Source organism: Carcharodon carcharias, chromosome 6 (genome assembly GCF_017639515.1).
Source record: "Carcharodon carcharias isolate sCarCar2 chromosome 6, sCarCar2.pri, whole genome shotgun sequence".
NCBI lineage: Eukaryota > Metazoa > Chordata > Chondrichthyes > Lamniformes > Lamnidae > Carcharodon > Carcharodon carcharias.
In genome coordinates, this window is record NC_054472.1 from 141,142,098 (window position 1) to 141,214,186 (window position 72,089).

Below are 72,089 nucleotides of genomic sequence, written 5' to 3' on the forward strand. Positions count from 1 at the left end.
GTAAGAATCTGCATTTGACATTCAATGGCATTACAATCGCTGAATCTCACACTATCAACATCCTGGGGGATTACCATCCACCAGAAACTGAACTGGACTAGCCATATAAATACTATGGCTACAAGAGCAGGTCAGAGGCTAAGAATCCTGCAGTGAGTAATTCACCTCCTGACTCTCCAAAGCCTGTCCACCAGGCAGAAGTCAGGAGTGTGATGGAATATTCTCCACTTGCCTGGATGAATGCAGCTCCAACAGCACTCAAGAAGCTTGACACCATCCAAGACAAAGCAGCCCTCTTGATTGGCACCCTATCCACAAACATGCACTCCCTCCACCCCTGATGCACTGTAGCAGCAGTGTGTACCATATACAAGATGAACTGCAGGAATTCACCAAGGCTCCAGAGACAGCACCTTTCAAACCCACGGCCAAGAGCAGCAAATGCATGGAAACACCACCACCTGAAAATTCCTCTCCAAGCCACTTACCATCTTCGCTTGGAAATATATCGCCGTTCCTTCACTGTCGCTGGATGAAAATCCTGGGACTCCCTTCCTAACAGCACTGTGGGCATACCTACACCACATGGAGTGCCACCATCTTCTCAAAGACAATTAGGGATGGCCAATTAATGATGGCTCAGCCAGTGATGGCCACATCCCAAGGATTTTTTTTCTCTTTTTGGCCGGCGCAGACATGATGGGCTGAATGGCTTTTTTCTGTACTGTAAGGTTTCAATGGCTCTATGGTTCTATGTCTTACCCTCCACTAGTGCAGATGCTTTCACATCAGTGGGTATGACTGGTGAGCATGCCACAAATGTGCATGAGTAACAAAGCCTTGCTGCAATCGTATAGAGCCTTAGTGAGACTGCAACTGGAGTGTTGTGTTGGCTCCTTATCTAAGGAAGGATATACTTGCCAAAGAGGGAGTGTAACAAGGGTTTACTAGATTATCCCTGGGATGGTGAGATTGTCCTATGAGGAGAGATTGAGGAGACGGGGCCTTTATTCTCTAGGGTTTAGAAGAATGAGAGGTGATCTCATTGAAGCACCCAAAATTCTTACAGGGCTCGACAGGGTAAATGCAGGAAGGGTGTTTCCCCTGGCTGGGGTAGGGAGGGGGGATGGTGATGGGTGTAATCTTGAATCAGAGGACATAATCTTAGAATAAGGGGTAGACTATTTAGGACCAAGATGAGGAGGAATTTCTTCGCTCAGAGGTTGGTGGAGGCTTAGTCATTGAGTATAGTCATGGTAGAGATCAATAGACTTCTAGATATTAAAGTTATCAAAGTCTATGGAATTAGTACAGGAAAATGGTGTTGAGGTAGAAGATCAGCCACGATCTAGTTGAATGTTGGAGCAGGCTACAGGGGCCGAGTGTCCTACTCCAGCTCCTATTTCCTCTGTTCCTATGTTCCCAGGCAGCTGATTTGACAGCTGAGATCACTGACAGTCAGTGGACTGCTTGGGAGGCCAGAGTGCTGCTGAGCCCCCGGCTGTTGACCTGGAGTCATTGGTGACATGACAACTAATGCAGCTGCAGCGAGAGGTAGGGAAATATCTGGCAGAGCTTCCAGTGGCTATATGCACCTATGTGTGTATGATGAAGAGTTCATGCAGACCATTAGAGCTGACGTTTATCCAGGAGAGAGGCAGGAAGCGAACCTGGTTGGAGAACACACAGGAGACAACAAGGATATAAAGAGACCCTAGGGCTCGGGACCTATATTTACCCAGGAGAGAGACAGAGAGCAAGCCTGGTTGGAGAACACAGAGGAGACAGCTACTTCAGCTTCAGCTCTAGAACGTCGGGTTGGAAGAAAAAAATGAAAAGTGACATCACAGGAAAACTGTAAGTTCATTGGTTGGTGATAATCTGCTGTTAGGGAGTGCCTTTAAATGGCTGTAACTTAGAAAAGCATATTATTTTTAAAGAAGTAGTTACTTGGACTTAAGTAAGAAACACTAGGAATAGGGGAGTAAATTTAAATCAGGGCCAGTAAGATAAAGTAATATATGTAAACCAAAGTAAATTAAAGTAATGGAAGTAAAATTAAGATATGACAGGACAGCTTAGTTATGTGGAATGCATGTCCTGTAATATGTGGGAAGTCGTAGATACTGCTGGTGTCCTAGACGATTACATTTGCAGGAAGTGCTGCCAGCTACAGAAACTTGAACTCTGGGCTTCGGAGCTTGAGCAGTGACTAGAGTCACTGCGGTGCATCGGCGAGGCTGAGAGCTACATGGATAGCATGTTCAGAGAGGTGGCTGCACTGCAGGCTAGGAGCATGGAGACAGAAAGGGAATCAGTGATTGCCAGGCAGTCCAAGAGAACCAAGCAGATAGTGCAGGAGTCCCCTAGGGTCCCACTCCCTCGGCTTTCTGTTTTGGATACTGATGAGGGTGTTGGTTCCTCAGAGGAGTGCAGTCAGAGCCAAGTTTTTGGCACCACGAGTGGCTTGACTGTACAGGAGGGGAGGAAGATGAAAGGAACAGCAACAGCGATAGGGGATCCATCAGTTAGGGGAACAGACAGGCTTTTCAGTGGCTCTGGGCATCACTGCTGGATGGTATGCTGGTGCCAGGGCAAGGAGAGGCTGCAGGACATTTTTCTGGGGGAGGGTGATCAGCCAGAGGCCTTGGTCAACATTAGTACCAATTACTTAGGTAGGAAAGCGGATGTGGTCCTGCAGACAAAACTTAAGGGGCTAGGTCAAAAATTAACAGGCTGGACCTCACATGTAGTAATCTCCGGATTACTCCCAGCGTCACATGCAAGTGAGTACAGAAATACGAGGATAAGATAGTTGAATGCGTGGCTGGAAAAATGATGTAGGAGGGAGGGCTTTAGATTCCTTGGACACTGGGTCTGGCCCTGGGAAAGATGGCATCTGTACAAGCTGGACAGGTTGAACCTAAACAGAGCCGGCACTGAGTTCCTTGTGGGGCGTTTTGCTAGTGCTGTTGGGAGGGCTTTAAACTCACTCGGCACGGCATGGGAACCAGGAGAGAGTATTAGAGAGGAATACCAGGGTGTACAAAATACTGGGAGAGACAGGTAGTGCTAGAATAGAGAATAGTAAGTTAATAGATGGAGTCGGAGTAAGGGAGAAAGTCATGAAGTCTAAATCAGGGCCAGGACTTTACAGCCCCGCTGTGGTCTGCCTTCCCCGGTGGATGTGGTAAGCCATTTGAATCTCCATTCAGTTCGGTGAGACTGTAATTTCCCACCAGGCAGAAGGGGCCTTAAATTCCTGGCCAGGGTTACTGTGCATGTATGTGAATGCACAGAATGTAGGAAATAAGATTAGAGAGTTACAGGCGCAGATTGCCAAGCACAATTATGATGTGACGATAACAGAGACCTAGCTCACTGAAGGGCTGGACTGGGTGCTAAATATTCCCGGGTACAAGGTGTTCAAAAAAGATAGGAAAGGAGGAGGGGTGGCAGTATTGGTTAAGGAGAGCATTGCAGTGCTGGAGAAAGAGGGTGTCCCAGAGGGTTCAAGGGCAGAATCAATTTGGCTGGAGCTAAGGAATAAAAAGGGTGTAATTTCATTGCTCGGTGTAGTCTATAGACTGCCAACTAGTGGGAAAGATGGAGACGAAGAAATCTGCAGGGAAATTGCAGAGAGATGCAAAAGTAGTTATAATGGGGGACTTTAACTACCCGAATGGGACAGTGGCAGTGTAAAGGGCAGAGAGGGGCAAGAGTTCTTAGACTGGATTCAGGAGAATTTTCTACAGCCGTATATGTCCCGTCCATCAAGAAAGGATGCACTGTTGGACCTGGTTCTTGAAAATGAGGTGGGCCAAGTAAATCAAGGCCAGAATTTTTGGGTCGGCGAGCGGGGTTGGGGCCCACTCGCCCATGCGTAAAATGATGCGCAGTGACATCAGGCGTGCATCCCGACGTCACCACGCGTCATTTAGATTTTCGGTTCAGCGGACGCACAGCCAAGTCAGCTGCCCACCCGCCGTTCTGTCAAAGGCCTATTAAGGCCATTTGAATATCAATTAAACTAATAAACTGAGCTGCCGTCCAACCTTAAGGTTGGCGGACAAATGAAGAGCCCAAGCAGCCTTTGCATTTTTCATGGAACCTCATCCACTGGCTGGATGAGATTTCATGAAGTGTTTACAAATTGAATAAAATTTTTATAAAAATTCATTGACGTCTCCCAGCTCATGTGACACTGTCACTTGAGGGGATATTTCTTAAAATTTTCTCTTTTCTTTATTTAAATTTTTAAAACTTAAACTAATCTCCGTGAAGCACCTGCCTCTCCAGGTGGAGATTAATTCTGTCCCTCAGGGATTTTTCCAAATGTTTCCCTATCACTGATATTAGACTCACTGGCCTTGAGTTCCCTGGTTTATCCCTATCTGGAATAATGATACCACATTGGCTGTCCTCCAGTCCTCTGGCACCTCTCCTGTAGCCAGGGAGGATGTGAAAATTAATTTCAGGGCCCCTGCCATCTTCTCCCTTGCTTCCCACAGCAGCCTGGGATACACCTCATCTGGGCCTGGGAGTTTATCTACTTTTAAGCCTGCTAAAACCATTAATACACACTCCCTCTCAATGCTAATTTGTTCAAGTATACCACAGTCCCCCTCCCTGGTTTCTATGTCTATGTCGTCCTTCTCTACAGTGAATATAGATGTAAAGTACTCATTTAAAACCTCACCTACGTCTCTTCACACAGATTGCCATTTTGGTCCCAAATGGGCCCTACTCTTTCCCTGGTTATCCTCTTACCCCTAATGTACTTATAAAACACCTTTGGATTCTCCTTTATTTTACCTGCCTATGTTTCTTCAAATCCCCTCTTCACTCTCCTAATTTCTTTTTTAAGTAAACCCCGCATTTTCTATACTCCTCCAGGGCTTCCGGCGTTTTGAGCCATAAACCATAAACTTCTCCTTTTTTCTTATCCAATCCTGTACATTCCTCAGCATCCAGAGTTCTCTGGATTGTTGGTCCCACTCTTCACCTTTATAGGAATATGTTCGCCCTGCACTCTCACTATTTCCTTTTTGAACGACTCCCGCTGCTCTGATGTAGATGTTCCTACAAGTAGTTGCTCCCAGTCCACTTTGGTCAGATCCTGTATTCTCATATTAAAATCAGCCTTCCACCAATTCAGGTCCTTTATTTCCGGTCCATCTTTGTCCTTTTCCATAAATGCCTTAAATGTTACTGAGTTATGATCACTATCACCAAAATACTCGTCCACTCACACTTCTGCCACTCACCCGGCTTCATTCCCTAAAACTAGATCCAGCACCACCCCCTCTCTTGTAGGACTTTCTTTGTGCTGGATTAAAAAGCTCTCCTGGATACATTTTAAGAATTCCACCCCCTCTAAGCCTTTCACACTTTGCCTATCCCAGTTAATATTGGGGAAGTTGAAATCCTCTACTATTATTACTCTGTTATCTTTACACTTCTCTGAGATTTGCCCACATATCTTATCACTCCCTGACTGATTGGGGGTCTAAAGTACACTCCTAGGAATGTGATTCCCCCCTTCTTATTTTTAAGTTCTACCCATGTGGCCTCATTTGAGGAACCTGCTAAGATATCATCCCTCCTTATTGTAGTAATTGACTCCATGATCAATACTGCAACACCACCTCCTCTTCTACACCCGCCCCCATGCCCATCTCACCAGAAGATTCTATACCCCAGAATATTGAGCTGCCAGTCCTGCCCATCCATGTCTCTGTGATAGCAATGATATCATATCCCTCTGTGTTAATCAACACCCTCAACTCATCTGCCTTGATCACAAGACACCTTGCATTAAAATAAATGCCATCCAGATTTGCCATGCACCCTAGCACCTTAACTTGATTATATATGCTCTGCCTTCCAGATTGACTTGGTTTTTATTCTATACTTGTTTGTACATCACCCTCTCCTATACCTCCACTCTTTATCCCATCCCCCTGCCAAATATGTTTAAACCTCCCCCACCAACAGCACCAGCAACCCAGCACCAGCACCACCCCCCCCACAACCCCACCCCCCCCCGCCGCCCCCCACCGCAAGGATGTTGGTCCCGTTCCAGTTCAGGTACAATCTGTCAGACTTGTACATGTCTCACCTTCCCGAGAAACGGACCCAGTGATCCAGGATCTAAAGCCCTCCCTCCTGCACCAACTCTTCAGCCACGCATTCACCTGCTCTATCTGCCTATTCCTTTACTCACTAGCATGTAGCACAAGGGGTAATCCAGAAATTACATCCTTTGAGGTCCTGCTTTTCAATCTGCTACCTAGCTCCCTAAATTCTTGTTGCGAGACCTCATCCCTCTTTCTACCTATGCCATTGGTACCAATGTGAACTACAATCTCTAACTGTACACTCTCCCCCTTCAGAATGCCCTGCAGCTGTTCAGTGTCATCCTTGACCCTGGGAGGCAACACACCATCCTGAAGTCACAGACAGGCATTTCTGTGGCTGCAGGTCTGTACCCCTCACAATTGATTCTCCTACCATTATTGCTCCTCCTCTCTTTCTCCTCCCCCCTTGCGCAGCTGGGCTCTGGCTGCACTCTCCAGAGGAACTGTCTCTCACCATTTTCCAACACAGAAAAATGTTTTTGAGTGAGATGCACCCTGAGACTTTCCTGACTACCCTCCTGCCTCCTCTCTTCTAACTGGTGGTCACCCATTCCTTCTGTGGCTGCACTTCCTTAAGCTGCGGGGCGACCATGTCTAAAAACGTGTTAACCACATAACTCTCAGCCCCACAGATGCACTGCTGTGCCTCAGGCCAATGTTCAATCTCCAAAGCCCGGCGCTTAAGCTCGTCAAACCGGTGGCAGTTTCTGCAGACGTGGTCATCAAGACTGCCAGGAGCATCTAAGGCTTCCCACTTTCTATAGGCAGTGCATCATGCACTTAAACAGAAACAATGTGCAAGGGTACAGGGAAAAGGTGGGAGAATGGCACTAAGTCACAATGCTCTTTTGGAGAGCCAGCGCAGACATGTTGGGCTGAATGGCCTCCTTCTGTGTCATAACAATTCTGTGATTCTGTGCTATTTCTCTGGCAAGTGTGCATTTAGCTTCCAACAAGGAGAAGTTAGCAACTCTCATGGAGAGCTTGATCCTATAGATTAGCCAATGGATACAAGAGATGGATGCAGACCTGCATGCCAATATCTTGTCCATGTTCTCAATGCAGCAGGTGAAATGCAAGAGGCAGACAAGGCACCTGGAGTCTCCTCAGCTTAACAGGAAGGTACAAGTGTGCCTTTCAGGAGAGGAGAAGGGGCTGCCTTCTGCATCTGGGGGCACCTCTCATGTAGTTCTGGGTGTGGACAATGGCTCCTCAGCCCATTTACCAGTGACCCTTATAGAGCCTCAAGTAGCCGTGATGACATTGGAGGGTCCTGCACCTGTTCAGGTATCACTTAGCATGCCGGAGCTTCAGACTTCAGATGCAAGAGGACAGACACCAAGATCATTCTGAGCCACAGTGCAGCAAGGTCAGCAGTCTCCCTCCACCTCAGCTGCAAGTGCAGGGGGAGCACCATTTAGGAGCACTCGTAAGAGATTTAAGAAGAGCACCAAACTGCACTTGGGATTCATAGGTGAATAGAAATGTAAATATTAAGCCTCAATCTGTTGTGCTGAACAATAAAAGATTCATGCACTGTTCTTGATTCTCCTTCTAAACCTGGCTGCCCTTTAGGGTTTCATCCATAGCCTGATTCCCTCCTGGGGCTTGTACAGTGCACAAAGCTGTATCTAGTCAGCTTCTCAGCCTTGCCACTGTTCTCTGCTCACCTGAGACCTGGGCAATGGAATACTAAGTGAAAAAGATGACAGCAGAGCTGAATAAAGGGAAGGCTTTATTGGAATGTTTCTGAAAGGGCATGAGGGTCACAAAAATTGTCTATGTATTAGCATCTCATGAACTTCAGAGCATTGTGCCTTACCTGTGGTCCCTGGGGTCTCTCATCTTGCACCAACTGGCGTGCAGTATTCTCCACATCCTCATCATCGGTAAAGGCATCAGAATATACAAGACCCTTGTTGTTCAATGCTTCACCCCACTCTGCAGTGCTAGGTTATGCAGTGAACAGCAGACACCACAATATTCAAAACACTTGTTGGAGCTTCTGAATGGGGTTGGAGCCCATGGATGAAAGATCTCCTGAAGAGGTAAGATAAGTGACAACCCTGAAAACAATGGCCGGAATTTTCTGACCCCTTTGGCATCAAACGTCAGCGCAGGCAGTGGGGGGACAATATGGCAAGAAGGCCAAAAATCTGTTTTACACCGTTGTAAAATCAGTTTGCGATCTTCCAATCTATCCGTCAATGGCGGACCACGTTGCTCACTGTCGCATGTCAGGAACCGTCATTTTAATACATTTGCATCTAATTATACTCCCTGCTCGCTAGAATCATCCCTACACATCAAATTTACTGCCCACATCAGCGTGACTTCAGAATGGCCTGCTTCACCACTGCCTTTAAAAGGCGTGCACCTGGTGACCTGAACCTCGAGGGGAGCTCAACCTTGTGCAGCGCTCGCAAGCATCACCCATGGGACATCAAGGAAGAGGTGCCAGGCATTCAGTGGGGGCACAGGCAAGTTGCTTTTTCCAAGCTGGCTTTCAGTGTGGTTCTGGGGCAAGGCCTCCAGTGTGGGTCAGACTAGGCAGTACAGACAGACTGAAGGAAAGACTCAAGCTCATACCGGGGTGGATGGGGGGAGGGGGTGTGAGGGAAACGGCCACACATTTGGAAAAGCTTGTCACAAGTGAGCATTCTTCCATAGCTGAGTCTGTTCAGCTGCAACTCCATTGAGATGCTTGGATTCGGGCCTCTGGGGCTTTCCTGCCCACTCAAGCAACACAAAATTATGAAAGTGCCACCAAATGCTCCAGAATGTTTCATCCCTTGGGCACAGACTGCAAATTAATGTGTGCTTTAGGGAGCAGCAGAGCAACTGCCTGACTGGGCAAGTTGTACAATTCCCTTGCGAAAGGTGGCCATGGCACAGTCACTGGTGGAGATGCTCATAGCTCCTTGAAATGTCTTTATTCAGGTGTAGACCAGTAACGTTGTGGTTCAAGCTAACAGCGCAGCCTTGCAGTGCAGGTCAGGAGAATGTCTGTACCTGAGCTGAGGGCACAGCATGCAGTCCAACGGCCAAAGCGACCGACAATTGGTCAAGTGGAGTGGGGCGGAGGTGGGTGGGGTTTCTGATATCCAATGAGCACACTACAACTGGCCATCCAAGTGTTGGCCAGCATTTCCCACATGCGTGAAGGGGCCTTCAGACTTAATCAAGAGAGGTTCTTAGGACACTTATGCTAACTCATATGTTTCTCTCTTTGATCCTGCAAGAAGAGAACATCAGGATCATGGGGCCTGGTGACTTAGCGATCTGCCTTATGGCTTACAGAGAGCAGAGAAGAAGAAGAGAGGGGCGGAGGCGCCTGGCTTGGCAAAGCGAGGAGCACCTCCCTCAAGATGAAGGCGCATACAGCTAAAGATCCACAGTGAGCCGTCGCTGGAGTGAGATCGAGCTGCCTCGCATCCTTTCGCACTGAGACCATTGGAGGCCAACTATGGCGTCAGCGATAGAGTTCAGCCTCCGCAGCAGTGCAGGACCGATGTCTCCATGGCAGCCACCATCCTACCAGTGTTGACCTCGGTGAGTTGGTATGCCGGCATTGTCACTTTAGACTGAAGGTGGATGGACTCCTGCATTATGCCTTGTAATCTGAAGAGCGTAGTAGACATCCCTTCCTGATGTTACCGTGCTTGCCTTTGCAGTTACAGAAACTGAGATATGACTGAGTCCAGAGGCTCGTCACGTGACTCAGACTCAGAAATTTCTGGCCTGCAGCAGTCCTCTAAGTGGTGGAAACCTGTGGATCAGACAGTGCGATGTGCTCACCAGATTGTGATCCTGAGGCTACTCTGGAACTAAGTCCACCAAGGTGTGTGATCTCTGCTCTGGTGGAGGATGTGGGTGAGCGTTGTGACGGGTCTTCAGTTAGGGTGTCATTAGGTTCTTCTTCCTAGGTGTCTTCAGGTCTTGATTCGAGGACCTAGCTCGTGGACTCCATTGGTTGTCTCCCAGGTATGCCTGCAAAAGCAAGAAGAGATACTTAGTGCATGACAGGGGATTGTGGAACAGCGGAACTGACTCACAGCATAAGACTATAAGACATAGGAGCAGAAGTAGGCCATTCGGCCCATCAAGCCTACTCCAGCATTCAATGATAATCCTCAACTCCACTTTCCTGCCTTTTCTCCATAACACTTGATTCCCTTTCTTATTAAAAATCTGTCTATCTCAGCCTTGAATATATTTAATGACCCAGCCTCTACAGCCCTCTGCGGTAAAGAATTCCACAAATTAAATACTCTCTGAGGGAAGAGATTCCTCCTCATCTCTGCTTTAAATGGGCAACCCCTTACTCTGAGATTATTCCCTCTGGTCCTAGACTCTCCCACAAGAGGAAACAACCTCTTGGCATCTACCCTGTCAAGGCCCCTAAGAATCTTATATGTTTCCATAAGGTCACCTCTCATTCTCCTAAACTCCAATGATTACAGGCCCAACCAACTCAACCTCTCCTCATAAGAAAATCCTTCCTTACCCGGAATCAACCTAGTGAACCTTCTCTGGACTGCCTTCAATGCCAATATATCTTTTCTTAGATAGGAGGACCAAAATTGTTCACAGCACTCCAGACATAGTCTGACTAATGCCTTGTACAGTTTTGCAAGACTTCCCTATTTTTAAACTGTATTCCCTTTGAAATAAAGGCCAACATTCCATTTGCCTTTCCTATAACCTGTTAGCTTTTTTGGATTCATGCACAAGGACTCCCAAATCCCTCTGTGCTGCAGCTTTCTGCAGTCTTTCCCCATTTAAATAATATTCAGCTCCTCTATTCTCTCTGCCAAAGTGCATAACCTCACATTTTCCCATATTATATTCCATCTGCCAAGTTTTTGCCCACTCACTTAACCTGTCTGTACCCATCTGTAGATTTGCCCACTCACTTAACCTGTCTGTACCCCTCTGTAGACTTCTTGTGTCATCCTCATCACTTGCCTTCCCGCCTATTTTTGTATCATCTGCAAATCTGGCGACAGTACATTCACTTCCCTCAACCAGGTCATTAATATATATATTGTAAATAATTGAGGCCCAAGCACTGATCCCTGTGGCACTCGACTAGTTACAGGTTTCCATCCTGAAAAAGCCCCAACTCTCTGTTTTCTTTTCGTTAGCTAATCCTCTATTCATGCTAATATACTGCCCCAAAATCATGAGCTCTTTTCTTATTAAGTATCCTTATGTGTGGCACCTTATCAAGCGCCTTTTGGATATCCAAGTATGTTACATCTACTGGCTCCCCTTTATCTATCCTGCTAGTTACCTCCCCAAATAATTCTAATAAATTTGTCAGGCATGATTTCCCCTTCATGAAGCCATGCTGACCCTGCTTGATTAGATTATGTAATTCTAAATGCTGTGCTATTACACCCTTTATAATAGATTCTAACATTTTCCCATGGTTGTCTGATGGATGTTGCATTGCTGGATTGTCACTTGATTGAGTACCTCCGACCTCACCATCAGCAGAGGAACAATCCAAATCATAGCCAACCAGCTGAATGGCTCTATTTTCAAAGTCTGTGAGAAACTTGATGTCAGGCTTTCCCCCACCAGTCTGCAACCTCTCCCTTTTGTTGTGTGCCGGCTTGCCCTGCATGAATACAGATGTATAGAGTGTAAGCAGGAGACCTGCCAGATCAGATGAGAAGGGCGCTTGGCATGTGTGGGTGGGTGAGTGGTGCTATGGACAGGATGAGGACATGATCCGCGAGGCAGATGAAGGTGTGTGTGAAAGAGTGGATGGTGATGTCCCTTGAATGGGCAGTGAGTGAGATCCCTGTGGATGTGTGATGGTTTTGTGAGTGTGAGTTGAGAGTGATGTGAAGAGTGACATACCCTTCATGCTCTTTCAGCACTGGGTGACTGTCCTCTTTTGCAGGGCATTGGTGCTAACCAATGCCTCCCATGCTGGATTGGTGACCTCGCTTGCTGGGCTTTGCCCAGAGCGGGGATAGAGGGCTTCACAGCAAGCCACCGCAGTGTCAAGTTGATGCCAGAGGGAGGCATCGCTAAATTTGTTTCCTCCCTTTAGCAGCCATGACTTTGCAGCAGCTCTCAATGCCTTAGAGTGTGCTAGTTCTGAGCAGGGGACCCCCTTAAATATGGCACCCAGATTACAGAAGGTAACGGTGGAGCAAATGAATCAGAGGCCACACTGCCAGCAACCCAGCATTTTTCCCAGGAATGCATTATTAATGAGGCAGGATGCACCGGGAATGGGATGATGTGGTGCAAAAAGCCACCATTGCAGCTGATGGGTAAAATGCCCTTCTTCCCGCCTGCTACAGCACTTTGTGCAAATCTGGGATGATTTCGCCCAATGTCTTGATGTTCAGTAGTAGGGTAATGAGCCAGGAGGAACTACGAGGAAGTGTCAGAGGATTGACATTCAGCCTTTGCTAGGTGGAGGTTAGTATGCCAGACACCAACAGTACCAGCCTTCTCAGCAGGTTTGATGATGATGTTGGGGTTGGACCTGAGAATGGAGTGCAAATTCAAAGGTAAACAGGTTAGGGTGAATGAGGGAAGCTGAGGAACATACTGTTGTGGAATCACATCTGTGACTGCAGAAACTCCTGTCTGTTCTCCTAACTATTAGAATCCCCATCACTATCACTTTCCTAATCTTCTTCCAGATTCCTCTGAGCCATCCGTGGTGCTGTGGACTAGGCTCTGGCTGCACTCCCCAGAGGAGTCATCTCTCTCACCAAAATTGAAGATTGAATGCCAGTTAGAGAGTTGTGTCACTGATCAACAAGGCCATATGTTATGATCTCCGTAGAGACCAATAACCTTTCAAATAATGGAATCTCCATGATGCCAATGGATGAAAACCAATGGACAATATTTTACATTTTGCAATTTTTACTATAATGGACCAGCTAAAACCAACATAATTCAAACATCAATTAACAAGAAGGATATTCCAAATAAAAAGTTAAATTTCACTTTGAATGGTCATCGCAACAAAGATACGCATCATGTAGTTGTAAGCACTAACATTACTTCCTTCATAATATTGAGACCATGTGCAATCTCACAGTCTTTCCAACTTGGCCTCCATTGTGTAGGATCTCTCACTTCCCACTCATTTGTTTTGACCTTGAGTTGCAATCATCAGGAGCTGTGTTCCATCCAAAGACCCCAGGCATGGTTAATGCCAAAAAGGCATATTTCTACAAACCCTCTCTCACACAGTCCTAATGGCACATCAACCCCTTCTCTAAATGGTCTGGTGGCTTCTGGCAACACTGAAACAGTAGCAGTGATTCTTGCCCAATCCACAATTCCTTCTCTTCCTGTCTTCAGCTGGCTATCCTTTCCAACTGTATAACATACAGTAACACATGGTGGAATTTCGTGGAGGTTACAGGGGGTCTCGCCTGCCAGCTGAAGAGTCTGGGAGAGACCCACATTGTCTCCTTTGGGGAGGGCTCACCAAACCATGAGCCAATCAGGCAGTTGAGAGGCCACCTGTGGGCCTTTACCCTGGTTCAGGACCCGGGGGTGCAGCGCTCCTGCTGACTGAAAGCTATGGCCAATCAGAGGCAGGCAGCTCTTTTGCACAGCAATGTCACTAGGGAGGTGATGACTGCCTGAAAAACAGCCACCAGAGACTCAGGATTGAGACATAATGGTGGGAGGGTTCTTGGAAGGTGAGGGTTGCGTGCCCTCAATTCCTTTGATGAATGGACCTCCTGCAGGAGACAACAAGTAGCCCACATAGATTTACTTGTCATGTTCCCTGCAAGGCAACAGGCCTGCCTGCACCTGAGTTTATAACTCTTTCGAGTACAAACACGTTTCCATCTGTTCCTATTCAGATGAAGTTACATTGTTTCATTGTTTGCCATTGTGAGATTTGAACTCTTGATAATCTTTTAAATGAAAACCAAATCAACAAAATTGGGATAAATCAGGCACAGCCCCTAATTCAGGTCAGCTGTAAAACCAAGGACAAAGTTTAAAGGAACCTTACAAACTTTAAATCAAAATGTGATTAAAGGGGTCAACAAAATACCCCAGTCCCCGCGGTGCCCACCGAGCACGGAAGGCCTCGAGAGTGTCAGCAGACACCGCGTGCTCCCTCTCCAGGGACATCCGGCAGCGAACGTAGCCGCGGAAGAGGGACAAACAATCGGGCGGGACTCCTCCGTCGATCGCCCGCTGCCTGGACCTGTTAATGGCCAACTTGGCCAGGCCCAGGAGCAGGTTCACGAGGAGGTCCTCCTCCTTCCCGACCCCCTTCCGCACCGGGTGCCCATAGATCAGGAGCGTGGGGCTGAAGTGCAAACAAAACATCAATAAAAGGTTTTTCAAGTAACTAAAAAGGGAGTGCAGCCTACAACTTGAACTCTTGATAATCTTTTAAATCTTTTAAATTAACTCTTTCGAGTATAAACACGTTTCCATCTGTTCCTATTCAGATGAAGTTACATTGTTTCATAGTTTGCCATTGTGAGATTTGAACTCTTGATCTTGGGGTTACAAACCCAGTACCATAACCACTTGGCTATTTAGGCCAAGCTCACCCCTGAGTTTATACAAGCAGCAGTGAATGAAGCCCTTAAGTGGTTATTAATTGTCCACTTAAAGATCTTAATTGGTGATGGGGCAGGAAGGCTGACCACGGGCCTACCTGTCCCAGACTTTGTTTTATTCATTCATGGGATGTGACTTAATCGGCATAGAGGTGGGAAGGTAGCAGCATGGTCACCCGACACCTTCCCATCCAATTAAAAGCCCTCTCTGCCTTCAATCACAGCACTAGAGAGGCAGAAGATTCCACCCACTGCCTCTGCTATATTGTCAGAGCCCTGCTTCAACACTAGGATCTAATCTGAACTACAGGTTCTATTCTGAACTGCCTGCCACAAGACTGGCTGGAATTCAACATCACTGCAGTTAGCTTTCTATTTAGTTTTTTGCTTCTTAGCTTTTCATCCCAATGGCAATCTTAGGTCACAAGGGTATTTCTTACATATGAGCATACAAGCATATGAATCAAGAGCAAGAATAGGCCCTTTGAGCCTATTCCGCCATTCAATAAGATCATGGCTTATCTGATTGTGGCCTCAACACCAAATTCCTGCCTATCCCAAAGTCCTTTGACTATGTTGTTAGTCAGGAATCTATCTACCTCAGCCTTAAAAATATTCATTGACCCTGCTTCCATCATTCTCTGGGGAAGAGAGTTCCACACACACATGATCCCTGAGAGAAAAAAAAATCTCCTCCTCTCAGTCTTAAATGGGAGATCCCTTATTTTTAAACGGTGTCCTCTAGTTATAGTCTCTCCCACAAGGAGAAACATTCTTTCAGCACTTATCTTATCAATTCCTCTCAGGATCTTATATGTTTCAATAACCTCACTTCTCATTCTTCTAAACTCCAATGGATACAGGCCCAGCCTGTTCAACCTTTCCTTATAAGATAACACCTCCCCCACACCACTCCTCATCCCAGTTATCAGAGTTCCCTGAACTGCTTCTAATGCATTTATATCCTTTCTTAAATAAGGAGACCAAAACTGTACACAGCACTCCAGATGTGGTCTAACCAATACCCCATACAATTATAGCAAAACATCCTTACATTTATATTCCATTCCCCTTGCAATAAATGACAACATTTCATTTGCCTTCCTAATCACTTACTGTGCTTGAATGCTAACTTTTTGTATTTCATGTACCAGGACATCCAAATCCCTCTGTACTGCAGAGTTCTATAATCTCTCTCCATTTAAATAATATACTGATTTTCTACTCTTCCTGCCAAACTGGACAAGTTAATATTTTCTCACATTATACTCTATCTACCAATTTTTGCCCACTCACTTAACCTATCTAAATCCCTTAGCAGGTTGCTTATGTCCTCTTCACAATTTATTTTCCTAACTATCTTAGTGTCATCAGCAAATTTAGCAACCATACATTTGGTCCTTTTATCCAAGTCATTATATAAATTGTAAATAGTTGATCCCCAGCACCGATTCCTGTGGCACTCTACTCGTCAACCCAAAAATGAAAAATTTTTGCCTACTCTATTTCCTGTTAGATAACCAAACATCTATCCATGCTGATATGTTACCCCAATTCATCATGAGCTCTTAATTTTCATAGTAACCTCTGATGTGGCAGCTTGTCAAATGCCTTCTGGAAATCTAGGTGCAGCACAACCACAGGTTCCCCTTTACCCACATTGTTACTTCCTCAAAGAACACAAATAAATTAGTCAAACATGATTTCCCTTTCAAAAAACCATATTGACTCTGCCTGATTGTATTGAGATTTTCTAGCCCCACTCTAACCTTAATAATAGATTCCAGCAATTTCCCTATGACAGATGTTAAGCTAACTGACCTGTAGTTTCCTGCTTTCTTTCTCCACCCTTTCTTGAATAGAGGAGTTGCATTCACTATTTTCCAATCTGATGGGGCCTTTCCAGAATCTAGGGAATTTTGGAAAATTAAAATCAATGCATCTACTATTTCAGCAACCACTTCTTTTAAGACCCTAGGATGAAGTTCATCAGGGCCTGTGGACTTGTCAGCTTTTAGTTCTAACAATTTTCTCAGTGCCCTTTCTCTGGTGATTGTAATGATTTTAAGTTCCTCCCTCCCTTCCAACTCCTGATTCACAATTATTTCTGGAATGTTAGTTGTATCCTCTACAGTGAAGGCAGATGCAAAATATCTGTTCAGTTCATCCACCATTTCCTTATTTTCCATTATTAATTCCCCATCCTCACTCTCGAGGTTCAAGAGGAGCATAAACACTTGTTAGATTGGTTGGGCTGAATGGCCTGTTTCTGAACTCCAATTCCTATGAGAGCAGTAGCACTTTGCAGACTCCTGAAATGTTTTGGGCTTCACATAAAGTACGGGATGTACAAGGACTAAGGTGTCCTGCATGCTTTTATTTATTCAAATATTAACCGAAGTAAGAAAAATAATCTTAAGGCTTAAAAAAAAACTCACCAGCTAAACACCAATCAGTTCCTCCCCTGTTAGTGGTGGCCCTGACAATATTTCAGCAATAGTTCTGAAGACCTACGCTCCAAAACTTGCCGCACCCCTAGCCAAACTGTTCCAGTACATCTACAACACTGGCATCTGGCCAACAAGGTGGAAAATTGTCCACGTATGTCCTGTACACAAAAAGCAGGACAAATCCAATCCAGCCAATTACTACCCCATCAGTAGTGATGGAAGGGGTCATCAAAAGTGCTATCAAGTGGCACTTGCTTAGCAATAACCTGCTCCCTGATGCTCAGTTTGGGTTCCGCTAGGGTCACTTAGCTTCTGATATCATTACAGCCTTGGTTCAAACATGGACAAAAGAGCTGAACTCCAGAGGTGAGGTGAGAATGACAACATGGCTGTATTTGACCGAGTGTGGCACTAAGGAGCCCTAGCAAAACTGGAGTCAAGGGGAATCAGGGGCAAAATTCTCCACTGGTTGGAGTCATATCTAGCACAAAAGAAAATGGCTGTGATTGTTGGAGGTCAATCATCTCAGTTCCGGGACATCACTGCAAGAGTTCCTCAGGGCAGTGTCCTTGGCCAAAATATCTTCAGCTGCTTCATCAATGACCTTCCTTCCATCATAAGGTCAGAAGTGGGGATGTTCGCTGATCATAGCACAATGTTCAGCACCATTCACTACTCCTCAGATGCTGAAGCAGCCTATGTCCAAATGCAACAAGACCTGAACATTATCCAGGCTGACAAGTGGCAAGTAATATTTGCACCATACAAATGCCAGGCAATGACCATCTCCAATAAGAGAGAATCTAACCATTGGCCCTTGACATTCAATGGCATTATCATCATTGAATCCCCCCACTATCAACATCTTGAGAGTTACTATTGACCAGAACCTGAATGGGACTAGCCATGTAAATATGGTGGCTAAAAGAACAGGTCAGCGAGTAACTCACTTCCTGACTCTCCAAATCCTCCATCCACACCATCTACAAGGCACAAGTCAGAAGTCTGATGGAATACTATTCACTTGTCTGGATGAGTGCAGCTCCCATAACACTCAAGAAGCTTGACACTCTCCAGGACAAAGCAGCCGACTTGATTGGCACCCCTTCCACAAATGTTCACTGCCTCCACCACTGATGAACAGTGGCAGCAGTGTGTACCATCTACAAGATGCACTGCAGGAACTCACCAAGACAACTTGGGCAGCACCTTCCAAACTCAGACTGCTACCATCTAGAAGGGCAAGGGCAGCAGATACATGGGAGCACCACCACCTGGAAGTTCCCCTCCAAGACACTCACCATCCTGACTTGGAAATATATTGCCGTTCCTTCATTGCCGCTGAGTCAAAATCCTGGAACTTCCTCCCTAACAACACTGTGGGTGTACCTACCAGCTCACCACCACCTTATCAAGGGCAATTAGGGATGGGCAATACATCCTGGCCTAGCCAGCGATGCCCGCATCCTGTAAATGAATAAAAAAACACAACATAAATTGGGTCATGCTTGTCTTAAAGTAGGTCAGTTATGAGGATTGCATATAAACATCTAAAGCATTAATGTTCTCCTAACACCAGTAATCATTTCTAAGCTATTGTTTTGGACCAAATTGAAACTTCTGTGTGGTTTATTTCCTGTGAACACGGGATTTGTGATACTCAGCAGGAGTTAATTTTAACCAAACAACCCTGGTGGGAAACTGGCATAATCAGATCAGCCACCTGTTTAACACACTGCTAGATTTTATTTTCAACTGAAGTAAAAAAGAGATTTGAAACAAATGAAAATTGCATGTTAATTAACACAGTTCTGGGGTTCAGGAATACAAAGATGGTAATTATTTTGTCCACTTCTGCATTGCCTGAAGCATTTAAGTGAACTCACATTGACCTTCCTAATTGTCAAAATTGCTTGTTGCCAACTTTCCTTTCTATATGTTGTAGTTTAATTGCAATGGCTACAGTGTAAGCCAACCTCAATTTAACAAGTCGGATTCTGTTTTGTGCTTCTGGGCAAGTGTTAGGTACTCTATATTGAATCAAAAATAACAACAGCCCAAGTTATACTCTGGCTAATCGAGTTGGAGGACTTCTCACAAGGTATCATTTTCCAAATTTGCACTCCCAGCAGGGAGCCTAGCATTATAAGAAGCTATATTGGAAATTCAGGTGCATGTTATCCACAATTTTGTAACCAATTAAAACGAAGCTTTGTGCTGGGAGCATGACATGGGAAATTAACCGCCTCGAGCAACAGGCTGAGACTAAATAATTGCACCCTAACTGTAATGTTGCTGATAAGGAAGCTAACCAAGCATTTTTGGAGCAATGTATAAAACACGAGCAGCTTTTGAAAACTTGTTTTCCAGTAAATACTAGGCATTAAGTCCAGATTGTGGTTTTGTCACAAAACAGTGAGGGTATTTTGTCGATACCTGTTGGAAAAAAATCATTTTTAGTGGATAACCTAGTTACCTGTCAGCAATGACGTTTGGCTGGGCTCATCAAAATGAACTCAGTGTGAGCCTACAGAAATTATCCACCCATCACATGCTTTGTCAGCACATACATGCTACATGTTGCTTTACCACAGTATGGCCAATCTGATTGTGTGTCTTTGGTATAAATTTCTAAGTTTTATTTTTCAATTCCCAAGGGCTACTCCTTCTGGAATACAAGCCTGGCATCCAGTTCAAATTATTAGCGGCTTCTAACTCTATACTAACGCTATACCAGCTGCTTTTGCTTTACTTTACATGAAGAAAACCCTGTGTGTCATCTCATGAGCCAATTTACAAAGGGTAATTTTTTCCATTTCCTGATTCCTGTACTTACAATTCAGTGATCTCCCACTCTGTTTGTAATGCTGCAGCTAAACTTCATAATACATTCAAAAGCAAAGTACAATGACATTTGCTGTGCCTTAATTTTAACAAATTAATAAATGCATTGTTTCTACGTTTACAAATTTCTTAAACATTTGCACAGAAGGAAGTATTGGCACTGTCACGTGGACAGATAGAGAAGTGTACAGAAATGAAATCTTTTAAAGATCCATTCTTACTTATCAGGTTTATTTGATAATAACAGAACTTAAATGACAGTTGTAAATGAAAACATGCAACTATTTATGCAAGTTACTAAATCTCACAGAATCACAGCATGGATGTAATGATGAAAATGAGCATGACTAGTGATTATGTTACTGACTATATCCAGAGGCTTGGACTAATGATCCAGAGACAATTCAAATCCCAGCAAAGTAGCTGGGAAATTTAAGTTCAATTAATTAAATAAATCTGGAATAAAAAGTTAGGTGACCATGGGTGGAATTTAATGTAGGCTACGGGGGTCTCAACCACCAGCTGAATAGCCACTGAGACCCTACGTCATCTCTTTTCGGGAAGGCCCGCCACATTAAATGCTAATCAGGCACATAAATGGGCAGCAGCAGGGCTTCCCAAGGATCAAGGAGGCCTCACGCACCAAGAGCTGCCAGCCAAATAGAGGTTGTTAGCTCTTCATTGCTCAGCAACACCACCAGGGAGGCAACAGCTATTGCCAGTAATGGACCTACTAGAGGCCCAGGATTGCCAAGGAACCCAGGCCACAGGTAAGTGATGGCGGGAGGGGGATCACTGGGTGGAGGTCGCGGGAGAGGAATAAACGGGTGAGGGGGAGTTGGCACCAAAGGTGGGGGGTGGATCTTAGCAGGAACACTCCTTCCTGATGCCAGGTCCCTCGATTAGGCACTGACTGCTTTCGAACGAGGGACCTCCCCCAACACCGCTCCCCCAGCACCACCACCCCGCCACCACCCCCAGCCTCCTCCCACCAAAAGGAAGCCTGCAAGCAGCCTCAATAAGGTTTTCAGTTTGGGCTTCCCACATGGAAAGTCCCATACCTGCCGTTAGTTGAATACAGATTGAATTGCCCATGTAAGGGCTTCAATTGGAGGTGGGGCAGAAAGGCTGACCACAAGCCTTTCCACCCCAGACTTGATGAGGGTAGAGGTGGGAAGGTGGTGGGAACTCCACTCACCACCTTCCTGCCCATTAAGTGTCACCTGCCCCAAACCTGCCATGGGAAGGGCATTTAAGTCTGACCTATGAAACAACCCATCTGGTTCACGAATGTACTGCAGAATAGGAAATCTTCAATTCTTATCTAATCTGGTCCATATGTGACTCCAGTACGACAGTTTAAGTCTTAATTGCCTTCTGAAATGGTCTAGCAGTCAGTTGTACTAAACCGCTAAGAAAAAGCATAATGAGTAAAACATGATAGATCACTTGGTTTCAACCTAAGCATTGAGTTTGGATACAACACAGGCCCACACAGCCCAATCAACCCAGTAAGGTCCTCTTTACCAACATTTGGGGTCATGCATCAAAATTGGGACAGTTTCCCCACAGACCAGTGAAGCAACAGCCTGACATAGTCATGCTCACAGAATCACACTTTTTAGCCAGTGTCCTAGATTCCTCTATCACCAGTTCTGGGTATGGTGGTGGCAGCACTAAAGGTAGTGGTACATTTGGTAGGGGGAGTCCACAAATTGAGTCCAGGCATCAGGGTATTAGGTTAAACATGAAAATCTCCTGCTGATTACCACCTACCCTCCTCGCTTGGCTGATAAATTAACACTTCTCCATGTTGAACAACACTCTATCATAAGGTCAGAAGTGGAGATGTTCACTGATGATTACACAATGTTCAGCACCATTTGCAACTTCTTAGATACATCACCAACACCTGCAAGTTTCTCTCTCAGCCACACAACATCCTGACTTGGAAATATATCGCCATTCCTTCGCTGTTGCTGAATCAAAATCCTGGAACTTTCTCCCTAACAGCACTGTGGGTGTACCTACACCACATGGACTGCAGCAGTCCAAGAAGGCCGCTTACCACTAACGTCTCACAGGCTATTAGGGTTGGGCAATAAGTGTTGGCGTAGCTAGTGATGCTAGTAAAAGGATCAAGAATACAAGGGCACAAATTTAAAGTGATTTGCAAAAGAAGTATGACATGAAAAAAACTTTTTCACACAACGAGTTGTTCGGGTCTGGAATGCACTGCCTGGGAGTGTAGAGGAGGCAAGTTCTATTGAGGCATTCAGGAGGGCATGGGATGATTATTTGAATAGAAACAATGTGCAGGGATACAGGGAAAAGGCAGGGCAATGGCACTAGGTCATAATTCCCTTTTGGAGAGCCAGTGCCGACACGATGGGCTGAACGGACTCCTTCTGTGCTGTTAAAATTCTGTGATTCTGTGCTGGAGAAATTAACGGAACTGAAAACCTATATATCCCAGAGCCTGGTAATCTATATCCCAGAGTGCTAAAGGAGGTGGCCATGGAAATATTGGATATGTGGTTTGTCATCTTCCAAAATTCTGTAGATTCTGGAACAGTCCCAGAAGATTGGAGGGTGGCAAATGTAACTCCAATCTTTAAAAAAGGAGAGAGAAAACAGTGAATTGCAGACTGGTTAGCCTAACATCAGTGGTAAGGAAAATGCTAGCGTCTGGTACAAAGGATGTGATAACAGGGCACTTAGAAAATATAATTGGGATAAGACAAAGTCAATATGGATTTATGAAAGGGAAATCATGTTTGACAAGCCTATTGGAGTTTTTTGAGGACCTCGCTAGCAGAATAAATAAGGGAAAGCAAATGGATGTGCTGTATTTGGATTTTCAGAAAGCTTTTGATAAAGTCCCATGTAAGATTTTAGTGTGTAAAATTAAAGCACATGAGAGTGGGGGTAATATGTTGGCATAGATTGAGAACTGGTTAGCAGACAGGAAACAGAGTAGGAAAAAACGGGTCTTTTTCAAAGTGTCAGGTTATGACTAATGGGACACCGCAGTGATTGGTGCTTGGGCCCCAGCTATTCACAATATATATCAACGATTTAGATGAGAGAATCAAATGCAATATTTCCAAGTTTGCTGATGACACGAAACTTGGTGTGAATATGAGCGATGAGGAGGGTGTTAAGAGGCTTCAAGGCAATTTAGACAGGTTGCTTGAATGGGAAAATACATGGCAGATGCATTGTGAATAGGATAAGTGTGCAGGACAAGTGTGAAATTATCCATTTCAAAAGGAAAAACAGAATGGCAGAGTGTTATTTAAATGGTGATAGATTGGGAAATATTGATATACAAAGAAAACTGGGTGTCCTTGTACACCAGTCACCGAAAGCAAGCATGCAGGCACAGCAAGCAATTAAGAAGGCAAATGATATGTTGACCTTCATTGCGAGAGGACTTGAATACAGGAGCAAGGATGTCTTACTGTAGCTGTACAGGGCCTTTGTGAGATCACACCTGCAATGTTGTGTGCAGTTTTGGTCTCCTTACCTAAGAAAGGATATACTTGCCATAGAGGAAGTGCAGCAAAGGTTCACCAAACAGATTCCTGGGATGGCAGGAATGTCATATGAGGAGAGATTGGGCTGACAAAGCCTGCATTCACTGGAGTTTAGAAGAATGAGAGGGGATCTCATTGAAACATATAAAATTTTGACAGGGCTGGACAGACTGGATGCAGGGATGATGTTTCTTTTGGATGGGAGTGATTCTAGAACAAGGGTTCACAGTCTCAGGATACATTTAGGACTGAGATGAGGAGAAACCTCTTCACTTAGAGGGTGGTGAACCTTTGGAATTCTCTACGACAGAAAGCTGGGGGCCAACTCACTAAATATATTTAAGAAGGGAATAGATGGATTTCTGGACTCTAAAGGCATCAAAAAGGATGGGGAGAAAGCAGGAGTACAGCATTGAGATAAAGGATTAGCCATCATCATATTGAATGGCGGAGCAGGCTCAAAGGGCCAAATGACTTCCTCCTGCTCCTATTTTCTATGTTTCAATGTTTCTAAATAATTTGCACTTTCTCAGAGGGTGTTATTGCCCTTGCGTTGTCCTTCCTGAACAGTGGCATGTTCCTGACCCGCTGTGGGCCCTCCTACTGACCCAGCCAGGTGCCTTCCCCTAAATCAATCACCTCTGATCAGATTGTGCCGATGGCCAGCCAGGCATCACTAGCTGAGTCAGGAGCCAGTTCTGGTCCAGATCTCTAAAAGCTTCTAAAAGTGGTATGATTTTGCCCTATTTGTGTAGCCAGTATGAAGGCTACTGACTGCCTTATAAATATGGTTCCTTCTTTTGACATGTTGGAACTTCCTTCTGCCCACCACCCCCCCACCACCACCCCCCATCCATTTTTGGTAGGCTCTTCCACCTGGCTGCAGTTGGAAAAATCCCCAAGGATATCCTGCCACCTACACATGTGGGAGCATGACCAGAATTTGACCCTGACTTCCGGACTCCCTCTCAACAGGGGAAATCCTGCTCATAAGTACTGTGGCTACAAGGTCAGAGGCTGGGTATTCTGTGGCGAGTGACTCCCAAAGCCTTTTCACCATCTACAAGGAACAAATCAGGAGTGTGATGGAATATTCTCCACTCTGAGCTTCCTTTGGTGAATGTCATTCCAACAAAATTCAAGAAGCTCAACACAATCCAGGAGTGCAATGCTGTTGAAGGTGCTATCTTTTGATTGGAATCAAGGCCCTGTTTGTGCTCTGCAACAGCTGATGACACCTTTTTGAAGGGCAAAGGATATCTCCCAGTGTTTTACACAACATTAATTCCTCAGTCAACAGATAAAGCAGTTTCTAATGTATTTATTAATAGCTTGGTGTGTCCTTTATTTATAGGTCTTTCATGCCTAACAGCTGTGCTTCTCTTTGCATTTACCTTAACTGGAGCAGTGCCAAGAAAACTTATTTGTTTATGACTTTGTGGAGATAAGGATATCAATGTCCACGTCATGTACCAACCTATGACTTTAGCACTTAACAAGCTCTCCTTCAGTATCTGGGGAGTTGTGCATCCTACTGAACATTGTGCAATCATGAACGAACATCCCCACTTCTGACCTTATAAAGGAAGTAAGATCATTGATGAAGCAACTGAAAACGGTTGAGTTTACGACACTACCATGAGGAACTCCTGCAGCAATGTTCCGTGACTGAGAAGATTGACCTCAGCAACCACAACCATCTTCTTTTGTGCTAGGTATGACTCCAACCAGAGGAGAGATTTTCCCCTGATTTCCATTGACTTCAGCTTTGCTAGGGCTCCTTGATGCCGCGCTCGATTAAATGCTGGCTTGATGTTAAGGGTAGTCACTCTCACTTCACCACTTGAGTTTAGTTCTTTTGTTTATGTTTGGAGCAAGGCTGTAATGAGGTCAGAAGCTGGTGGAATCCAAACTGAGCATTAGTGAGCAGGTTATTGCTAAGCAAGTGCCACTTGATAGCACTGTCAATGACATTTTCCATCACTTTGCTGATGATGGAGAGTAGACTGATGAGGCAATAATTGGTCGGGTTGGATTTGACCTGCTTTTTGTGGACAGGACATACCTGGGCAATTTTTCACATTGCTGGATAGATGTTAGTGTTGTAGCTGTACTGGAACAGCTTGGCTAGGGATATGGCTGTTCTGGAACACATGTCTTCAGTACTATTTCCAGGATATTGCCAGGGCCCATAGCCTTTTCAGTATCCAGTGCCTTTAGTCATGTCTTCATACCATGTGGACTGAACTGAACTGGCAGAAGACTGGCATCTATGATGCCGAGGAGGCCAAGATGGATCATCCGCTTGGCACTTCTGGCTGAAGATGGCTGCAAATGCATCTTGCCTTTTGCACTCACATGCTGGGCTCCACCATCAGTGAAATGGGGGATGCTCATGGAGTCTTCTCTCCCTGTTAGTTGTTTAATTGTCAACCATCATTCATGACTGGCTATGATAGGACTGCAGATTTTTGATATGAACCATTTTTTGTGGGATTGCTTATTTCTGTCTATAGCATACTGTTTAACATGAATGCAGTCTTTTATTGTAGCTTCACCATGTTGGCGGGTCATTTTTAGTTATGCCTGTTGCTGCTCCTGGCATTCTCTTCTATGGTCCTCAGTGAATCTGGATTTGCCACATTGTCATGAAGAGATATTAATGTCTATAATGTTATTGGAAATTATTTTTAAATTGGAATTGTAGTAGGCTCTGTATCCAGATGTGTGTTTGTGTGTGGCTTAATTGGATTAAAATCAGCTAATCTGGGTGCTTAGGTGTATAGTAGTTTTGAGATGTTAATGAGATAAACATAAAGAGGAGAAGGTAAAGTGTAAATTTGCATTCGTTAAATAAGTCATTCAAAAGAATGGGTAAAATCTTGCAGCTCTCTGGGAGATGCCAAGCCATGTGTTTGTATTACTAATAAAATTGGTGGAATGAAAGGATTATTGTTAGGAGAGGTAAATTTAAAAACTAGTAATACATTGGAAAATTTACATTCAAAGGGGAAGCCAGGTATAAACAGAAAGGAGTTTGTGCGTGTGAGGCGGAGGCATTTAAGCTCTAACCAGCCCGTATGTCTGCAACTGTGTCTGCAAGGAACCTCATTTTGAATTTGTAAGGTCACATGTGCTTTGCCAGGGGCCTTTTTAAATCTGAGTTTTACTGTTGCCTTAACGGGGGTGTAACTGGGAGTCAATTTAATTAGGAGATACCTCGGTGGTATTATTGCTACCTAATTCAAAGCCTGCATCTTGTAACAGACACATTGCAAAAATGGATTATGACAGTTGTTTCACGTTTCCCTCTGGGATTTGAACAACTCAGCCCTTACCATTGGCTATGTCATAATATACCTGGTTTGATGGTAATGGTAGAGTCAGGAATGTGCTGGCCCTAGAGTTTACGGATTGTGTTTGAATAACACTCTGCTGCTGATGGTCTGCAATGCCTCATGGATTCTCAGCTTTGAGAGACTAGATCTGTTCTGAATCTATTCCAGTTTTGATGCCATGCAATGGAAGTTGTGAAGATAGAAATTCATCTCCACGGGGCTTTTTGGTGGTCATTCCTACCAAATAGGAATAGATGCATCTGAAACTGGTAGATTGGTGAGAATGAGGTCAAGTAAGTTCTCCCTTTTGCTGGTGCTCTCACTATCTGTCACAGGCCCATTCTGGCACTTATGTCTTTCAGGGCTGAGCCAGTTCAATCAGTAGTGGTGCTACCAAGCCATTATCAGGCATTGACATTGTCACTCAATACATTCTGTGCCTTGCTATCCTCAGAGCTTCTTCCAATTGGAGTTCAACATGGAGGAGCACTGATTCATCAGCAGAGAAGGAGTGACAGATGGTAATCAGAAGTCTTCCTTGCCCATGTTTGCCCTGATACTATGAGATGCAATGGATTCCCAGGACAACTCCCTCCAGCTGTATACCACTGTGCCACCACCTCTGGTGGGTCTTTTCTGTCGGTGGGACAGGGCATACCCAGGGATGGTGATAGTGGTATCTGGGACATTGCCTGTAAGGTATGATTCGGTGAGTATGACTATACCAGGCTGCTGCTTGACTATCTTGTGGGACAGCTCTCCTAATTTTGGCACTAGGCCCCCAGATGTTAGGAGGACTCCTCAGGGCTGACAGGACTTGATTTACCATTATCGTTTCTGGTGCAATGTTGGGTGGTCCATCCAGTTTCATTCCTTTTAGGGACTTTGTAGCAGTTTGATACAACTGAGTGGCTTGCTAGGCCATTTCAGAGAGCATTTAAGAGTCAACCACATTATTGTCGGTCTGAAGTCACATGCAGGCTAGCCCAGGTGAGAACAGCTGATTTCCTTTCCTAACGGGCATTAGTGAACCATATGGGTTCTTATGACCTGAGACTAGCTTTTAATTCCATTATTATTAATTGAGTTTAAATTCCATCAGCTGCAGTGGTGGGATTTGAACCTGTGCCCCCAAAGCATTAGCCTGGGCCTCTGGATAACTAGTTCAGTGAGATTACCACCACACCACCTCCCTGATAACAGAGGTAGCCTCTCCACAGAAGTCTCCCCATGTGCCAGAACCCTCTCAGGCTCAGACACCCAGAAGATATCTGCCTTTGTTGTTTCATAGACTAGAGTAGAAAAGGCAGCAGCTTTTGGATTTATGAGGAGAAAAAGCCAGCTAGCTATTATTGTGGAATTACTGGAATCTTACACACACAGGAGCAAGAGGTTTTAGGTCTTGTTCCATTCAGGCTAGGAGCTATTCTGCTGCACAGCCCTCACACAAAACCTGGTCACCTGGTCAGGAGCCAATTAAAATGTTGTTGCTAGGCAGCTCCTTTGGCCTAGGACTCCTTTCAGATACCACCCTTTCTTTCATGGCACGCTCTGTTCCAGGACTGCAACATTGTATATATCACGCATCCTGTTCAAGTGGACATGTCTTTCAAACTGCAACCATTGTAATTTTAATCCAGAGTCCAACAGAAAATAAAAAGATATGTTCTTTACAACAGTCCAACAGAAATAAGATATGTTCCTTACACTGGACTGCCCTGTGAGAAGAGACTGAGGAGACTGGGCCTGTATTCTCTAGTGTTTAGAAGAATGAGTGGTGACCTCATTGAAACTTACAAAATTCTTACAGGGCTCAACAGGGTAGATGCAGAAACAATGTTTTCCCTGGCTGGGGGGTACAGAACCAGGAAAAACATTCTCAGAATAAGGGGAAAGCCACTTCGGACTGAGATGAGGAAACATTTCTTCACACAGAGGGCAGTGAATCTTTGGAATTCTCAGCCCCAAAGGGCTGTGGAAGCTCAATCATTGAGCATTGAACATTCTACCTACCATAGAAATTGATAGATTTCTAGATACTAATGGCATCAAGGGAAATGGGGATAGCACTGGAAAATGGCATTGAAGTAGATGTTCAGCCATGATGTAGCTGAATGATGGCAGACCAGGCTCAAGGGGCTGAATGGCCTATTTGTGCTCCTACATTCCTATTCCTATGTTCCTAAGTGGCTGAAGCCATCTCTCTCTCTCTCTCTCTCTCTCTCTCCCACAATCCTCCGCACTGGAGGCATCAAACTCAGTGTAAAACACCATTCAAGAATTGAAGACCCCTCAAAGCTCAAAGCCTCTCAACCTCCAGTGCTGTGTGCACTAGCTGAAGTAGACCTGGGAGACACCCATCCAATAAATGCCCTCTAATATGGGTTCACACTGAGCAATCCCTTTTACTTATTTTTACTTTTCAATCCTTTGCTTAACTGAGCCTCAGCTTGCCGCTTTGAGTATGCAGCTGTACTCAACGGCTGCTGCTTCTAGCCACCACTTATCTGAGCAGGCGAGCCACTGGTTCTCCATGGAACCCTTGGGCCCAAGGAAAAATTTTAAATCAGTGTTAATTAGCTGTTTAACAACCTCATTACCTGCCCATCACTGTCCTGCACATTTCCAATCCTACTGCCCAACCATACCTGGGCAATTTGCCAGTGTGAAGGCGTCTTCTACTCTGACATGTTCCCCCACCACCTTATCAAATGCCCTCCACCACCACTCCCAAACCACCTCATTGTCATGGTTCTGGTAAAGTTCTGTCCTAGGTGTCTGGTTCAGTTAGGTTTATGGTTAATGGTGACCCCCCCAAGTTGTTGATGGTGAGGGATTCAATATAATTATATGTAACACATATCTCATCTCACTTTAACTGAAATTATTAATGGCCTTTGATTATTGTTATTTTGGAGGACATGATGTTCGTGTGAAGAGAACCAAAAGTAACTTCAGTAGAACATAGACAGGTTAGCAGATTGGGCAGGTAAACATGAATGTGAAGTGATACAGTTTAGGAAGGATAATAAGGAGAAGAAATGTGCATTGAATGGTAAAACTTTAATTAAGGTAACAAAGACAGAAACTTAATGATTCGGGCAGATAAGTCTTTAAAAATGAGAGGAGAAATTGTAAAAGCTGTATGTTGGTTCTTGATTTTTAAGATAGGTGCCTTAAAATTCCATTTAGGCTTTAGCAGCCTCATGCTGTAACTCTGGAGGTGAAGGGAATGCACAAGGAAATAGCATGATGTTCTCTTGGAGCTCTGCTGCAAATAGAGGAAGCTTGGTGGAATTACTCCATAATTGCAGGGTTAAGGACACAATGTTCAAGACAAATGAATGGCCAAGCCACAGTTAAAATATTGCGACCAGCTTTGGGCACATGGCTTTAGGAAGACCATGGTGAGTGTACAGAGGAGATTCACTAAGATGACATTATGGATGAAAGGTTTTAGGTATAGAAGAATCTAGTGAAACTAGGACCTTTTTATTAAGCACGGTAAGACAAGGTATCATCGTGTTTTATTAAGGTACATCGGGAAAATTATTTCCACTTGTCAGTGAGTTGATGACTTGAAAGTTGAAACTTAGCTCACTACCGTAAGAATGAAAGGTGTTTGGGATAAGAAGGTACTATTAGTCAGAATACAGTTTTTGATTTGGATTATTTATAGCTGGAATCATCAGCTAAGGGTTAAAATATTTCATAGCTTTATTGCCCATCCCATTGGTCCTGAGAACTGGTGCTAATGGTGCTCCATTATGAAGTTATGTATGGAATTTCAAGATTTAGGCACAATAATGATAAAGTAATAGTGATAAATGCTCTTGTCATAATCGCACATGACTCAGCAGGATCTTGAGATTATGATCTTCCAAAGACGTTGCATCTTTCACCCTATTCAGTGGTAGAGATTAAAGGGCTGCAAGGTGGCATTAAAGTAAGCTTGGTGGGTTGCTGCTGTGTCTTTTATAAATTGTACATACTTCAAGCAAAATACTCCAGTGATAGAGAGGGTGGATATTTAGCCCAATGGAATGAGTACTGATCAAGCTGACTGCTCTTTCCATGGTGATGTTGGGCTTCTTGAGCACCAATACAGCTGCACCAATTTAGTTAAGTGGTGAATATTCCATCAATGTTGACTGGAGCCTTGCGGTTGGCATGTAAAAACATTTTTCTTCATGTCACCATTGGTTCTTTTGCCAACCAGCTTAAATTTGTGTCCTCTAGATCTCTATTCTTCTGCCAATGGAAATAGTTTATGTCTACTCTGTCGAGACCCCTCATGATTTGAACATTTCAATCAAATCTCCTCTTAACTTTCTCTTCTCTAAGGAGAACAGCCACAATTTCTCCAATCCATCCACATAACTAAAATCCCTCATCCCTGAATCACTCATAAATCTTTTCTGCAACCTCTCTCCTCTCCTACCAAAATCTACCTCTTCACATTTCTCTGCATTATTTCATCTGTCAATGATGCTTCCACTTCCAATTATGCTTTTTCTTTGTGTCTTGTTGACCTATTTACTACTTTCTAAAAGGTTTGTGCCTGTTATGTATTTATCACAGGAACGCCTTAACCTTTTCCTGATAGGACTTGCATAGTTTGTTTTTTTGTCATTTTTGCTTGTTAATTTAACATTTTTGTTTTGTTTATTCTTGCCAGACTTGGACAGATATTTATCCTGTAACAAAAACAGAAAATGCTGGAAAAACTCAGCAGGTCTAACAGCATCTGTAAAGACAGGGAAACAGAGTTAAAGCTTTGAGTCCGTATAACATTTCTTCAGAGCAAAGAGAAGTAAAATGTGATGAAATTTTTACTGTTTAAGGAGGGTGGAGCAGGTGAAGCTGGATAGAAGGCCAGCGATAGGTGGAGGCAAAAAAGAGATTGACGAAGATGTCATGAACAAAAGGACAAAGGGGTGTTAATGGTGGTGGTACTGGCTGAAGGTGGAACTTTGCTTTTATTTATCCTGTATGCTTAGAAATATAATTTAAAGATTTTCCACTTGTCATCTACTGAATAGTTCATTCATCCCCTGAAATCATTTATCTTAAATCTATCGGTTTCCTTTAACATAGATTTTAAACTTATTTACAAAACTCTCAGCCCATGGTACCTCTAAACCCAGGTCATGTTGAAGTTGATCATTCAGTGGTTGCTGTTTCCCAATGGTGCCAAGACTTCCATTTCCGCTTTGTTTTCTGAGGCACTTATATTTTTTGGGCTGGATTCTAAATGCCAACGGGGACGAAAATGATCTTCCGAAGACGTTGCACCTTTCGCCCTATTCAGTGGTAGAGGTTAAAGGGCTGCAGGTACAAATTGAAAATCATGTCCCCGGAAGGTATCACTGGACCCATTCGACTCTGGAATATAATGTGATTTTCAAAGGAAGGGCGGGTGGTGGGGCAGTTAGGAACCCCCTCACCTCCAGTTAACCGGTCATTGAGCTCATTGATGTGCTCACTAACTGGCCTCAGGGGAACAGTTTGAAATTTTCAGGGAACACGCAGTGTCTGGGACACATCAGGGTGCAGCGTGAAAACAGTGGGAAGCCATGAGGGCTAATAGATTCACTGGCCAACATATTTAAGAAATGGGGAAATAATGCTTAGCTGCTCAACAAGTGGCACAGAATTGCCATCGCTGCTGCTGAGAAGCTGGTATTTGTGAACAGAATGGTGGAACTCCTGAGAGGGAAATGAGGTAGCTGGCATCACATGGGTGGCAGAGGCTGGCAGAGGAAGCCCTCATGAATGAACGATCAACAGCTGAGGGAGTTGAAATAGGAGCAGGCTACTCCAGAGGAGCCTAGTGCCCAAGCAATGAAGGAAGACCACCGAAACTGTCTCAGGCCTCACGGAGATTGGCAGACTGACATGGCTGCAAAGGCAACACTAATTCAGCCACATTTCACTCAAGCAGCTTCCAGCCCTTATAATAGATTAGTCTGTAATTCACCTTTGATCAGAGAGAGAAATTATTCAGCAAACATGAACATTTGAGTAATCCCATTGCCATCCACATAGATTGAAAATGGAATCTCCTCCAACATTGACCATGGCACTGCAGGAAACCCAGCCCCCTTCTCCCCCACCACATGCCCAGCTCCTAACTCCATGACTCTACTGACATAGAGCAAGGATAACACACAAGTCTGCTCATTGACATAACTAATAATATAATGGAAAAAGCAAACGAGAAAACTGAGAAAACATCACCTAAGTGACCCATAAAGTGCATCTAATGACGTGGTGTTTTGTATTCATGTCCACTTTTACAGGATGCTCCCACTGTGGCTCAGAATGAGATGGATCAACCTACTCCCTTTTCTCTGCTCATAGCTTCCATTCTTGTCTTGGAGGTGCCCATGGGGGCTCCTCCACAGGCTGCTGTGCCTGTGACATTGCAGCGGCAGCCTCTGTCACAGGGCCTTGTGGCAGGGATGATTCCTTAGTCAGACGAACTGGGGAGGTGAAGGATAATGCTGGTGCCCCCTGAGGAGATGCCCCCTCATCAGCCTGTTTGACTGCCTCAGCCCTTTCATGGGGCTCTTGTCTGCTGGTGCAGGCCACTGGCTGGGATGTAACCAGCATCCATTCTGAGCATCTCTGCATCATTAGCAACACTGAGTGGTCAATGCCTCTTTTGGTCTTTCTGTGCATGGCAATATGCTGCTCCTGTGCCCACTCAGATGGTGCTGCATATGGCTCTCCAAGAGGGTGGCTATTCTCTCAATGGAGGAGCTCATGCGTTCAAAACTCTGAGTTATCACGGAACAGAGCATGTGCTACATGGACTCCTCCATTGTCTTCCCATGGCTCCATAATGTCTCAGGGATCTCTAACATTTTGGAACTCATCTGTTTCTGATACTCCAGATAAAAACCTCCTTGTTTCTGAGCCTGTATGAACCTTCTTCAAGATCTGAAGAGTCATACGGACTCGAAATGTTAACTCTGTTTCTCTCTCCACTGATGCTGCAAGACCTGCTGAGCTTTTCCAGCATTTTCTGTTTTTGTTTCGCATTTCCAGCATCCACAGTATTTTGCTTTTATCTCCTTGTTTCTGACATCCAAGGCCCAGCATCTCCATCCAGCGGAACATTCTTGTATCTGTCCTCTGTCCTCTGAGGGCAAGAGCCTGCAGCTGACTCTGCCTCACTTTCTTCCTCCTCTTGCTTACTTGTGATGGGTGGCTCACCCAGTGCTCCCTATTCTAAGTTAGATTGAGGTCCAAACAAGGTGAGTTTGTCTGCACCCATGGAAGATGAGGAGGAATGATGTGATGGTGCTGCTGAGGAGGCTGACAATGACTAGGCTAATATATCTGCTGCCTCTCCTGGTCCTGTGAGAAACACAAGAAGGTGGTGGTGAAAACTTGGGTTACTCAGCAGATGCCTCAGCACAACCAACCCAATAGATGACAGCTACAGAGTGCATTGAGTAGGAGTGATCCTCCATGCCCTTCACCTGTACATTGAGTTATCAAATAACTCTGCCCTGGACAACCTCCTATTTTGCCATCGCCCATGCCGGATGGCACCCTTGCAATTCCAGCACCGCCTTCTCCATTGAGGTCAGTGCGTGGAACTCCAGCAAACCACCACCAGACTACGACACTTCTCTAAAGCCATCCATCTAAAGAACCTTGTACGTTGCCTCCACAATTACTCAAGGGACTGCCCACCCCCACAAGGGAGAGAATAAACATCAATGAGTTGGACTCAGTCACATCCATATGGCTGAAACCCTCACCATAATAACCATGGGCCTCATCATATTGCAAACACATGTGGCAATAAGTCATTTACAACCTAGCACCCCCACCCCTGTAAATGAGGGACCAAAGTCACCAACTTGTCCAAAATCAAACCATGCCCACAGTGCTGAGAGTGACACAACTTAAGCCTTAAAACCCTACACATGCTGATAGGGTTATGTTTCAGCATACATACAAGTAAGGCATCTCATGCATGAGGCCACAACTGTCTAAGAACAGCTCTTTGAAATCCATTCTGGTCAATGGTCCAGTTTCTGAAGTGGGCACCACATGCAACATTCCTGATGTCTATATACCTCTGCTTACTGTACAAAATACATCCTGCAACACCTGGAATGCAAACACAGCCAAAGTAGTGGGCACAGCAGATGACCAACATTACCTGCACAATGGATGGCAATGCCTACCTCTGTGCCATGTTTAACAGTGTTGTGTGAATGAATGCCTTTGCGCCCTACCCTCATGCTTGAGATGCACCTGCTGCCCAGCGTCTGATCATTGGGTTCCCCTTAAAGTCAATATAATATCAGAAAATGTTGGAAAAACTCAGCAGGTCTGACAGCATCTATAGAGAGAGAAACAGAGTTAACATTTCAAGTCCAAATGACTCTTCTTCCCTTAAAGTCAATGTTGGATCAACAAAGAAAGATACAAGGAGCAGCTCAGTACTGCAGCTTTTGACTACTGTAGTACAGCAGAGAAGGAAGAAGCTCACCAAAGCCTCACAAATCAGGCAACGACCTTGATCTTCTTTACGGCACCTCGAGATGGATCTCAACATGCCACCCTCATTATTACTGGTAAGAACCACCCTCATAATATTACCATTCTTTTTTGAACTCTCCCCAGTTTTTTTTTATTTGTTCATGAGATGTGGGCTTCGCTGGTTGGGTCAGCATTTATTGCCCATCCCTAGTTGCCCTTGAGAAGGTGGTGGTGAGCTGCCTTCTTGAACCGCTACAGTCCCTGTGGTGTAGGTACACCCATAGTGCTGTTATGGAGGGAGATCCAGGATTTTGAATCTGCAACAGTGAAGGAATGGCGATATATTTCCAAGCCAGGATGGTGATTGGCTTGGAGGGGAACTTCCAGTTGGTGGTGTTCCCATGTGTCTGCTGTCCTTGTCCTTCCAGATGGTAGCGATTGTTTGGAAGGTGCTGTCCAAGGAGCCTTGGTGAGTTGATGCAGTGCATTTTGTAGTTTATACATACTGCTGCCAGTGCAGGTTGATGGTGGAGGGAGTGAATGTTTGTGAATGGTGCGCCAATCAAGCGGGCTGTTTTGTCCTGGATGGTGTCGAGCTTCTTGTGTGTTGTTGGAGCTGCACTCATCCAGGCAAGTGGAGACTATTCTATCACATTGCTGACTTGTGCCTTGTAGATAGCATACAGGCTTTGAGGAGTCAGGAGGTGAGTTGCTTGCTGCATGATTCCAAGCCTCTGACCTGCTCTTGTATCCGCAGTATTTATATGGCTAGTCCAGTTCAGTTTCTGGTCAATTGTAACCCCCCAGGATATTGATAGTGGGGGATTCAGTGTTAGTAATGCCATTGAATGTCAAGGGATGATGGTTAAATTCTCTCTTGTTGGAGATGGTCATTGCCTGGCACTTGTGTCATGCGACTGTTACTTGCCACTTGTCAGTCTAAGTCTGGATATTGTCCAGGTCTTGCTGCAGTTGGACATGGACTGCTTCAGTTTCTGATGAGTCACGAATGGTGCTGAACATTGTGCAATCATCAGTGAACATTCCCACTTCTAACTTATGATGGAAGCTGAAGGGGAGGCAGTGGCATAGTGGTGTTGTCACTGGACTAGTAATCCAGAGACCCAGAGTAATGCTCTGGAGAGTTGGGTTCGAATGCCACCATGGCAGATGGTGGAACTTGAATCCAATAAAAATCTGGAATTAAAAGCCTAATGATGACCATGAAACCATTGTCGATTGTTGTAAAAACCCACCTCATTTACTGATGGCCTTTAGGGAGGGAAATCTGTTGTTCCTACCTGGCCTCCATTTGACTCCAGGCCTACAGCAATGTGATTCTTAAAAGGGAACATGAAAAGGGCTGGGACCAGTATGATATACAAGAAGATATATTTAGGTATAATGAAAGCACTCTCCGATGCATGCCTTTAACCATGCTGTGCTACTTGTATGACACAATCCCATCGTTGCACTCTCTCTCATGCCAACATCCCCTTGTGCTCAGTGAAGTGACAGCATTACACCCACCATTAGCATCATGTGCCAAAGTGATCTCAACATTGCCTTTATCCTCTGCTACCTTTGAAGGAGTAACATGTGTTGTGGATAAAGGGGAGCCTGTAGACATACTGTACTTTTGAAGGCATTTATAAGGTGCCACATCAAAGGCTGTTACAGAAAATAAAAGCTCGTGATGTAGGTGGTAACAAATTAGCATGGATAGAAGATTGGCTAGCTGGAAGTAAACAAAGTGCATGCATAAATGGGTCTTTTTCTGATTGGCAGGATGTGATGAGTGGAGTCCCTGGGGGGTCTGTGCTGGTACCTTCACTTTTTACAATTTATATCAATGACTTAGTTGAGAGGAGTGGAGGCATGGTAGCTAAATGTGCAGATGACACAAAGATAAGTAGGAAAATATTTTGTTAAGAGGACGTAAGAAGGTTGCAGTTGGATATAAATAAGTTGAGTGAGCGGGCAAAAATATGGCAGATGGAGTATAATGTGGTAAAATGTGAAGTTGTTCACTTTGGCAGGAAGAATAAAAAAGCAGAGTATTACTTAAATGGAGAATGACTGCAGAATTTTGAGGTGCAGAGGAATCTAGGTGTTCTAGTGCATGAGTCACAAAAAGTTAGCTTGCAGGTAAAGTAAGTAATTCAAAAGGCTAATGGAATGCTATCCTTTACTATGAGAGGAATTGAACATAAAAATAAGGGTGTTATGCTTCAGTTTTTCCAGGGCATTGTTGAGACCACATCCCAAATACTATGTGCAATTTTGATCTCTTTATTTAAGGAAGGATATAAAGGCATTGGAGGTGGTTCAGAGGAGGCATACAAGATTGATACTTGGAATGAGTTGTCTTATGAGGAAAGGCTGGACAAACTGGGCTTGTTTCCACCAGAGTTTAGAAGAGTGAGGGGTGATTTGATTAATTATATAAGGTACTAACTGGTCTCGACAAGGTGGATGTGGAAAGGATGTTTCCTCTTGTGGGTGAGTCCAGAACTTAAAATTAGGGGTCGCCTTTTTAGGGCAGAAGTTCAGGATGTGGAGTCATCAATGCCCTCTCTCAGATGGTTGTGCAACTTTGGAACTCTCTGCCTCCAAAGGTGGTGGAGATGGGGTCATTGAATAATTTTGAGGCAGAGGTAGATGGATTCTTGTTCGGCAAGGGAATCAAAGGTTATCAGGGATAGATGGAAATGTGGAATTTGAAACACACACAGATAAGTCATGATCTTATTGAATGGAACAGCAGGCCTGAGGGGTCAAATGGGCTACTTCTGCTCCTATTTCGTATGTTGGTATGTTCGGTGATTCCCATCATCAATCGACAGCTCTTCAGGCACCCTAGCAATCTCCATGGCCATTCTTTCAATGGAGCATATGGCCCACTGACATTCTGTGCTATTTCTGTAGCATTCTTCGCCCTTTTGGTCTGCAACAACACCATGAATTTATGTCAACCTGATTTATGGTCCATGGAGGGATATTGCTCTTCCCTACATCTCTGCATCACAGCACTCATTCAAATGTGCACTTACATGAGCTGTGTGCACATACAAGCCACAGTGCTGAAGCAGAGGCATGTGCCATGTCTCCCAACTTACCTGCAGCATGTGACCCTTCCCGTGGTCTCTGTGTGGATGAGCCAAGCTACTTGCATTGCCGGAACGCAACAGGTCACTGAACCTTTTCCGGCACTGAATCCATGAACACTGAAGGTCTCCTGCTGCACTCACCGCAGCTGCCATTTGTATCTAGGTTTTTTTGGTTGTGGTAGGTGGGTTGAGATAGCCAGCAAGGTAAAGGAGTGATCTGGACCTCTTCCACTAACAACTGAAGGCCCTGATCAGAGAAGCATGGGGCAGCTGGACCAATCCCATCCCCCACCTCTCCTCTGTGTGATAATGTAATGATTGTAAATTAAACCATTTCTTACTGTTATGGGGATCATGTGACTGTTTGGACCAATTAGCCCTAAGCGTGGTAAACCTTAGGGATGGAGCTTTTTAGCTTTGGTCTGGGAACAAGCATGCAACTCCTCTGAAGTCTGTCAATAAAGCTCACTGTTTCTTACAAGAAATCTGTCCTGCACTTTCAGAGTTTATTGCAATTGGCAACAAGGATAAAGAGCGCCGGTGCAGCACCTCACCTTGCGACTATGAGTATTCCGATGTTTTAAGAGAAGAAAAGAAGTGTTCTCACTGGCAATGCCTCACTTTGGCAGAATTGGCTTGTATGACTCATCCATCAAGGACTGGAGTGAATACATTGAGCGATTAGGTTTCTACTTTGTAGCTAACAAAATAACGGCGGAGGAGAAACAGAAAGCAATTCTCCCATGTCTGCGAGAGCAAAGCCTATAACCTAATCTGTAGCTTGACAGCTCCAAATGCACCAAATTCCAGATCCTTCACCAAGATAGTTGACCTCGTGAAGGGACATTTTCAGCTTAAACCCTCTGTGATTATGCAATGGTTCAAGTTTAATTCTTAAATAAGGGCCCCCGGTGAGTCAATCGCAATGTAGATTGTGAAGTTAAAACAGTTAACGGAGCATCGTGACTTCAGTGATATGTTAAAGGAGATGTTGCAAGGTCATTTAATTGCAGCATAAATGACCATTCAGCAGCCATTCAGCGCCATTTGCTTGCAGAAATTGAGATAGACCTGAAGTGCGCCATGGAGATAGCACCAGCAATGGAGAGTGCTGAGAGGGACTCACAAGCTTTGCAGAGTATGCAACATAGCGCTGTTCTTCAGTTTGGGTGGGAACCTGCCACCAGGCATGGCGCAAAGATCAGGGAGGCTACAGTGAAGCGGGACACAGACCCTACAGCTAGAAAAAGAAAATGAAATGCTGAAAGCAGCTCACCAGTAACCGAGAAATTAAAGTGTTACCACTGTGGGGGAAATCATGCACCCAAAGTCTGTACATTTAAAGAGGTAGAATGCCACTACTGTCACAATACAGGGCATGTTGTTAAACAGTGCAAAACTCACTCAAAGCAGCCATTCAGACTGCAAATCAAGTTAAATTAAGTGCACGATATAGATGAGTCAAGTTACTGAGGCTGATGTTTATTCCCTACACAATCTGAAGGCCAGGAAAACTGAACCAGTCACTGTTACACTTCAGGTAAATGGAAAGCCCCTGGTCCTGGAGGTGGACACAGGAGCATCAACCACAGTGGTGGGAGAACATATTTTAAAATACCTCAGAAAAGGTACCCAGCCATTGAGTTTAGAGAAAACCGCTGCTCAGTTAAAAACATATGCAGGAGAAGCAATACAGGTGAAAGGCATCACCTCTGTACCTGTATCACACAGTCAACAGGTAGCCCATCTGCCAGTGATTGTTTGTAACAGAAGGAGGACCTAATCATCTGGGCCGTGATTGGTTGAAGGAAATCAAAACTAAATTGGTCAGAAATTTTTCAGGTCAGGATTGGACAAATTCCAGAGTTGCTGAAAAAGTGTGACAGAGTATTCCGAGATGGGTTGGGAAAAATCAAAGTTCTACAAGCTAAAATTTATATGAACCTGAAGCAACACCCCAGTTTTTTTAAGGCAAGACCTGTGCCTTACATTCCAAGAGAAAAGGTTGATGTGGAATTATGTTGTTTGGGGAAATTAGGAATAATACAGCCAGTCCAGTTTGCAGAATGGACAGTGCCCATAGTCCCTGTGCTAAAGCTGGACCAAACCATTCGCATCTATGGCGTTTATAAATTAACAGTAAACAAGGCTACTAAATTAGACAGGAGAAAAATCCTATACTAAACAGGACATGAGTCATGCGTATCAGTAGCTTGAGCTGGACAACACATCAAGAAGCTATGTCACCATAAGCATGCACAAGTCATGTGCCAGTATATACACCTACCCTTTAGGGTGTCTTCTGTGGGATTTTCCAGAGAACCATGGAAAGCTTACTAGAAGAATTTCCCTGGGTTATAGTGTACCTGGACGACATCCAATTCACAGGACCCACAGAAACAGAACATGTGGAAAACCTGGAAGAAGTTCTGAAGAGATTTTTAGAAGCTGGCATTCATTTAAAAAAAGATAATTGCACCTTCCAAGTAAAGGAAGTTGCATATCTGGGTCATCGGGTGGGATGCCCAATGGTTGCATCCATTAGAGGAGAAAGTGAAGGCAATCAAGGAAGCGCCCTCTCCCACTAATGTCATTGAGCTCAAATCGTTTTTGGGCATGGTATATTATTACGGTCGGTTTTTGCCTAATCTATCTACAGTGTTAGCCCCTTTACATTTATTATTGAAGAAGACCCAGATGGTCCTGGAAGGCACAGCAAGAGCTAAGAAGCATTTACATTCGTCATGTCTGCTAGTACACTATGACTCTTCCAAGGGAATTGATACTCACTTGTGATGTGTCTCCCTAAGGAGCGGGAGCAGTATTGTCACACAAGATGGAGGATGCATCTGAAAGACTGATAGGATAGGTACCCAGAACCCTTCCTGCAGCCAAGAAAGGTTACTCACAAATTGAAAAAAAGGGCTTATCTATCGTATTTGTAGTAAAGAAGTTCTATCGATATTTACATGGTCGACACATCACCATAGCATCAGATCACAAACCACTGTTAGGATTATTTAGTGAAAATAAGGCAATCCCACCGATGGCCTCTGCTAGAATTCAAAGATGGGCTTTAATTTTGTCAGCATATGAGTACACTTTTATGCACTGTCTGGGCGTGCATATAAAAAAGGCAGATGCCCTCAGTCGTCATCCTTTGCCCGACAGTATCACACATGTTCCAGTCCTTCAAGAGGTAGTTCTTGCATTAAATTTCCTGGACTCCTCACCAAATTGTGCATGACAGATACAGAATTGGACGAATCGGGATCCAATTTTAGCAAGAGTCCGTGAACAAGTATTGCAAGAACGGTCAAATGCGCAGGTTACTGAAGAATTAAAACCATTCTTTGTAAGTAGATCTGAACTGAGTTATCAAGATGGTATCTTATTATGGGGAGCAAGAGTCGTCATCCCTGTCCATTATTGCATGAATTTCATAGTGCGCATCCTGGTATTTCGAAAATGAAGATGCTCGCACGAGGTTATATCTGGTGGCCACTGTTATAGACAGTGACATAGAAAAAATGGTGAAACACTGTCTCCAGTGCCAGTGACAGCAGAAGTTGCCCGTTTCAGCTCCATTGCATCTGTGGGAGTGGCCAGGTTGACCCTGGGTTAGGTTACATATAGACTATGTAGGTCTATTTCTAGGTACCATATTTCTCGTGATTATCGACACAAATTCCAAATGGATAGACATGTTTGAAGTGAGATCACCCACTTCGTCTGCAACCATTGAAAAACTGCGCCAGCGTTTCAGTGTTCACGTTTACCTGAAGTTATTGGGTCAGACAATGGCACGGCTTTCACTAGCACTGAATTCCAAAGATTCATGAAATGGAATTAAACACACCAGAACAGCACCCTGTCATCCCTCTTCTAACAGCTTGGCAGAAAGGGCAGTACAAATCTTTAAAGCAAGTATGAATAAACTATCAGAGGGAACATCAGAAAAGCGAATTTCAATATTCCTGTTCAGCTATCACACAATTCCTCATGTGACCACTGGTTTAACACCTTCAGAATTGTTAATGAAGCCCCGACTTCGTACAGGATTGAGTTTAGTATTCCCTAATCTAGAGGGGAAGGTAGAGAGAAACCAGAGAAGTCAGAAAGTAAATCATAACTTTCACAGTAAAGGTCAAGAATTTACTGTGGGAGAGAGAGTTTTGTACGAAATTTTGCAACTGGACCGAGATGTGTCCCTGGTACAATCAAGAAACAGGGGCATTATCTTATCAGGTAGAAGTGGAAAACAGGATTGTTAGAAAACATGTGGATCGTCTCAGAAGTCAAGAAATCCTCCAACACCCAATTAATCCACCTGAAATCAAAGTCAAAACTTTGACAACTGAGATGCCAGATCGACAAAGAATAGACATACCTGGTGTCTGCTGAAGTAAATAATTCTGAACTGCCATTGTCTAAAGTTGCAGTTCCTGTGCAAGTTGATCCAATACAAGAACCTCCAGTTGTAGAATTGTGTCCGAAAAACTCTAGCCGAATCTAAAAACCTCCTCAAAGACTAAGGGCAGCATTTTCCAGTCGGTGAGCAGGGCCCACTTGCTGACATGTAAAATGATGCACGGTGATGTCGGGCAGGCATCCCGACGTTGCTGCACGTCATTCAGATTTTCAGATCAGCGCAGCTGAGTCGGCTGCACACACACCAAACTGTCAAAGGCCTGTTAAAAAGTAAGTAAAGTAATTAATTGAGCTTCCCATTCAACCTTAAGGTTGGTGGGCAGTCGAAGAGCCCAGGCGGCCTTCGCATTTTTCATGAAACCTCATCCACAGGCAGTATGAGGTTTCATGAAGGGTTTATTATTTAAATAAAAAATTTTGAAATAAACAGTGGGCATGTCCCAGCTCATGTGACAGTTTCACATGAGGGGACATGTCCTTAAATTTTTTTCCTACCTTCATTCAAATTTCCATAACTTAAACAAATCTCCCTGAGGCACCCCGCATCCCCACCCCCCCCGCCCCACCCCCGTCTGCACAGGGAGCGCTCAGCCCTTCCGGGTGCGCGTCACAATGGGCGGGCCAGATGCGGAGCCGATCGGGGGCGCTGATCTGGTTCGTGCCCGCCCCTGCACAACCCCCCCGATAGGGGGAGATTTCTGGCCTAAATTTATGAAGGCATGAATTGTATATAATTGTACATAATATGGGTTTTGTAAATAAAAGGGTAAAGTAAAAGTAAAGGGGGAAGAATATAATGGTTGTAAATGAAACCATTTCTAATTGTTATGGGGACCATGTGTCTGTATAGACCAATCAGCCCTAAGCGCGGGGAAAGCCTTGGTCTGGGAACAAGCATGCAGCTTCTCTGAAGTCTGTTAATAAAGTTCACTGTTTCTTACAAGAAACCTGCCCTGCACTCTCCAAATTTATTACAGATATTTTATAATAAAAATGTAAGGTGAAGAGGATCATGAGCAATTCAGATTACAATGCTCTCATTCACTTTTATGTGCCTATATGCACTAGCCATTTTCACCATATCATCAATGAATACTGTTAATTGTGTGGTGGAGTGAATGGCTCTGCACAAATGCATGGTGCCCTGTTTGCTGCATCTGATACTTCAAGGTAGCATGCTGTGCTCCGCGACCACTTACAGCCCTACTGGTTTACTCCCTCTTAGGCACACTGTTATGCCATGATATTGTGCAGGTGTGAGGGACCTCGTCAAGGGTCAATAGTGTGGGCACATCCTGATTGATGGGTGGCAAGTGAATGGCATAATGAACATGACACTGTTCATGATTCATCCATTGAGTCTTTGCAGCTAACTACATCATGGAATAATATCTGTACCAGGTAGTGATGGTAAGATGGTGCCATTTCCATGCTTTCAGTGGTTCAATAGAATACACTTTGATTAGGCAGCAGCAATGACAATTCTACCACAGGGAAAACAGATGATGGGCCATCTATTCCAGGGTTAGCTAACAGTTGGCCAACATTTACAGATTTGACACTCACCTGGCAAGGCAATGATGTTTTGTGCAAAGCACAGGGAGTTCACCATTGATGACCTACCTCTCAAATGGGCCTTTCAGAAGGCCTGGTGTTTATTTGTGCCTGAGATGCCCAACCTGCACTGGGATCACCTCCAACCACTCACAACTTCCAGGGTTGCCTGCCCTGACTTCTAATCTAGCCCCCCAACATGGACTGAAAATTGAAAATGCGGGCAGGCATTTTTAAAGGACAGGTTTGCGGAGCGGAGAATTCTCCCAACTCTGCACACCCGACTCATGGACAATAGTCCAGGCCAAAGTTTGTAATCATACCACTTTCCAGTTATGTGGCACTTCATAATCATAGTTTATCAATCTTGCTTCCAAAATTCTAGATAGTTTTCTTCAAAATATTTCTAAGTAATTGAATAATTCTGTTGATAATTTCTGCAGAAGTATAAAAACTTTGGCTAACATGTTTAATGTTTGCAGGCTTGCTTACTTTTTTTAAAATTGGAACATTGATGATGAGAGTTTGAGAATGATTTAAAACCTAAAGTGGCCTATCTCACCACACAGAGGATGCAATTCTCATAATATTTAAGATTTCATGCAGATGGCCATTTACTGCAATGCCCTCTGTGTCTTGTAAAATTTGAGTTTGACTCATTTATTTAGCAATATGTCTTATACATTGCAAACAACAATAGAATCAGTACCATATTATGCAATCAGTTTGTGACTAATCTCTTTCAATTTAATCTCAGGAAATAAATCTGGGAACCAAAGACTGAGAACAGCACACAACTGAAGTTCACAAAAGATGTGATGTGCATGTCTCCCTCAAACATCAATTCCCGTATATGTTTTGAGTGAATTAGTGACTCATTGGTAGCAAGCTTTATGAGAAACATCTGTTCATGTTTACTGTTTTGGAGAAAAAATAAAAATGAAAAGTTTGTAATCTAAATAATGACTCATCCACTCACCGCTTGCCTGGATGAGTGTGGCTCCAACAATGCTCGAAAAGCTTGACACCATCCAGGACAAAGCAGCGCGCTTGATTGGCACCATATCCACCATCTTAAACATTCATTCCCTCCACTACCGATGCACAGTGGCAGTAGTGTCTACCATCTACAAGATGCCCTGAAGCAACTTGTCAAGCCTCTTTCGACAGCATCTTCCAAACCCACGACCTCTATCACCCAGGACAAAGACAGCAGATGCATGGAAATATCACCACCTGCAAGTTTCCTTCTAATCCACACACCATCCTGACTTGGAATGATGTCACCGTTTCTTTGCTGTCACTAGGTCAAAATCCTGGAACTCCCTTCCTAACAGCACTGTAGGTGTACCTACACCACGTGGACTACAGTGATTCAAGAAGGTAGCTCACCACCACCTTCTCAAGGGCAGTTAGAGATGGGGAATAAGTGTTGGTGAGCAACACCAATGAAGCTTACATCCCATGAACAAATAAAAAAAACTTTAATGCATTTTTAAAAATGTCTTTCAACAACCACATTATAGCTCTAATTCTGAACAGGTCACTTACCGATCTAGATGGCTGTCATTGTATCCAACTAATGTGCTTCTTTTGGACAGATGAAGATTATCAATGGATGTTGTACACCATCTGCATGTATTCAAATAAGGTTGCACCAGTCTCATTTGTTATGGGCTCTAAGTCTACAGTCAAATTATTTTTTCAGACCACAGTCCCCTTCTCTACCCACTGACTTCTCTATCTGGCTCTCCATTAATGTCAAAAGCTAAAGTTGAACATTTTCATCTTAAATGATCCTCCTATGTCCAGCTTCACACCTATCTTCTAAATAATAAAGCACCCATGCAACCAGCTATCCTATACCTTAAAGAACTGATGGTAGGCACAATCCTTCAAATGTTCTGATCCTTTTCTCATTATTAATTTTCAGTGTCTATTTTTTTAATTTGTTCATGGATGTGGTCTTTGCTTGGTAGGCCAGCATTTATTGCCCATCCCTAATTGCCCTTGTTCAGAGGGCATTTAAGAGTTAACCACATTGCTGTGGTTTGGGAGTCACATGCAGGCCAGGCTAGGTAAAGACAGTAGATTTCCTTCCCTAAAGGACATTAGTGAACCAGATGGGGTTTTGCAACAATCAACAATGGCTTTCAATTCCAGATTTTTATTGAATTCAAACTCTACCATCTGCCAAGGCAGGATTTGAACACCAGTCCCTGGAACATTACGCTGGGTCTCTGTATGACTAGTCCAGCTGCAATACCACTACGCCATCACCTCCCCCATTCCTGGTATTGTACAGCAAAGAGGCTTCACAGAAGCTTTTCATTTTGAGTTTTTAATCTATCCATCAGGTATGGGCATTGCTGGCTGGGCCAGCATTTATTGCCCATCCCTAATAGCCCTTGAGAGGTGATGGTGTGCCAACTTCTTGAATTGCTGCAGTCCATGTGTGTAGGTATACTCACAGTGCTGTTAGGAAGGGTATATTGGCATCTGTCCATCTCAGGAGACGATGGACTTCCAAGATTTTGACCAAGCGATAGTGAAGGTACACGATACAGTTCCAAGTCAGGATGGCCTGTGACTTGGAGGGGAACTTGAAGGTTGTGGTGCTCCCATACATCTATTGCCTGTGTCCTACTAAACATAGAAACTAGGAGCAGGAGTAGGCCAATCAGTCCTTCGAGCCTGCTCCGCTATTCAATATGATCATGGCTGATCCTCTATCTCAACACCATAATCCTGCACTCTCCCTATAGCCTTTGATGTCTTTAGTGTCCAGAAATCTAGCTATTTCCTTCTTAAATAAATCCAGTGCCTTGGCCTCCACAGCCTGCTGTGGTAGAGAATGCCACAGGTTCACCACCCTCTGAGTGATTATGTTTCTCCTCATCTCAGTCCTAAATGGTCTACCTCATATCCTGAGATTGTAACCTTTTGCATCCAGTCTGTCCAGCCCTGTCAGAATTTTATATGTTTCAATGAGACCCCCCTCTCATTCTTCTAAACCCCTGTGAATACAGGCCTAGTCGGCCCAATTTCTCCTCATACAACAATCCTGCCATCCCAGGATGAGTGATAGAGATCATGGGTTTGGAAGGTGTTGTTGAAGGAGGCTTGATGAGTTTTTGCAGTGCATCTTGTAAATGGTACATACTGTTGCAAATGGGCATTGGTTGGTAGGTAGGTAGGTAGGTGCTTGTCAATTATCAGCTCCAGAGGGAATGTTTTCCGGGTCTTGCTGCATACCAGTATGAACTGCTTCATCCTCTGAGGAGTTACGAATGGTACTGAACACATTTTGGAAGGAAGATCATTAATTATTGCTTAGAAAGGAGACTTTTTTGTCGAAGCTTTTCATCTTGCGCTAATCAGAGAAATTTGCAAGAATACTAAATGTAAAGTGAACAACAATTTACACTGTATGAGAAGAGAGTGCTGATTGTTTGGCAAGTGGACTCTGATTGATAGAGGCATTACCATGGAGAATGCACTGGTTGCTGGTGACTGACAGTTAACTGCCAAGCATTGTTTGAAATTTAAACCAGGCAGTTTGACTCTAATTGGTCAAAACATTGCACTGAGGAATGAACTAGCAAATGACCATCACTTATTTTGTTTAGTTGGAACAGGCACAATATGTGTAAAAACAAAAAAACTGCGGATGCTGGAAATCCAAAACAAAAACAGAATTACCTGGAAAAACTCAGCAGGTCTGGCAGCATCGGCAGAGAAGAAAAGAGTTGATGTTTCGAGTCCTCATGACCCTTCGACAGAACTTGAGTTCGAGTCCAAGAAAGAGTTGAAATATAAGCTTATATTTCAATTCTTTCTTGGACTCGAACTCAAGTTCTGTAGAAGGGTCATGAGGACTCGAAACATCAACAATATGTGTACATGTTCTTTCTATCTGCAAAGAACAGGGCCCTGTGTATTAATATATGCAGCTTCCAGCAAATGCACCATACAGTGAGCCCGACTAGCAATCTAAATTGGTTGTCAGCATAATTCTAGCACACTGAGGATTATTTGGCAAATGTTGTCCAATCATGGAATCACATCTAATGTTGAACACTGTGTTTTGAGTTTTGCAAGCACGGGCTGGTTGGGTACAGTCTATACCTTGCCCTGTGCTAACGTGGAAGGGACATGCTGTTTGATACAATCCGCCAGTCTTTGGGATGTATGGCCTACTGTACCTGGCATCAGACTGGCACTGAAGCTCATATGCCACATTACTCATTTGTGTGATAGGCAGAATGTCTTTTTGGTTTGACAGCAGCATCCTGTTAGTGGCAAATGCCACTTGTGTTGTTATTGCATAGTAGCAGGGTGAAACAACTAGCTTTCATTAATGAAGCAGTTGAAGATTGTTAGCCTAGGACACTAGCTTGAGGAACTCCTGCATTAATGCCTTGAGGCTGAGTTGATTGGCCTCCAACAACCATAACCACCTTCCTTTGGGTTACGTTCTGTCCCGTCCACAAAGAACTAGATAAATCCAATCAGGCCAATTACTGCCCCATCAGCCTACCCTCAATCATCAGCAAGGTGCAGGCAACAGTGCTATGAAGCAGCACTTACACAGCAATAACCTGCCCACTGACGATCAGTTCAGGTTCAGCCAGGGCCTCTCGGCTCCTGACTTCATTACAGCCCTGGTCCAAACATGAACAAAAAAGCCAATCAAATGGGTTACTTTGTCCTGGATGGTGTTGAGGAGAAATGGTTAGATACTCTCTTATTGGAGATGGTCCTTGGCTGGCACTTGTGTGGAGCAAATGTTACATGCCGTTTATTAGCCCAAGCTGGAATGTTGGCCTCCAACAACTGTTACCACTTTCCTTTGGGTTAGGTTCTGTCCTGTCCACAAAAAGCTAGATAAATCCAATCCAGTCAATTACTGCCCCATCAGCCGACTCTCGATCATCAGCGTAGTGATGCAAGGTTTCATCAAAAGTGGCTATGAAGCAGCACTTTTACAGCAATAACCTGCCCACTGATACTCAGTTTGGGTTCAGCCAGGGCCACTCACCTTCTGACTTCATTACAACCTTGGTCCAAACATGAAAAAAATAGCTGAACTCCAGAGGCGAGGTGAGAGTGACTGCCCTTGACATCAATGCAGCTTTTGACCGCATCAAGGAGCCCTGCACCTGACCTCTGATATCCAGCTCTCCTGTGTTTGGACCAAAGCTGTAATGTGGTCTGGAGCTGACCAGTCCTGGCAGAATCCAAATTTATCATCAGTTAGGAGGTTATTGATGAGCAAGTGTCACTTGCTAGAACAGTACCTTGTTAACAGCACCTTGCTGATATTTGAGACTAGACTCAATGGGTGGTATCTGGTCAGTTTCAATTTCCCCTACTTTTTGTGGACAGGACATACTGGAGCAATTTTCAACTTTATTGGGTTGATGCCAGAGTTGGAGGTGCACTGGGACAACTTGGTTGGAGGCACAGCTAGCTTTAGAGCACAGGTCCTCAGCACAACAAAGACACCCAACTTGCTATGTTCATTGCTTCTTACTCCAGAAAAGCTACTGATCTCAGGAATTGTTTGCTCCATTTGTGTGTTGGCCTAGATGCTTCTTCCTCTCCCTTATGGTGTAAGCCATTTTCTCCTGCAGACAGAGAGGAAGTTGGTGAGTGGCTATTGTAAAAGAAGATGAACATGGATTTGGCTTCACCCTGGATGAGGTGGTGTTCAATAGGAAAAAACTGTGAGAAAGGAGTCAGCCGAGAGTTCGTTCTTTTGTAATAGCAAAAGAATGAGAACAGCTCTTTGTTAGTGCCAGCTTTGAAGGCAGCAAGCAACCAGTGAGTTTGTGTTTGGAATGAGAAAGAGAGATGATACACTATTCACTTGCCATTGGTGAAGAAAGATATGATGCAATGGAGGCAATGTTCAGACTACTAGAAGGCAGGGGAAGGACTGTTACCAAGTGACATGGAGAGATGAAGACCCTTACTCATGTTTGCTGCTCTGATCACATCATTGACTGTTTTCCTGCAGTATTTCCATGCCTTGGTGATGATTCTCCTTGAACTTATGACTGCTCTAATGCTAATAAAGAGAAAACAGGTCAAACTAATGAACAATCAAACTTGTGGACAAATGGCAAAAAGGGTCATGAAAATCTAAAGACAAGATTCTCCCTGAGGGTTCCTGAATGCTGCCAGCAGTGGGTTCAGGAGTCCACACCAAGTCGGTAAAAGTCACTCAACGAGCAGGATTTTTCGCTGAGTGGGCGGGCTCAGCTGGGGAGAGCGGAGGCGGTCAGAAAGCCGACCACCACCTGCGATCGGGGCTGAACCACGATTTCACACTGGCAGGCCAATTAAAGCCCACCCAGCGTGAAACACGTGCTTCAGTGCTCAGCACTGCCTGTGTGGGAGTGGGGGTGTAGTAGCGTGAGAGTGTAAGTTTGCGCATGTGCGCTTGGGTGCGCGCTGGAAAAGCTCCCTGAGGCACAGAGCGGCCTCAGGGAGATGAAGAATTTTGAAAGTTAAAAATAAAGGTTTTTAAAATGTCAAAAAATCATATCCCCTCATGTGACTCAGCCAAACTAGTAGGGGCATGTTAGGAATTAGGATGAATTTTTTTTTTATTGACGGATCGAAACCTCATCCCACCCGTGGATGAGGTTTCACAAAAAATGCAAAAGTTGCTTGGCCTTTTTGCCTGCCCGCCTAACAAAAGGTTGGACGGGCAGCGAAAACTTTAATTTAATTATACTTTTAATGGCCTTAATAGGCCTTGTAATTGTCAGTACGCTGCCGATTCCCATCTGAAGTATCACGTGAGTGTGCGGGACGCTCGCTGGAGGTCATTGTGCCTCATTTTATGCTCAAGCGGATCGGGCGTGCGCTCACCCACTCAGTGAAAAATCCTGCCCAATGTGATTTTCCCCAGAGTGGCCAATTCATAGCGAGAGGGTGGGCTCATTGTCCAAGTTAGGATGGTGGGCGGGCTCTCAGTGCTGGAGGGTCAATCAGAGGCCTTCCAGCTTGAAAACAGCCGCAGTATGCCATGGAGGACAAATGAGGGAGAAGGCCTTTCAAAATGGGGGCACCCTCTCTCCAAATCTTTGAAGTTTAAATAAAAAAGACTTTTTGCTGCCAGGCTGCCACTGGGGGATTAAGGTGGAAGTCCATCTACAGGAAGGCCTGTGTTTGCTGCTGCACCCAGGAGGCCTCCTGCAGTCAGCTAAACTGGCCCCCGCCGCCTCCCAGAACCTGAAGGCCAACTAGAAAATTTCAGTCAGCCACCATTAATTGGCCTCAGATGGCTGTTGACAAGCTAAACCAGCTACCCACTGCATCTGGGCTCTGCTGCCACTCCATCTTATCTCTGCAAAGATGGGCTAGAGGTGGCTTAAGTGACATGGAACTGGCATACAAGTATCACGTGGGACATGCACTCACCTTTAAAGGTTGCCCATTTCACTGGCATCCCTCACTTGTATCACCCCACTAACCTTTGCAGGCGGCAAGCTTTGGATAGCCCCCCAGGCCAGACTTGAAGGTTGAAGAGGGGCTTCAGCAAGCAGGAATCTGGGAAATTGATTTCTGCCATACTCCATAATTTCAGAAACTCATCCTTTACAGAAAAAAATGTGGACAGGGACACTCATAAATATGATCATGAGAAAGTGTATTATAACCATGGACGAAGGAAAGGAATGAAAGTGGAAGACGTAAAGAAAGACAGTGAGAAGGGACATAGGCCGGAATTTTCCAGCCCCGCTGGCACTGAGCATCATGGGGGCAGGCAGGGGGAGACAATATTGCAAGATGACCAAAAATTTGTTTGGCATCATCATGAAACCAGTTTGTGATCGTCCGCTCCGCCTGTCAGCGGTGGGATGCATTTCCCACCGCTGTACATCTAGAATTTAATTTCAATACTTAAGCATCTTATGATAAGCCCTGTTTGCCGGAGTCATCCCCCACGCTAGATCATCTAGCATCACGCTGATGTGTTTTACAACTGTACATAAGCAACATGCACCTGGCGGGCTGTACTGTGCTCGGGACTTTGAGACTTGTTTGCCTACCTTGCTTCGGGCAGCACAGGTCTCTACTTACCAGGCCAGCCGTAAGGCAGGAGTGGCTTTTCAACAACTGCAGGGCTAGGGCTTGCTTCGGGGAAGGGAGAGAAGTGGCCTCAAGCAATGGAAGAGGCTACAGGGCGAGAGCTGTGCTGGAAAAGGGGGGGTATCCCAGGGTGTGTGTGGGGGCACATGTTGATCTCTGCAAGTGGCCTAAAGATGGTAAGGACTGATGAGACAGTCTCCAGACGAGATGAGGCCAGATGGAGATGTGAGGGTGTGTGTGAGAGAGTCCCTTGAGCTGGCAGTGAGTGAGATGCCAGTGAATGTGTGATGGCCTTGTGAGTGTGTGAGTTTAGAGCAATAAGATTGTTGACTTACCCTTGAAGCACAGATGAGATAAATCATCCATTTTCTGCATTGGATGACCGACCTCTTGTGTGAAGCATTGGCACAGACCACCTCCTCCAACACATCCCAAGCTAAGTAAGGCTGAGGGGACCCGTGCAGCCAGAGCAGGGGTAGAGGACAGCACAGCAGGCCTCCACAACATCCAAAAGGTGTCCTAAGAATGCATCACTGAGTCATGGGGTTGCACTCTTCTTGGCTTTGGGAGCCATGTCTTTTCCGGAGGAGTTCTGGGCTGCAGGCATTGAGAAGTGTGTGAGCAGCTGCAGTTTAAATATGGTGCCCTGCATGAGGAAGCAGCGAGGTGACGGCATGGTGGGCAAATCAGAGGCTGCCTGCTAGCAACATGGTACATTTTCTGTGGCTGCAGAATTAATGAGGCAGGAATGGGACGATATGATGCGAAAACCCGCCATCGTGGCTGGCAGGTACAACGACATTTTTCCCACCCCCTACTTTACCTTGTGCAAATCTGGGACAATTCTGCCCACAGTGTTGGAGTGAGAAAAACAGAAAGAAAGAAAAAATACAAAATGCATTCTAATATTTGTCTGAAACTAAATCACAAGACATGAACAGCATTATCAAATCCCATGGCCACTTTTGCAGTCGCGACACATTTACTCTTAGATGCGAACATTAGCTTAGTTGTAATACTCACCCACCTCTACATCAGAAATGAATGTGTTGAAGCTATAATTTCAGCTATTACTTCAGTGCAGTACTGCTGGAGTACTACAATGTCAGTCTTGCCAGCTTTTGGATAAGATACGAAACAACGCACACCATTTCACACCAAAACATGCCAAACAGCTCCCACCACTTAATTCCTTTTAAATTTAATAACTGTTGTTATTTAGGTAAACAATTGTGACCAGATATAATTTGCAGAGAAACAAAAAAATTAGAAAATCTGACCTGATAATTCTGAAATAGGCTATCAATTCTGGAAAAAAAAATACATGGCAACTGGGAACAGGTGGGGGAGTAGGTCTGGCTTAGTTGCTCTTGCAAAGAGCTGGCACAGGCACGACAGGCTGAATGGCCTACTTCTGTGCTATAATTATTCTATGATTTCATAAGTTAGGAAAGCTATCATTAATAGTTCTTAAAAAAGCAATTTAGTTCAAATCTATATACAAAATATATATATCTATATACAAAAAAGCAAAGTAGTTCAAATCTATATACAAAAACATCGATGCTGTATCATATTATGTGTTAAAATTGAGAACCAAAAATTAGAGCCCAATGTCCTAGGCATTGCCGTCATTATGTTCTATTATATTTAACTGTCTCCTACAGAATTCTACTGCATATTCAAGTGGATTTTCAGAAGGCTGTAGCTTAAATTACTCCTGGGAAGCTACTTCACTGCATAATAAGGCAACAGAGTCATGTGAGGAAAAAGATATGCTCACACATAAACATGATCATTTGTATATTTATATAAACGTGTTATACGGTAATCTCAGAAGACAAGCATCAAACCCAGAGCAATCAATTTCAAACACTTAGTTAAAACTACTAAAAGGAGGTCAGAAATGGATCACTCTGCACTCCCAAAAATCGTTGAATTCTCAACAAGTAAATCTGAGACAAAGATTTCATTGTACTTTGAGCGTCACAGAGCAATACAATGGAATCTTTATCTCAGTTCACGGGATTGAAAATGTAATGGTTCCCCTAAGTGGGGAAGGGAAATTGGAATTCTACATCTTATTATGTAGCATTAAAAATGGTCAACAACAGCTACATTCTTGATAGTTATTTTATGTGGAAAGATCTCAGATAAGTAGTCCCATAAACAGCAGAAAGAGTCCAGAGCACCATAACAATGAAAGAGAACTCAATGTATTTTGCTGGAGCAGTAAGGACCAAAAGGATAGAGACTTTCGATGAAATTCCAATGGACTGTGTTGGAAGAAGTTGTCAATTTAATGAGGTAAGTCAAAACATTATTTGTAAAGATTTGTCACTCACAAAGCAAATTACATAAATTCTATTTATTTCAGTGATGAGATGATAGATATTAGAACAAAGACAGATCTTATTCTGCTGTATTATCAATTGTGGCTAGAATGTTCTGAGGAACTCAGGTGACAGCCTCTATCTTTCAGGATCAAGAAAGTACTGGTCAGAGCTGCTGATCCCTCCTCTCTGACATCTTTCAACAACTTAGGGCGCTTTCCATCAGAATCCCGTGACTTAGCCACTTTGAGTTCTGCTAATGTTTTTCAGGACCAATTCAGTTTCTCTTGATATTTCCAGTGAAAGATTTACATTTGTACAGTGCTTTTCACAACCATGGGACGTCTCAAAACACTTTTTGGAGTGCAGTCACTGTTGTAATATAGGAAACGCACAGCTAATTTGAGCTCAACAAACAACCACAAACAGCAATGTGATAATGACTGGATAATCTGTTTATTGTGATGTTGATTGATGGATAAATATTGGCCAGGACTCTGGGGATAATTATCCTTTCTCTTCTTTGAAATAATGCTGTGGGATCTTTTACATCCAGCTGAACAGACAGATGAAGCCTTTCTTCTGCTATTTCTTTCTGTTATTTTGTGGTTTGACATTCTCCTCTGGTGAACCTGCATTCTCACTTGAATCATCATTTGTGAAGAAACCAATGCAAGATGTTTATTAATTATCTGCACCAAATCTTCCTTCATATTTGGATCATTCCCTTCTTCCTCAGAGGTCCTTTATTATTTACTTCTTGTTACCTTTACCGTGTTCTTTAATACTTAATGTTATGTGACTTTTTTCACATTCTTTTCTAGCCTTTCTAATTTCTCGTTTGACCTCCCTCCTACATTCTCTATATTTATTATATCTTCAGTATTTTTAGTGCTAATTATATTATTTGCCTCCATTTTAAGATTAAATTTAATTTTAATTTCCTTATATTCCTGAAACACTATACTTCAAGGCAATGATATTCAAGACATGGCCCGCCAGCTGCTTGCAGCCCTCAATTGTCTTTCCTGTGACCCGCTCATGACCCTACCACTTAGTGCCTCTCTCCAGTTCACCACCTCCCTCCTGCACTCAAACTTCCCATTTGTTGCAGTCTTCCCCTGCCCTCCCACTTGATGCTCCACTCCCTCTCTCACTCACTTCCTCCCTCTCGTTGCCTCTCTCCTGAGCCCTTGCTCAAAGTGAGGTTTTGGGAAAAGGAAGTGGAAAATGAGAGCAAGCGGGATAGGGAGGCAGTGAGCTGGAAGGAGGCTGTGAGTAGGAGGGGTGGTGAGCGGAAGAGATGATGAGCAAGAGGAAGGCAGCAAGTAGGAGGATTGGAACGGGGGAGGGAGGCAGCGAGTGGGAGGGAGGCGGTGAGCGGGAAAGAGGCAGCGAGTGGGAGGGAGGCGATGAGCGGGAAAGAGGCAGTGACTGCCAGAGAGGCAGTGAGTGAGAGACAGGCAGCAAGCAGGAGAGAGGCAGCGAGTGGGAGGGAGGCGATGAGCGGGAAAGAGGCAGTGACTGCCAGAGAGGCAGTGAGTGAGAGACAGGCAGCAAGCAGGAGAGAGGCAGCGAGTGGGAGGGAGGCGATGAGCGGGAAAGAGGCAGTGACTGCCAGAGAGGCAGTGAGTGAGAGACAGGCAGCAAGCAGGAGAGAGGCAGCGAGTGGGAGGGAGGCGGTGAGCGGGAAAGAGGCAGTGACTGCCAGAGAGGGCAGTGAGTGAGAGACAGGCAGCAAGCAGGAGAGAGGCAGCGAGTGGGGAGGGAGGCGATGAGCGGGAAAGAGGCAGTGACTGCCAGAGAGGCAGTGAGTGAGAGACAGGCAGCAAGCAGGAGAGAGGCAGCGAGTGGGAGGGAGGCGATGAGCGGGAAAGAGGCAGTGACTGCCAGAGAGGCAGTGAGTGAGAGACAGGCAGCAAGCAGGAGAGAGGCAGCGAGTGGGAGGGAGGCGATGAGCGGGAAAGAGGCAGTGACTGCCAGACGAGGCAGTGAGTGAGAGACAGGCAGCAAGCAGGAGAGAGGCAGCGAGTGGGAGGGAGGCGATGAGCGGGAAAGAGGCAGTGACTGCCAGAGAGGCAGTGAGTGAGAGACAGGCAGCAAGCCGGAGAGAGGCAGCGAGTGGGAGGGAGGCGATGAGCGGGAAAGAGGCAGTGACTGCCAGAGAGGCAGTGAGTGAGAGACAGGCAGCAAGCAGGAGAGAGGCAGCGAGTGGGAGGGAGGCGATGAGCGGGAAAGAGGCAGTGACTGCCAGAGAGGCAGTGAGTGAGAGACAGGCAGCAAGCAGGAGAGAGGCAGCGAGTGGGAGGGAGGCGCATGAGCGGGAAAGAGGCAGTGACCTGCCAGAGAGGCAGTGAGTGAGAGACAGGCAGCAAGCAGGAGAGAGGCAGCGAGTGGGAGGGAGGCGATGAGCGGGAAAGAGGCAGTGACTGCCAGAGAGGCAGTGAGTGAGAGACAGGCAGCAAGCAGGAGAGAGGCAGCGAGTGGGAGGGAGGCGATGAGCGGGAAAGAGGGCAGTGACTGCCAGAGAGGCAGTGAGTGAGAGACAGGCAGCAAGCAGGAGAGAGGCAGCGAGTGGGAGGGAGGCGATGAGCGGGAAAGAGGCAGTGACTGCCAGAGAGGCAGTGAGTGAGAGACAGGCAGCAAGCAGGAGAGAGGCAGCGAGTGGGAGGGAGGCGATGAGCGGGAAAGAGGCAGTGACTGCCAGAGAGGCAGTGAGTGAGAGACAGGCAGCAAGCAGGAGAGAGGCAGCGAGTGGGAGGGAGGCGATGAGCGGGAAAGAGGCAGTGACTGCCAGAGAGGCAGTGAGTGAGAGACAGGCAGCAAGCAGGAGAGAGGCAGCGAGTGGGAGGGAGGCGATGAGCGGGAAAGAGGCAGTGACTGCCAGAGAGGCAGTGAGTGAGAGACAGGCAGCAAGCAGGAGAGAGGCAGCGAGTGGGAGGGAGGCGATGAGCGGGAAAGAGGCAGTGACTGCCAGAGAGGCAGTGAGTGAGAGACAGGCAGCAAGCAGGAGAGAGGCAGCGAGTGGGAGGGAGGCGATGAGCGGGAAAGAGGCAGTGACTGCCAGAGAGGCAGTGAGTGAGAGACAGGCAGCAAGCAGGAGAGAGGCAGCGAGTGGGAGGGAGGCGATGAGCGGGAAAGAGGCAGTGACTGCCAGAGAGGCAGTGAGTGAGAGACAGGCAGCAAGCAGGAGAGAGGCAGCGAGTGGGAGGGAGGCGATGAGCGGGAAAGAGGCAGTGACTGCCAGAGAGGCAGTGAGTGAGAGACAGGCAGCAAGCAGGAGAGAGGCAGCGAGTGGGAGGGAGGCGATGAGCGGGAAAGAGGCAGTGACTGCCAGAGAGGCAGTGAGTGAGAGACAGGCAGCAAGCAGGAGAGAGGCAGCGAGTGGGAGGGAGGCGATGAGCGGGAAAGAGGCAGTGACTGCCAGAGAGGCAGTGAGTGAGAGACAGGCAGCAAGCAGGAGAGAGGCAGCGAGTGGGAGGGAGGCGATGAGCGGGAAAGAGGCAGTGACTGCCAGAGAGGCAGTGAGTGAGAGACAGGCAGCAAGCAGGAGAGAGGCAGCGAGTGGGAGGGAGGCGAATGAGCGGGAAAGAGGCAGTGACTGCCAGAGAGGCAGTGAGTGAGAGACAGGCAGCAAGCAGGAGAGAGGCAGCGAGTGGGAGGGAGGCGATGAGCGGGAAAGAGGCAGTGACTGCCAGAGAGGCAGTGAGTGAGAGACAGGCAGCAAGCAGGAGAGAGGCAGCGAGTGGGAGGGAGGCGATGAGCGGGAAAGAGGCAGTGACTGCCAGAGAGGCAGTGAGTGAGAGACAGGCAGCAAGCAGGAGAGAGGCAGCGAGTGGGAGGGAGGCGATGAGCGGGAAAGAGGCAGTGACTGCCAGAGAGGCAGTGAGTGAGAGACAGGCAGCAAGCAGGAGAGAGGCAGCGAGTGGGAGGGAGGCGATGAGCGGGAAAGAGGCAGTGACTGCCAGAGAGGCAGTGAGTGAGAGACAGGCAGCAAGCAGGAGAGAGGCAGCGAGTGGGAGGGAGGCGATGAGCGGAAAGAGGCAGTGACTGCCAGAGAGGCAGTGAGTGAGAGACAGGCAGCAAGCAGGAGAGAGGCAGCGAGTTGGGAGGGAGGCGATGAGCGGGGGAAAGAGGCAGTGACTGCCAGAGAGGCAGTGAGTGAGAGACAGGCAGCAAGCAGGAGAGAGGCAGCGAGTGGGAGGGAGGCGATGAGCGGGAAAGAGGCAGTGACTGCCAGAGAGGCAGTGAGTGAGAGACAGGCAGCAAGCAGGAGAGAGGCAGCGAGTGGGAGGGAGGCGATGAGCGGGAAAGAGGCAGTGACTGCCAGAGAGGCAGTGAGTGAGAGACAGGCAGCAAGCAGGAGAGAGGCAAGCGAGTGGGAGGGAGGCGATGAGCGGGAAAGAGCAGTGACTGCCGAGAGGCAGTGAGTGAGAGACAGGCAGCAAGCAGGAGAGAGGCAGCGAGTGGGAGGGAGGCGAATGAGCGGGAAAGAGGCAGTGACTGCCAGAGAGGCAGTGAGTGAGAGACAGGCAGCAAGCAGGAGAGAGGCAGCGAGTGAGAGGGAGGCGATGAGCGGGAAAGAGGCAGTGACTGCCAGAGAGGCAGTGAGTGAGAGACAGGCAGCAAGCAGGAGAGAGGCAGCGAGTGGGAGGGAGGCGATGAGCGGGAAAGAGGCAGTGACTGCCAGAGAGGCAGTGAGTGAGAGACAGGCACAAGCAGGAGAGAGGCAGCGAGTGGGGAGGGGGGAGGCGATGAGCGGGAAAGAGGCAGTGACTGCCAGAGAGGGCAGTGAGTGAGAGACAGGCAGCAAGCAGGAGAGAGGCAGCGAGTGGGAGGGAGGCGATGAGGCGGGAAAGAGGCAGTGACTGCCAGAGAGGCAGTGAGTGAGAGACAGGCAGCAAGCAGGAGAGAGGCAGCGGTGGGAGGGAGGGCGGTGAGCGGGAAAGAGGCAGTGACTGCCAGAGAGGCTGTGAGTGAGAGACAGGCAGCAAGCAGGAGAGAGGCAGCGAGGTGGGAGGGAGGCGATGAGCGGGAAAGAGGCAGTGACTGCCAGAGAGTATGTGAGTGAGAGACAGGCAGCAAGCAGGAGAGGAGGCAGCGAGTGGGAGGGAGGCGATGAGCGTGAAAGAGGCAGTGACTGTGGTTGCAGTTGAGTTGCCGTAGAGGAGGCAGTGAGTGAGAGACCAGGCAGCAAGCAGGAGAGAGGCAGCGAGGTGGGAGGGAGGCGATGAGCGGGAAGAGGCAGTGACTGCCAGAGGAGGCAGTGAGTGAGAGACAGGCAGCAAGCAGGAGAGAGGCAGCGAGTGGGAGGGAGGGCGATGAGCGGGAAAGAGGCAGTGACTGCCAGAGAGGCAGTGAGTGAGAGACAGGCAGCAAGCAGGAGAGAGGCAGCGAGTGGGAGGGAGGCGATGAGCGGGAAAGAGGCAGTGACTGCCAGAGAGGCAGTGAGTGAGAGACAGGCAGCAAGCAGGAGAGAGGCAGCGAGTGGGAGGGAGGCGATGAGCGGGAAAGAGGCAGTGACTGCCAGAGAGGCAGTGAGTGAGAGACAGGCAGCAAGCAGGAGAGAGGCAGCGAGTGGGAGGGAGGCGATGAGCGGGAAAGAGGCAGTGACTGCCAGAGAGGCAGTGAGTGAGAGACAGGCAGCAAGCAGGAGAGAGGCAGCGAGTGGGAGGGAGGCGATGAGCGGGAAAGAGGCAGTGACTGCCAGAGAGGCAGTGAGTGAGAGACAGGCAGCAAGCAGGAGAGAGGCAGCGAGTGGGAGGGAGGCGATGAGCGGGAAAGAGGCAGTGACTGCCAGAGAGGCAGTGAGTGAGAGACAGGCAGCAAGCAGGAGAGAGGCAGCGAGTGGGAGGGAGGCGATGAGCGGGAAAGAGGCAGTGACTGCCAGAGAGGCAGTGAGTGAGAGACAGGCAGCAAGCAGGAGAGAGGCAGCGAGTGGGAGGGAGGCGATGAGCGGGAAAGAGGCAGTGACTGCCAGAGAGGCAGTGAGTGAGAGACAGGCAGCAAGCAGGAGAGAGGCAGCGAGTGGGAGGGAGGCGATGAGCGGGAAAGAGGCAGTGACTGCCAGAGAGGCAGTGAGTGAGAGACAGGCAGCAAGCAGGAGAGAGGCAGCGAGTGGGAGGGAGGCGATGAGCGGGAAAGAGGCAGTGACTGCCAGAGAGGCAGTGAGTGAGAGACAGGCAGCAAGCAGGAGAGAGGCAGCGAGTGGGAGGGAGGCGATGAGCGGGAAAGAGGCAGTGACTGCCAGAGAGGCAGTGAGTGAGAGACAGGCAGCAAGCAGGAGAGAGGCAGCGAGTGGGAGGGAGGCGATGAGCGGGAAAGAGGCAGTGACTGCCAGAGAGGCAGTGAGTGAGAGACAGGCAGCAAGCAGGAGAGAGGCAGCGAGTGGGAGGGAGGCGATGAGCGGGAAAGAGGCAGTGACTGCCAGAGAGGCAGTGAGTGAGAGACAGGCAGCAAGCAGGAGAGAGGCAGCGAGTGGGAGGGAGGCGATGAGCGGGAAAGAGGCAGTGACTGCCAGAGAGGCAGTGAGTGAGAGACAGGCAGCAAGCAGGAGAGAGGCAGCGAGTGGGAGGGAGGCGATGAGCGGGAAAGAGGCAGTGACTGCCAGAGAGGCAGTGAGTGAGAGACAGGCAGCAAGCAGGAGAGAGGCAGCGAGTGGGAGGGAGGCGATGAGCGGGAAAGAGGCAGTGACTGCCAGAGAGGCAGTGAGTGAGAGACAGGCAGCAAGCAGGAGAGAGGCAGCGAGTGGGAGGGAGGCGATGAGCGGGAAAGAGGCAGTGACTGCCAGAGAGGCAGTGAGTGAGAGACAGGCAGCAAGCAGGAGAGAGGCAGCGAGTGGGAGGGAGGCGATGAGCGGGAAAGAGGCAGTGACTGCCAGAGAGGCAGTGAGTGAGAGACAGGCAGCAAGCAGGAGAGAGGCAGCGAGTGGGAGGGAGGCGATGAGCGGGAAAGAGGCAGTGACTGCCAGAGAGGCAGTGAGTGAGAGACAGGCAGCAAGCAGGAGAGAGGCAGCGAGTGGGAGGGAGGCGATGAGCGGGAAAGAGGCAGTGACTGCCAGAGAGGCAGTGAGTGAGAGACAGGCAGCAAGCAGGAGAGAGGCAGCGAGTGGGAGGGAGGCGATGAGCGGGAAAGAGGCAGTGACTGCCAGAGAGGCAGTGAGTGAGAGACAGGCAGCAAGCAGGAGAGAGGCAGCGAGTGGGAGGGAGGCGATGAGCGGGAAAGAGGCAGTGACTGCCAGAGAGGCAGTGAGTGAGAGACAGGCAGCAAGCAGGAGAGAGGCAGCGAGTGGGAGGGAGGCGATGAGCGGGAAAGAGGCAGTGACTGCCAGAGAGGCAGTGAGTGAGAGACAGGCAGCAAGCAGGAGAGAGGCAGCGAGTGGGAGGGAGGCGATGAGCGGGAAAGAGGCAGTGACTGCCAGAGAGGCAGTGAGTGAGAGACAGGCAGCAAGCAGGAGAGAGGCAGCGAGTGGGAGGGAGGCGATGAGCGGGAAAGAGGCAGTGACTGCCAGAGAGGCAGTGAGTGAGAGACAGGCAGCAAGCAGGAGAGAGGCAGCGAGTGGGAGGGAGGCGATGAGCGGGAAAGAGGCAGTGACTGCCAGAGAGGCAGTGAGTGAGAGACAGGCAGCAAGCAGGAGAGAGGCAGCGAGTGGGAGGGAGGCGATGAGCGGGAAAGAGGCAGTGACTGCCAGAGAGGCAGTGAGTGAGAGACAGGCAGCAAGCAGGAGAGAGGCAGCGAGTGGGAGGGAGGCGATGAGCGGGAAAGAGGCAGTGACTGCCAGAGAGGCAGTGAGTGAGAGACAGGCAGCAAGCAGGAGAGAGGCAGCGAGTGGGAGGGAGGCGATGAGCGGGAAAGAGGCAGTGACTGCCAGAGAGGCAGTGAGTGAGAGACAGGCAGCAAGCAGGAGAGAGGCAGCGAGTGGGAGGGAGGCGATGAGCGGGAAAGAGGCAGTGACTGCCAGAGAGGCAGTGAGTGAGAGACAGGCAGCAAGCAGGAGAGAGGCAGCGAGTGGGAGGGAGGCGATGAGCGGGAAAGAGGCAGTGACTGCCAGAGAGGCAGTGAGTGAGAGACAGGCAGCAAGCAGGAGAGAGGCAGCGAGTGGGAGGGAGGCGATGAGCGGGAAAGAGGCAGTGACTGCCAGAGAGGCAGTGAGTGAGAGACAGGCAGCAAGCAGGAGAGAGGCAGCGAGTGGGAGGGAGGCGATGAGCGGGAAAGAGGCAGTGACTGCCAGAGAGGCAGTGAGTGAGAGACAGGCAGCAAGCAGGAGAGAGGCAGCGAGTGGGAGGGAGGCGATGAGCGGGAAAGAGGCAGTGACTGCCAGAGAGGCAGTGAGTGAGAGACAGGCAGCAAGCAGGAGAGAGGCAGCGAGTGGGAGGGAGGCGATGAGCGGGAAAGAGGCAGTGACTGCCAGAGAGGCAGTGAGTGAGAGACAGGCAGCAAGCAGGAGAGAGGCAGCGAGTGGGAGGGAGGCGATGAGCGGGAAAGAGGCAGTGACTGCCAGAGAGGCAGTGAGTGAGAGACAGGCAGCAAGCAGGAGAGAGGCAGCGAGTGGGAGGGAGGCGATGAGCGGGAAAGAGGCAGTGACTGCCAGAGAGGCAGTGAGTGAGAGACAGGCAGCAAGCAGGAGAGAGGCAGCGAGTGGGAGGGAGGCGATGAGCGGGAAAGAGGCAGTGACTGCCAGAGAGGCAGTGAGTGAGAGACAGGCAGCAAGCAGGAGAGAGGCAGCGAGTGGGAGGGAGGCGATGAGCGGGAAAGAGGCAGTGACTGCCAGAGAGGCAGTGAGTGAGAGACAGGCAGCAAGCAGGAGAGAGGCAGCGAGTGGGAGGGAGGCGATGAGCGGGAAAGAGGCAGTGACTGCCAGAGAGGCAGTGAGTGAGAGACAGGCAGCAAGCAGGAGAGAGGCAGCGAGTGGGAGGGAGGCGATGAGCGGGAAAGAGGCAGTGACTGCCAGAGAGGCAGTGAGTGAGAGACAGGCAGCAAGCAGGAGAGAGGCAGCGAGTGGGAGGGAGGCGATGAGCGGGAAAGAGGCAGTGACTGCCAGAGAGGCAGTGAGTGAGAGACAGGCAGCAAGCAGGAGAGAGGCAGCGAGTGGGAGGGAGGCGATGAGCGGGAAAGAGGCAGTGACTGCCAGAGAGGCAGTGAGTGAGAGACAGGCAGCAAGCAGGAGAGAGGCAGCGAGTGGGAGGGAGGCGATGAGCGGGAAAGAGGCAGTGACTGCCAGAGAGGCAGTGAGTGAGAGACAGGCAGCAAGCAGGAGAGAGGCAGCGAGTGGGAGGGAGGCGATGAGCGGGAAAGAGGCAGTGACTGCCAGAGAGGCAGTGAGTGAGAGACAGGCAGCAAGCAGGAGAGAGGCAGCGAGTGGGAGGGAGGCGATGAGCGGGAAAGAGGCAGTGACTGCCAGAGAGGCAGTGAGTGAGAGACAGGCAGCAAGCAGGAGAGAGGCAGCGAGTGGGAGGGAGGCGATGAGCGGGAAAGAGGCAGTGACTGCCAGAGAGGCAGTGAGTGAGAGACAGGCAGCAAGCAGGAGAGAGGCAGCGAGTGGGAGGGAGGCGATGAGCGGGAAAGAGGCAGTGACTGCCAGAGAGGCAGTGAGTGAGAGACAGGCAGCAAGCAGGAGAGAGGCAGCGAGTGGGAGGGAGGCGATGAGCGGGAAAGAGGCAGTGACTGCCAGAGAGGCAGTGAGTGAGAGACAGGCAGCAAGCAGGAGAGAGGCAGCGAGTGGGAGGGAGGCGATGAGCGGGAAAGAGGCAGTGACTGCCAGAGAGGCAGTGAGTGAGAGACAGGCAGCAAGCAGGAGAGAGGCAGCGAGTGGGAGGGAGGCGATGAGCGGGAAAGAGGCAGTGACTGCCAGAGAGGCAGTGAGTGAGAGACAGGCAGCAAGCAGGAGAGAGGCAGCGAGTGGGAGGGAGGCGATGAGCGGGAAAGAGGCAGTGACTGCCAGAGAGGCAGTGAGTGAGAGACAGGCAGCAAGCAGGAGAGAGGCAGCGAGTGGGAGGGAGGCGATGAGCGGGAAAGAGGCAGTGACTGCCAGAGAGGCAGTGAGTGAGAGACAGGCAGCAAGCAGGAGAGAGGCAGCGAGTGGGAGGGAGGCGATGAGCGGGAAAGAGGCAGTGACTGCCAGAGAGGCAGTGAGTGAGAGACAGGCAGCAAGCAGGAGAGAGGCAGCGAGTGGGAGGGAGGCGATGAGCGGGAAAGAGGCAGTGACTGCCAGAGAGGCAGTGAGTGAGAGACAGGCAGCAAGCAGGAGAGAGGCAGCGAGTGGGAGGGAGGCGATGAGCGGGAAAGAGGCAGTGACTGCCAGAGAGGCAGTGAGTGAGAGACAGGCAGCAAGCAGGAGAGAGGCAGCGAGTGGGAGGGAGGCGATGAGCGGGAAAGAGGCAGTGACTGCCAGAGAGGCAGTGAGTGAGAGACAGGCAGCAAGCAGGAGAGAGGCAGCGAGTGGGAGGGAGGCGATGAGCGGGAAAGAGGCAGTGACTGCCAGAGAGGCAGTGAGTGAGAGACAGGCAGCAAGCAGGAGAGAGGCAGCGAGTGGGAGGGAGGCGATGAGCGGGAAAGAGGCAGTGACTGCCAGAGAGGCAGTGAGTGAGAGACAGGCAGCAAGCAGGAGAGAGGCAGCGAGTGGGAGGGAGGCGATGAGCGGGAAAGAGGCAGTGACTGCCAGAGAGGCAGTGAGTGAGAGACAGGCAGCAAGCAGGAGAGAGGCAGCGAGTGGGAGGGAGGCGATGAGCGGGAAAGAGGCAGTGACTGCCAGAGAGGCAGTGAGTGAGAGACAGGCAGCAAGCAGGAGAGAGGCAGCGAGTGGGAGGGAGGCGATGAGCGGGAAAGAGGCAGTGACTGCCAGAGAGGCAGTGAGTGAGAGACAGGCAGCAAGCAGGAGAGAGGCAGCGAGTGGGAGGGAGGCGATGAGCGGGAAAGAGGCAGTGACTGCCAGAGAGGCAGTGAGTGAGAGACAGGCAGCAAGCAGGAGAGAGGCAGCGAGTGGGAGGGAGGCGATGAGCGGGAAAGAGGCAGTGACTGCCAGGGAGGCAGTGAGTGAGAGACAGGCAGCAAGCAGGAGAGAGGCAGCGAGTGGGAGGGAGGCGGTGAGCGGGAAAGAGGCAGTGACTGCCAGAGAGGCAGTGAGTGAGAGACAGGCAGCAAGCAGGAGAGAGGCAGCGAGTGGGAGGGAGGCGATGAGCGGGAAAGAGGCAGTGACTGCCAGGGAGGCAGTGAGTGAGAGACAGGCAGCAAGCAGGAGAGAGGCAGCGAGTGGGAGGGAGGCGATGAGCGGGAAAGAGGCAGTGACTGCCAGAGAGGCAGTGAGTGAGAGACAGGCAGCAAGCAGGAGAGAGGCAGCGAGTGGGAGGGAGGCGATGAGCGGGAAAGAGGCAGTGACTGCCAGAGAGGCAGTGAGTGAGAGACAGGCAGCAAGCAGGAGAGAGGCAGCGAGTGGGAGGGAGGCGATGAGCGGGAAAGAGGCAGTGACTGCCAGAGAGGCAGTGAGTGAGAGACAGGCAGCAAGCAGGAGAGAGGCAGCGAGTGGGAGGGAGGCGGTAAGTGTGAGAGTCGGTGAGCAGGAGAGAGAGTTAGTAACTGGGAGAGAGGCTTCAACCAGGAGAGAGCTGGCGAGCAGGAGAGGTGGTGACAGGCCCACGCCACAGAGATGTGGCAAGAGGCCCACACCACCTCTTTTCAGGAAGGCCCCTGCATCTTGTGACAGTCAGACACCTAACAGGGCAGTGGCAGGCCTTCCTCCAGGATCAAGGAGCCTGGAATGGAAAACCTGCCTGCCAAGAGCTCCTGCTAATCAGAGACCAGCAGTTCTTCTGTACTCAGCAGTGACACCAGGGAGGTGGTGGCTGCTGTCAGTATAACATGGGGAGGCAATGGCAGAGTGGTATTGTCACTGGGTTAGTAATCCAGAAACCCAACGTAATACTCTATGGGACCTGGGTTTGAATCCTGCCATGGCAGATAATCCACTAAAAATCTGGATGATGACCATGAAGCCACTATTCCCATCTTCTGCTCTTTAGAGAAGGAAGTTTGTTGTCCTTACCCCTCTGGCCTGGCTATTCAACTGCCCTGCCCCCTGAACTGAACAAAGGATGGGCAATAAGTGCTGGCCCAGCGAAGCCCACATCCTGTGAGGGGAAAAAAATACTTCACCTGAGGCCTCAGATCAAGGAGGACCCAGGCACAGGTGAGGGATGCCAACAGTGGGGGCAGGGTGGGGTTCCTTGTGGAGGGGAGTTGGCAGCAATAGCATGGGGTTGGCCTTCCTGACCACTTGGTGGCGCCCTCACCCACTGCAGCCTGCAAGCAAGCCTGACAGCGTTTGCTTGGCATGCTCTCCCACATGGCAGTACCACCCCTACTCACCACTGTTAATACCAATGGTGGTGAGTGAAGCCCTGAAGTGAGCATTAATTGCCCACTTAAGGGCCTCAGTTGGTGGCATAGCAGGAATTAGTTGGGGGGGAGGTCCCCACCCGCAGAGAGAGGCAGCAAGTGGGACAGGCAGTTGTGGTGACAGTAAAGGAGAACGGCCAACAATCTGCCTACTCAGGTGGATATAAAGGATCCCATAGGATTATTTCCCATCAGCTTCTAACCTGATTAAGCCTGTGGCGAGGAGTGGAATAGAGGCAGTGAGTGGGCACTTAAGGATCTCATTGTGCTGCCACTGATAATAACTCAGCAGGTTAAGGAACATATCGCTTTACTTCTATTGGACTGTGGATTAAATTTACAATGGCTGCAGTTTAAAGGACATGCCTACTGGAACAGTGTGAATGATAGTTACAATGTTGCTGTCCTGGAACAAAGTGTGCCATGAAAGACTGAATGGTGCAAAGGAGGAGTCTGGTCTAATGGGGAACTGCCTGGCAACAATATTTTAATTGGCTCCTGACTAGGTGACCAGGGTTTGTATGAGAGCAGTGCAGCAGAATAGCTCCTAGCCTGAAAGGAAAAATACCTAAAACCTCTCTCTCCTGTGTAAGATTCCAGTAATTCTACAATAATAGCTAGTTGGCTTTTTCTCCTCCTATCTCTATAACCTGCTCTCTCTCTCTGAAAACCCCTGTCGATCGAAAAAGGGGGGAATCACCATTAGGGACATTGAAAAGCAAGTGCTCAACCAGTGAACTAATTACTGAAAGTGCTGGGAAGAGCACCTTGTGGCATCAACAAAGAACTGAAAGGAATTTGGAAGACATCGATCAAAGTCAATCCATCGAATCCTGCACTCCAGAATTAGTGCTATTGAACTGTGCTATCCTACCCTTAAAATCCCATGTTTTTATGTGTCTTGTATGTGTGTGTATAGGGATTTAAGAAGGGGTAGAGTTTAGTTTATAGAGTTAGAAATTAGCAGTTCATATTTCTTTCTTTTGTCGCTGGTTAAAGACAATTTGTTCAATAAATAGTTATTTATTTATTAAATTAACAAACCTGGTGCTTGTATTCTGTTAACATAAATTAAACAATTAGGTGGGTTGATCAAACTTTTTCACATTTGTCACGGCTCAGAGAGCAGCGGGGCTTGATATTGCAGCGCACTATCCCCAGTGAGTCGTGACAGCAGCAAATGGGGTCAACCCTGCTAGGGTTGCTTATGAGCTCCCGGGAGTGGTTCCCCCATTCAAAGGTACTTAGTGCCTGATCAAGGGACCTGGTTTCAGTAAGGGGGGCTCCCGCTGAGAGCACCAATGTTCTTGCTGCCGACCACCCTCCCCCACTTCCCTGTGACTCCCACTCTGCAAAGCCCTTCCGACTATCACACCTCTGGCCTAAGAAAATTGAGGTCAGGATTTAGTAGCATTGATATGAATACAAAAAACATTCAAAACAAAATTTGAAAGTTACAAGTATTAATAACCATGGAAGAGATCCAGCATTTTGGAACACTGGGGAAGAAATTTGACTTGTGCCCAAAACCAAGTGACTGCTTCATGCATTGTATCCTGAGGCCTTAGCATCATTAAAAATGCTGTTATTTAGCTAAACTTAGCTCTCAAGACACTAAATTCATGGGTCAGCAGCAAAAGTGTCAATTATTTTTCAGAAGAGGCATCTGGATCGGCGACCTGAAGGCAATGATAAGTAGCTTGACATCCCAATTTTTATTTGCAATGTTGCAATCATTGCCCCTCCATTCATTTTAACATAGCAAGAATCATTGCCAAGTTAGGCTGGTGGATTCTGCTCTTGAGGCGGAGGGGTAAATCAGTTTGACTAAAAGTTAACATTGGGATTAGACTCCAAAACAGCTAGGGCTGCAGAAGCAAGAGAAAGCTGTGGTCACCAAGAGGAGTTGGAAAGGACGGTCCCATTTCTGGGACATTCCTCAATAGCCTAATAGAGGTATCAGTCTTAAACAAAAGTATGGATTGCAGACATCTCCTGTGGCAGCCTTGAAGTTGCCTAAAAGCACCAATGTTGAGAGCTGCAGTGAACTTGACTGTTGCTGTGCTATTTGCAGCAGTTGACCACATTGACCCGAATGCGGCACAGCTCTGTCACTATCTTCATAGAGAACAGGAAGCTTTATAGGCACCAAACCTCTGGGATTTTAGCCTTAGTTGTTCTTTTCATTTCTACACATAAGTTTCTTAATTAAGAGATTACCTAGGCCTTGAAATTCTATGGGGATTTTCCTGGTGTTCTGCTGAGGTTATGGCAGCAGAGCAGGGGAGAATTCTCAAGAAAAATAGAATAAATACTGCAATTCCTTTTCAGGACACTTCTATTGCCAATTAAATTCATGCATGTTGAGTTTTGGCTGAAGTGTAACCTATCATTGTTAATTAAGCTGCACCTCATAGCAGAGGATCGAGGCTAAGAGGAGATGCATTGGCATGTTTAAATTCATGTAGAGTTTAAATTGAGTAAATAAAGAGAAACTGTATCCAATTGTTGAAGGGTAGTGGGCACAGGTTTAACGTAATGGGTAAAAAGAACTAAAAGCAACATGAGGAAAAATGTTTTCACCCAATGAGTGGTTAGGAGTTGGAATTCACTGCCTGATAGGATACGGGGTTACAGATTCAATAGTAGCCTTCAAAATACTTAAAGCAGAAAAATTTCAGAGGTTTGGAAAAAGAATGGGGGATTAGACTAACTGGATTGTTCTTCTCTGCTGTACTATCCTATGATTCTAAGAAATGATAGTGGAGTGTCCTAATCAACATTTAATGCCTTAAGTATTGTCCTACAATGGCTGTTTTCTACAATAGCTAACTCCTTGTTTATGCATAACATTTATTAAAGAACGGTGGAAGGAATTGTGGGAAAATAATTTATTTCTTACTTTCATGAGGAAGTAATATACCACAACTTTTATGGGTTCAGCTTTCTAAGGGCAGTATTATGCAATTTGGATTGCTGGCAGTAGAATCTCTAACAAATCCCAATATGAATAATCGATCAAAAATGTGATTCCTCATTTTGTTTGCTTTCCAGTGAAAGTACACGTATGTGTACAGAGCACTGATAAATTCCCCACTGTTTGTCCTGATAGGACCACCCTCCCCATTGAGCCATTAGCTTGTCAGGCTATCTGGACCCAACTGAAAAGAATCCAGTCTCCAAAGTTAGACCTATCCCACCAGATTCCAGTACTGAACCAGTCTAGAGGGTCAATTATTAACAGTTTGCAAGGCTACTGCAAATCTGTTTAGTTTAGGTTATTAGATATTAATTTGCCAAGTCCAGTAGCTGGTTATAAATTGTGATTCAGTGGTCAGGTGAATCAACTTCAAAGAGACTCTATTAATGTTCGTGTGCCAATCAGCCCCCACCTGCCCCAAGGAGAAGGTCTGTAGCTTCAAACAATTGACAGGTACAAGCTTGTTCTCACCAGGAGCTCCTCATGAGCAGAATAGCTAAGCAGCATAGCTGTGCAAGTGAATTCTCATTATCCTGCTGGCTGTAGCATGGGCACGCACATTACACCACGTTATGGTTGTAGACATCCAAACATGTTTATCCATCACCTACTGCTTAATAATTGAGGTATCAGAAATTGGCAGTGCTGGTGTAAGAATGGTCATATATCAGAAAGATAGGGTGGAATCGTCCCAGATTTGCACTAAATGTGGATTGGGTGGGAAAAAGGGCATTTTACCCACTGGCCATAATGGTGCTTTTTCATGCCGTATTGCCCCAATTCCACCTCAAAAACCGTGCATTCTCAGGAAACACGCTGAGTTGCTGGCCTCTCATTCGACGGCCTGCGGTCACCTCAGGCCTTCAGTAAACCGGGTGCAATATTTATTGGCCGCTCCTGCACAGAGCGAGCACTGTTCAAGCGATGGGAAGCTTTTAGGAACTGATAGCTGCTAAAGGGAGGAAACATGCTGCAACCAGATTTACCGACACCTCCCTCGAGCACCTACTGGATGCAGTGGAAGCCCGCCATGATGTCCTCTACCACCGCCCTGGGCGAAGAGTAGCAAGCAAGGTCACCAATCCAGCACGGGAGGCAGTGGCAGTGGTGGTCAGCACCAATGCCCTGCAAAAAAGGACAGCCTCCCAGTGCTGAAAGAGGATGAATGTTCTCATCTGTTCCGCCAAGGTAACTCATCTTCTCATCACTTTCAGCTCATACACTCACAAGCCCATTACATATCCACACCTCACACCTCAAGGGACAACACCACTAACTCTCACACACACCCTCACATCTCCATCAGGCTCATATCCTCTGGAGCTCATGTCCTCAGCCTGTCCATGGCTCCGCTCACCACACAAACATTCAATGTAGCGCCATTTGTCCTGCTCACACTCTCCCCATCTATTAAGATGCTGGAAAAGCTGGCTCACCACAGCAGGAAGAGGTCCCAGACCCCAGTCATGGACTGGTCCACATTCGGCCCCTCACTCATTTTGAGGAGAGTGCCATCGCATTGACTGGTGAGGACGTGGACCGTGCCTGCGGTGACAGTGAGGTCAGCGACGAACATCCACGTGAGGATCCTGCACGACATCATCCCTCTCTCAACACAACTGTGAGTACTCTCTCTCCTGCTTTTGACTCTGCTGCCCATGCCAAATTCATCAGAGGCAACAAGGTCAACCATTGCACAGGCTGTATCCACTCCTGCTGCAGATATCAGGGCAGCACCTAGAAGAAGTCTTAGACCTAGAGAAGTTAAGAATTTCTGATCACAGCAGTTGGAC